The sequence below is a fragment of the Vigna unguiculata genome, chromosome 3 (genome assembly GCF_004118075.2).
Source record: "Vigna unguiculata cultivar IT97K-499-35 chromosome 3, ASM411807v1, whole genome shotgun sequence".
Classification (NCBI taxonomy): domain Eukaryota; kingdom Viridiplantae; phylum Streptophyta; class Magnoliopsida; order Fabales; family Fabaceae; genus Vigna; species Vigna unguiculata.
The window spans coordinates 46,534,940-46,607,028 of NC_040281.1; the positions used below are offsets into that span (position 1 = coordinate 46,534,940).

The window sequence follows — 72,089 nt, forward strand, 5'->3', positions numbered from 1 at the left end:
TGAACAGGAAGTTAAAATTTACACAAGTTTGAGTAGGTTAATAACCGAGCGAACGCGATCGAGCTAACGGACGATCGGGTTCGATCGGTTATATCAAAATTACAAGTAAAAATAAAAAATAAAAAGCCTATGCAGGAGGATCATTGACTTCGTCCAGCCGGTCAAAGACCCTCTCCACCTTCCCATCTACAACTCCCATATGGACGTCGAACCGGTCGGGAGAGCAGTTGTAATGGAAGACTGCCAGGTCGACGGCCCTCTGGAAGCCCAATTCATATTGAGCGAATACTTGTTCATCGGCCACTTCCAGCTCGGCCTCCAAATCCTTGGCCTTCTTCTGCCAATCTGACGCTGAACCAGAGGCGGCCATATGCTCCAGAGTTAGATCGTCGAAACGACGTTGGAGCTTGCGCAGTTCTTCAGCGGCTTCACCTGCTTTGGCTTGCTCTGCCTTGGCTCGATCGTCTGCAGCCTTCAACAGCCCGGCACACTTGGCGTGCTCAATTTTGATGCCGTTGAGCCGGTCGAACTGAGCTTTCAAGTCAGCAGCCGACGCCTTCACCTCTTTGAGCTCAGTCTTGGCCGCCGCGAGCTCTTTTTCCAAGTCCTCTATTCTGCTCCGCTCGGGGCGAGGAAACTTGGTGTACAGGGCGGCCAGTCTGAGGGTGAGCTCCCCTGCGGTCCGAAGGGCATCTTCTTCAGACACGTCCTTCAGTGCCTCAGTCATGCGAGGTCCCAACTGAAGGAAGACCTCTTCATCCAGGCGAGCGCCGCCGCCGAGGAAAGCGTCGGCCAAGGATCCAGATGTTTCCCTGTGCTTCTGCTTTTTGAACGGGGGAACGATCGGGGGGTCGTCTCTTTTGGACTTCTTTCCCTTGTCCCCGGCCGCGGCGGCGGCAGCACCAGACGAGGCCGCGAGACAGCGCCCGAAGTGCCGGCAGGAGCGGCGGTGGGAGGAACTTGACCGGTCGGAGAGGCAGCTAGAACGGTCGAAAGTGGCACCACCTCCTCTATGGTATCTCCCCCCCTTCGTCGAGCCTTAGCGCGAGCCACGAACTCGGCATTAGCAGCGGTCGTTCGAGACATTATATCTGCAAAACAACAAAGCAAATAAGTTAAACTGCGACCAAGATTGACGATCGGTAATATCAGAACAACTAACCATAAACCGCCCTCGATAAGTCCGGAGAGCGGAGGCATTGGATCAGCGGCCGCGGGGGGATCTTGTCGGGCAGGGTCTTGAGGACGGCCAGGTCAGCCCGCTCGGCCGGGGTCAAACGGCACGTTCAAACCAAGATCATGGAAGAGGCAAGCGTAGACGAAGAAGAAGTCTAGCTTCGCCTCTCTCTTCCCGTGGCACACTCTCTCGTTGCCGGCACATATCTTGACCCGAAGGTGCCCATCCTCTACCCCCTCGCTAAATATACTGGTCCGCTCGACCAGATCCCCCAGGTCGTTCCCCCAACGAAACCTCGTCGCGACCGTACGCGGCTCATAAGGGGCCCAATCGTACCCCGATATTTCCGGCAGATTGACTTCGTCCCCCTCGTCGCCAACGTCGATCCCGATGATGTCCCCACTTTCATCAGAAACAGCGACCTGCTCCGCCGCCTCCGCGATCGGTGGCTCGTCCTCAGAACTGCCACTTAGGAGTATTGGTGAACCCGTGCCGCTCGACACTCCCCCGAGCGAAGTTCCCGATTCAGACGACTCAAACAAGGCGGAAATCGACCCGGCGTCCCCAGACCACCCGACCGCTCCACCCGACAGACCATCTGAATCCGATGCGCTTGAAGACATTTTTTACCTGCAGAGAGAGAAAAACGATCGGAAGCTCGGCTAGAAAGAGAAAGGAAAGCGTGAAAATAACGACAACCACACAAACCTATTTATAGGGGGGACCATGTGACACGTGGCAGCTCCAGGACCCTACGATCACATTCGGATCAACGGTCCCAGCTTCGCGACGCTTCAGATCATAACTGTCAGGCACGATCCACGAGGCAACGTAACCGTTGGGAAACACCATCGGTCAGTCGGCACCACGGTCTGGGTAAAACCTCTTCGCTTCATTCCCATCGCTCGAGGCTGGGGGGGCTTGTGTACAGTATGTCCAGTCGGTCAGGCGGTCTTTACTAACCCTCAGGGGACCATCGGTCTCACGGGTAAACGAACAACCACGTGGCATCATTAAAGGACCATCGGTCGAACGAATAACAGATAAAATAGCAGACCATCGGTCAAACGGTTGAATATATAAGTCACGACTTAACCATACTCATACCCATCGGTCGAACGAATAACAGATAAAATAGCAGACCATCGGTCAAACGGTTGAATATATAAGTCACGACTTAACCATACTCATACCCATCGGTCCGTCGGTAAAGCATCAGCGATGGACTTCTGACGTTAAGGGTCCATCGGTTCATCGGTAAATCAACAGCGATGGCCCTTCAACCTTGAGGATCCATCGGTCCATCGGTAAAATAACAGCGACGGATTTTATAAGATCACCTGGCGGTCGATCGGTAAAACACATCGTTAGCTTGTTAACAACACAATGTCACCAACCCAGCCAAGCGACCATCGGTCGCACGATTATATAGCTTAAGCCAAGGATTATCGGCTAAACGAGTCAATAATCTTCATTAAGGGGTCATTGGGCCGTGATTAAGAAACCCTAATTACAAGCCCATGTTGAAAGCTATAAATAGGGCCCAAAGGTAGGTTGGTGAGGATCTTAATTGCGCATTTATTACTACTGATATTCTGACACACCGATCGGCCCCTCCTGACTTAAGCATCAGAGTATTTTAGACAGGTACCCCGATCGTCATCCCAACCGATCGAGCTAAGGAGTGGATTTCGTTGAAGTCATTGGAGAGGAGGAAGATAACGCGAAGTGAAGGAGTTCATTTAGCAGGCTCTCGGTCCCTACACCCGAAACATATATATATATCTATATATACATACATATATATATATATATATATATACATATATATATATATATATATATATATATATATATAATACACAAAGAATATAAAATAACAATAAAACATATAAGTAACTTTCTTTTATCCAAGCTTACTAAATAAAATAATATTTTCTTTTACTTCATTTTTATATTTTTTAAATTATAAAATAATGATAAAACAAAATAAGAATCAAAGCAAGAACTTTAAATAATTAACTATATATAGATTAAAATGTTATAAAAAAATAAATTATAAATTAATATAAGGACCCGTACAAAACTGAAGATAAATGAAACGAAATAAATAAATAAGACCAATACGTAATTGAAGATAAATTACTAAAATAAAAAAATAGAGCTAGTGTATAACTAAAGATAAAATAAATAATCAGGATCGATGCATAACGGGATATAAATAAAATAAAATAAATAAATAAAATCAGTACGTAAATAGAGATAAATTAAAAAAAATAATTAAGTCGAACCAGTGTATAACCAAAAATAAAATAAAATAAAATAAATAAAACGATGCATGACTAAAAAAAACATGTACGAAAGCATACAACATACATACAAGCATACAACCAATTCTATTAGGGTCATTCACCTCTTTATGGAGGCACATGAGGTATCAACTAGTACTCAAACACTCGTTCAAGATACACTACTTTCATAATGACACAACATGTACATTGTTTCATTGTTATACCCACAACATCTACTGTTATGCATCCCTCTACAGAGAAAGAAAATAACTTAAACACCGATAAGATTGAACATACTTACGAAAACTAAGATTTGATCGGTATAAGTTTATTTATACTTTACCAATTCTTCAAGACTTTATGTTCACATAGAAACTATGATTAAAAACCCTTATTTACCGAAAAAGAATGTTGAAACAAACTTCAAAAAAATATGAACATTAAAATAAATTAAGAAATTATAATTTCTATTTATACACTATTCCATTTCAACTTCTAAATCTAATAATTAGTGGATAACTAAGAAGATATGAAAATTTAATCTTTTAAAATTGTCATAGTTTACTAATTTGGTGTTTAAAATTAACATTATAATAAATCAATCCTTGAAATCATACATTTTGAATTGAGTTAGTCCTAAAATTTTAATAAACTCTCAATTAAATGAAATTATGGAATGGTATACAAAATTATAGTAATAATATAAAAAAATATATTTTCACTCAATTATAAATTGTCTCATAGAAATATAAAAAATATATTTTTATAATGACAAATAAAAATAAATGGCATACTATTCTCGCAAAAGGGGAATCCGAGGTGCACACTGGTCGTAACTCGACCTGTTTGCCAGATGTTATACAAATGAATGCTTTCGTTTCTCTTTAGACCTCCTGCCTTTTCGGTCATATAACCTTCCTCTTGGTGGAGAGCAGCTTCTTAGCTTTATAGAGGTCTCCAGCTCATGTTTCAGTCTTCCTAGGATTGCGGGAGATAGTTGACGTGTGCGGGGGTTACCCCAACCTTTGTCGGATGTGGTTATGTGACTGTTTTGTCGTTATCTTGAAGAGAGAGGGCAATTTAAGTGAATTGGGCCTTCCGAATAGGTTGGGTTTAGTGCATCAGAGTGCATAGGTCGACTCCAAGTTGAACACAGTATGTCCTTGTAATGAGGTTGGCTCCAGTCCAAACACAATACGTTCGCACACCTTGGTTGGCTTGAGGTCGGTCCAATAGTCCATACGCATAGGTCGTTTTGAGGTCGACCCAATAGTCCATACACATAGGTCTTCTTGAGGTCGACTCAATAGTCCATACACATAGGTTGTCTTGAGGTTGGCCCAGTACGCACATACACATAGGTCGTTCTGAGGTCGGCCCAATACGCACATACACATAAGTTATTTTGAGATCGACCCAATACACACATACACATAGGTCGTATAGAGTTGGGTCGCCAGAGTGTACATATTATTTTAATAAAAATAAATGGCATACATATTATTTTAATATTATTATGAATATAAATATAATAAAATAAATTATACAAGTGTTATAATATTCATAATTATGAGAGAGATAAATATGTATTTTAACATTATGATTATATCAATGTCATAGGAAAATATTAGAAGACACCATATAATTAAGTCATTAAAGTTTTTCTTAGGAAAATTATTCATTTTCTTAGTACAAAAAGTACTATTTTACAAACTGAAGTAGTGGTTTACGGCCGGCCTAAGTAATTATGAGTAAGAAATAATTATAAAACCACTATATGCTTGTACAGTGGACCACAGATACGTGATTGGGGTTAAAAAGTCTTGCAAAAAAAATTGCATAATTAATAACAAATAATCTACCAACATTATTAGCAATTAATATTAAATGATTCGTCTAACTCCATTCACACCCTTCATATCAACATCTTTCCATTTCTTGCACAATATCTCCTTCGCTTTTCTTCACCAATGTTTCCCCCATTCTTTTTACCATTGTCGCACTAATTCCCTCCTATATTTTTAACAAGTGCAAATGTCCCAAACGTAAACCAAATTTTCAAAATGTATTTAATGCATTCTAAAATTGATTTTATGAGACATCTAACAACTCCTCAAGAATATCTGTGGGAACATAGTCCCAAGAGGGTGTGAAGAGAAGAAAAAAAGGGTTAAAAAAAAAAACTTGCCCTCAAACCTGAGTTATAATAAGTATGTGTCATAATATGTTTGATGTTGTTTTGGCGAGAATAGTTTTGGCCTTCTGCATTCACTTTTATCGTCAAATGCCATTATAGACCAAGTATTATTAGAAAAAAATACAATTACTTAGATGAAGAGACTAACTGAAAAAAGGTGTTCAAGGAAGTTATTATGTATAATTATTAAGCATTGGTAGAAAGACAGTGAAGTTTGACAGAATTAAAAGGCCTGGTTTGAATAGCATTAATGATCCGTAGGTTTATGGTGTGAAAATAGAAAGTTGATAATGAATGAACGATGAGGAGAGGCTGTACAGTGGAAGAAAAATGAGCCAATATTTAGGTTTGGCTTGCAACATTTCTCCCATGCCAGGGAGCAAACAGACCAACTCCAACCAAGCAGAAGGCCCCAGCCATCATCAAACCTAACTTTTAAGACCTTTTTTTTCGTTTGGAAAAGTTAAATATTATAATATTATAAAATAAAATGAGTAGCCAATCAAGACACACCCCTCTTCGAGTGAGTGATGAACCTTAGATCAACCCCAGTTAATGGAGATTGGGGTCCCAACCACGTGCTTCCCATCAGACCATTCCAACCGTCCAAACGCATTCACTCTGTCCTGTGTGGAACCAGAGGACGAAAACGTTACAATGAACGATTTTTTCTCATTCTCCTTCAAACTCAGCACTTCCGGCTCAACTGAGATTTTCACTGAGGCCGCGTCTGACGTCACCGAAGCCTTGTACGTTCCCGCGGGCCCCACGTTAGTGACGGTTCGACTGTGCTTCACCACTCCGGACCCACTCCCTGATTCAAACAACACCGCAAACGACGGGTAGTTCAGGTCGTTCACACTGTACTGCTTGCCAGCTTCGCACTCGAATTTTCTCTTCGCCAGGGTGTTGATTTCGGAGGCAGAGTAGTTTAACGCGCACAGAAAACCAAGATAATCATCCACTGTTAGATCGTAGACCAGCCCTGGATTGAGGGCAGCCACCGGGTCCACGTGTCCCGCTCCGTGATCGAACGGCGTCGAGGGTTTTCCCGTTGCACTGTCTTGCAACTTCGCACCGGTTTTGTAAACGGTGTAAGCCGTTGTCATGAGAGCCGATCGAACCGCGGCTGGGCTCCACTCTGGGTGAACCGATTTTATCAAAGCGGCTAAACCGCTCACGTGAGGACAAGACATTGAGGTCCCCGAGATGATGTTGAAATCCACTCGCCTGTTATCAACGGGCAACCCTGTGGGACCCACGGCTTTTGACCACCCCGCCAGGATGTTGACACCTGGCGCGATCAGATCTGGTTTCAGGATCTGTGGCGTGATCGAGTTGGGACCTCTTGAGCTAAACGCTGCAACCACAGGTGATGGCTGAATCCCCACCTTTGTTCCTTCGAACAAAATACTGACCGTCGGTTTAGCCTCGGAAAACAAATACTTCTTGATGGCATCGCCGGCTTTCTCCCCCACAGCCGATGCCGGCAGCAGATGAGCATCAGCCACCAGCTCCTCGCCGTTGGCGGCGGTGTTGCTCAACACCATGCCCAAAGCCCCGGCGGATTTCACCACTGAACCTTTCTGTACCCTAGCAGTTAATCCACGGTCGCATAACACAATCTTTCCGGCTACTTTCTCCGGCGACAAGGTTCCCGTCACGCATAAGTTCCCGTTCGTAGCGTTGCTGGCATTCCCTGCGTAAACAAATGGTAACGGTGAATCGGGTAAAGCGTTACCTCGGTATAGCGACACGCCGGAGAAGTTAAGTCCATTCCCTAGAGCAACATAAGCAGGGAAGTCACGATCCAGAGTACCGGCACCCACGGTCGTAATCCATGGTGCCACGTTTGAGAGACTGTAAGGACTAGGACCCGCGTTCCCAGCGGAGCAAGAAACTAAAATCCCTTTCTCCATCGCGGAAAAAGCTCCAATAGCGACACTGTCTCTGAAATAATCGGCCATTCCACCACCAAGCGACAACGACAGCACATTAGCGTTGTCTTGTATCGCGCTCTCAATTGCCGCAAGAATATCGGAACTGAAACACCCTCCTTTCCAGCAAACCTTGTAAACAGCGACTCTCGCGCGTGTCGCCATCCCACGCGCCGTCCCGGCTGCGTAACCGAAGAGACTCGCACCGGAAACCACCGACCCCGCGGCCGTGCTGGCGGTGTGGGTGCCGTGACCGTCATCGTCGCGCGGAGATCTAGACTCCTCAGTCTCGTTAATGGGACCCAACATGGCCTCACAACCCTTGGCAAAGAACCTGGCTCCGATCAACTTTCTGTTGCAGTTGGAAGCGCTGAAGTTCGTTCCCACTTCACACTCTCCTTTCCAGCTACTAGGAACAGGTCCAAGCCCCGTGTCGTCGAAGCTCTTGCTCTCGGGCCAAACGCCAGTGTCCAAGACTCCGATGATGACGTCACTCGCGGAGCTCGACTCGGGGAACATGTCCGCGCTCTTGTCGAGACCCAGGAACTGCGGCGTCCTCGTCGTGTGAAGTTCATACCTCATCTCCGGCAACACCGCCAGAATCCCACTTTGGCTTTCCAGCAAACGCGCTTCCTCCGCAGTTAATCTAGTCGCGTATCCGTGGATGGCGTTGTCGTAGGTGTAAATCATTTCCGCCGAGTCGGACACGGATTTGAGCGACGACTCATACCACAGCGTATGATGTTCAAAGCTTTGGGGCATTTCCGATTTTGCCACGTGTACAATGTAGGTTCCCCTCTCCGGTTGTGCCGCCTGAGCCGCATCGTAGCGACCGAGAAACAGAAGAACCGAAAGAAGCAGAGGCAACGTTGTGCGAATCGACGAAGCCATGGGAGAGAGTGAGGGAAGTGAAAATAGATGTGGTAGCTTTAAGGAGTGGTGGCTTTAATGCAAACTTTATGGGAGTGTGCCAGTTTAGCAATGTTGTGAAAAAAAATAAGGATGCGGTGGGTGGTTGTCTGCTTCTCAAAATAATTGCGAACGTTGAGAGAAAAAAAGGAGGAGATAGAAATACGAGTTATCTCAATTAGTCCATTTAAGACGTTCGATTTTAGTTCACATGTGCGTTTATGACCGTTCCCTTAGTTGTTATTATTATTAATATTTTCTCTTATTTTATTTCTCTTGCTTTTTCTACCTTTACCTGTTTTGGCAGATTAAAGCATCATTATGCTTTGGCTTTTTAACAGGACCCTTCACACTGTCTGCCACACCACCACGTTCTCCAAACGTTACTTCACTCACCAATCCTTTACCTACTAACGCTTCAAATGCGTCCTTTTACCTATATTTTTATAATACCATTTCAATTTGCGCTATGCCTACATGCATACCATGCTAGACGCTAGGCGGTGAAGATAAGGTGAAGCTCTTGATATTGTAAATTACGAGTGTTTCGATTCACGGGTATTCATTTGTATTGTAGTGTAATCTTACACAAACTCCACTTCAACTTTATTAAATCAACAGATATTTTAGTTAGGTACGATTTGGACCCTAGCGTCTTTGTCTATACCAGCCAACCAAGTTTTCCTTTTCCTCCTATCTTAAGAAAGTGGTTCACGGATTACCAAAACCAAGAAATTTCACTCACGGGCTTTCTTCTGTGCTGGGAATTTACATGAATTGACAACAAACACAGCACGACTTGTTTCCGAAACAACTAACGTTGTCCCTTTTTTCTGAATAAATATCTTTAGTTTTCAATAAATGTTACGAGATCTTTGCCATTTGTTTCTACTCCGATAACTTCGGTGACGTGAATGGTCTTGCTCTTGGACTAATTTGACTTCAGTAATATGATTCTCTTCAATTTTCTTGTTCCTTACAGATCAAATCAAAATCCTATTTAACGACAACGAGTCTTGGTATATCTCTAATTTAGTTTAATATGGAAAGAGAAAATGTAATCATTAATAAATATATATATTGAAATGATAAATATGATATTGAAGCATGGCCTACTCATTATATGTGGATTAAAAAGTATATTTTTCTGCGAGTGAGTTGGCGGCAGATAAGATCACATGCAAAACCAATAAAATAATAAAATTCTTAAAGCTAAAAAAAAATATCAAAATATTAGAATAAGCTCTTATTAGTTATTATTATTTCTGCTACCCACCTAATAATAATTTCATTATTTAATTTAATTTCTTTCGTTGCTTCATTTATTGCTTCATCCAACATGTTAAATGTGTATTTTACCGCGATGTTTGGGAGAGAAGAGAAGGATAGAAGGGGGATTAAAAATAATGATTTTGTTTGTTTAATTAAAGCGAAAAGGATAAATATTAATTTAAAAAACCGTAATATTCCTTTTACTATTTTATATTTATCTGTTTATCAAATTAATTAAATTGTACCCCTTTTTCTGCTTTCATTACTATTTTAAATAATTAAATATTTTATTTTATTTCTTATCCATTTTTTCAATTTTATTTTTTGTCATACTTTAACGTGATAGACGCTGATAATCATAACCTAACATTTTAATGGTCTTCAAAGACATATTACCTTCTTCATTGAATGGAGTTTTGAAGTACATTCTCAATCAATTCAACTTTACATATTTTTCTATCAAAATATTTATAATCAACGGTTTAAACATAGTTTTCAATTAGAATGTGTATACAGTTATTTTAAAGTACAAAATAAAGTCAATTAGATATACTTAATTTTATTCGTATGAAAATCAGTGAACATATAACGTTAGAATTATACTTTCTTTTTGTCTTACTTGTTGCAATATTTTTATTCTGTATATAAGTTAACATTATTTTAGCATAACGTGGTGATAAGAAGCTATCAACATTGATTAGCACATTTCAATAAAGTTTTTGACATTCTAACTCAATTTTCTCTACTTGCATGCTAAAACTAATATTGTAAATACAAGAAAAAAAATGTTTAATATTAAAGATACTTAAAGCACCGTAAGTTGAGTATAATGGACAATTATGTTAACTAAAAGATTATGAATTTATTTTATAACTCTCATTCAATAAAATATCATCATACACATAATACAACGATATTATTCAATAAATAAATAAATAAATATATATATATATATATATATATATATATATATATCACATTTTGTTGAATTGATAATAAACTATTTTGTTTTTTTTCTTTATGAGAAATAAAGAATATAGTAATTGGAACACTTGGGTGTGTCAACTCTTTTACAAAATTATCTGAAAAAAAAATGTTCAAACATTAAGATTAACACAAAGAGGTTTGGGATAGAAATGTAAATAACAGATAAAGCACATTCTTATGGTAATCAACTAAAAATGTTAAACCTTATGGATTTTGCTTCCTATTTTGTTGAATTGGTATATCATTTGGATTTTTTTTGCTTTCATGCATGTTACACTTCATATTTGCAGATTGAAACCTACAAGGTGTCTCACTTTAGTCAAATTGACTGTGAGAATCCACCGTTGTAACAAAGTAGAAACATTTCAGACTAAATAGTCTTAGAGGAAGGTTAGTGCATGTATTTACAAAAGAAAACCTATGCATATAAATTCCTAGGAAACTGGGAGCTTAAGGATCTTTGGTATGGTTATGATCTTGTAATCAAACAACAAAGTGTTAAAAAAATTCTTCATGAGCATCAAATCATATTAGATGTAAGTGTTCAATTTAACATAGTAAATGCATAAAAAATAAAAAATATCTTCATATATTTTAAATTGTTCAAATCTATTCTGAAGTGTAATAATTTTTTTATCTACAATATACAAAAAGTAATCAATTCTAGACAATTCTTGAAGAGATTTTACAATTTCATTCTGAATGTTTTCATTAAATTGTTTATTTTTTGCGTCTAATACATTTTTCACAAAACTTAGATTCTTCTTAACTCGATAGTAAGTCTTTTTTTTCCTAAACTTGAATTATCTTTTTACAGAAAACCTAACTTTGAATTATGCTCCAATTAATTTATTATCTACCAAAAGACTGACCCTTAATATAACTAATAGTTTTGTAGAAAAATTTTAGTTCTTCATCAAAATATTATGCAAAAAAAAAAAAATCTCTTGAAACTACTAAATCAAAAAACAAAACTGGGCAAAAAAATGCATTACTAATTAATTAATAGGAAAAATATTAATAATAAAAAAAATTGAGATCTTCTTTTGCTGGAGGCCTAAAACGAGTGATTTTACTTGTTTTACCCTTAAATCGGTCGTGACTGATTTAAGCTGATACACAAAGACAGATTTGGAAGAGTGGAGGAGAGAGTGATCTTCTCTAGTGAGAAGATTTGAGTGAAAAGTCAAGTTACTCTAATTACAATTACCATTTTATTCTTATACTTTTTCAATTTTCCACTTTTACTTGAACCGAGAAGATTTGAGTAAAAGTCACTCCAAGTTACCAATTTATTCATATACTTTTTATTTTGTCACTTTTACACTTATTTTATTCTTTTACTGATTTTTATTTTATTTATATATTCTGACCATTTAATTTGTAATAATTTTAAACTAACACATATCAATTTAAAATAACTTTATAATATCAAATTATTACTTAAATATTTTTAGACTAATTTTCAAAATTGTATTCTATCTTAATTTCTAAAATTCATATTCGAGTTTAAATAATAAGTGACATTTCATTATAATATAATTTACATCATTTACGATTTAATTTAAAATACTTTTATAAACTTGTAACCTTCTTTTTTTTTATCAAAAAAATTATATTTTTTAATTTATGACATATCAATTTAAAATAACTTTATAATATCAAATTATTACTTAAATCTTTCTAGACTAATTTCCAAAATTGTATTCTATCTTAATTTCTAAAATTCATATTCGAGTTTAAATAATAACTGACATTTTATTATAATATAATTTATATTATTTACAATTTAATTTAAAATACTTTTGTATAGGTTTAAATATCTTTTTGGTCCTCATTTTCGTAGTGTTTGTTGCAGATGGTTCTCATTTTGACAGGATGTTTAAAATAATCCTCATTTTTACCAAATGTTTAAAATGATCCTCATTTTCATAATTCGTGTTTTATTTGGTCCTTTTCTGTGACGCCGTTTAAATCATTAACGGAGCATTGTACAAGTGGCACGGTTTGTATTAGGGTGTGTTACGTGTCACATGTACAATGCTCCGTTAATGATTTAAATGGCGTCACAGTAAAGGACCAAATAAAACACGAATTGTGAAAATGAGGACCATTTTAAACATTCGGTAAAAATGATGACCATTTTAAATATTCTGTCAAAATGAAGACCATCCGCAATAAACACTACGAAAATGAGAACCAAAAAGATATTTAAGTCTTTTATAAACTAGTAACCTTATTTTTTTTATCAATTAAACTATAGTTTTTAATTTATCACATCATTATATCATTCATTAATTTTCCTAAACTTTCATCTTATTTTATTTCAATTTTTATCATCATTCCATTAATTTAAATAACTCAATATTTACTTTTTTTTGTTTTCTTTAAATTCATTCACCAAACAAACATCGGCTAAAAGCAATCAATAGAGTGACTTAAACATGCTCTTATTACGTACACTTAAATCACTTTTTACTGTCTCCAGTGGCACCGTTAGAGTAGAATGATGCATGCAACATTTTTCAAAACATACACAAAATAGTTTTTATAAAGCATGAATTCGCGGGAAAAACTGCCAAGACTGCTCCTTTTGTGCGCAGACAGAGACACTGAAACGTCTCTTGCTGCTACTCAGTGGGTGGTGCGTCATGTTCACTGCTTCATGACGCGTTTTCTTAATATACCTTCTTTCGCTGTTACACGCTAACAACAACTTACAAATACTTGTTACATCACGCTACTTCATGTCTGATTATGATAGCATTGTCCTCCTTCACCACTGATTTTCCCTTTCACCATGTTTTCTCATTTTCTTTTCCTGGAAATAGCACTGATGACACAACACTGCCCAAAAATGAAAAATTCTAATACGTCCTCTTCCTAATATGGATCACATGGACAAAGAGCATCACCATCGTGAGTTTTATAGTGTGATAGATATTTCTTCACTTCAATAATAATTAAGACTCATAACCTTAGTTTTTTTAAATGATATATAAACGGTGCAGATTTTCGTCTTAATTAGTTATAACATATTACATTGATGATCCATGTGACTTGATTGCGAGATTTTTCAGAAATTTCCGTAATTACGAGCTACTTAATTGTTGTGTTATTTTTCTCCAACTGATTGCGACTTGAATTTTTTTTTTAGAAAAAGAGTCCTACGTATATAGCATCACACCTTCACTAATGAGATTAGCATAATGCAGCCGTAACTTGAAAAGAATATTAATAAATGATTAGTATATTAATAAGCATGACCACATCGGCACATATTGAAACAACATGAATACAATAGAGTTGCTCCTATAGCCCACCGGAAAGGTTGTGTTTTTGAAACAAAAGCTTAAATGCTTTATTTTAAAGCTTGTTATCCTTGGAGATGGTTGGAATGATGAGTTGTAAAATAGAGTAATACTATTATACTACGCATATCTGATATAAAGGACTTACTTATTATCAATATTTTATTAAAAAAAACTCTATTAGAGCAAAAAAATACGATATAATGCTAATATCCGAATCTTGTATAAGATAATAAGTTTTAAAAATAAAAATTATTTAATTATAACAATTAAATTATTTTTTTAAGATAAAAATGATAAAAAGGTGAATTTTTTATTAAAACAAAAATTTTAAAAATATGAAAAATAATGGAGCAAAAGTGAGACTCATATAGGTTGTGTTCTTATGTGATGATTTGAAGGAGAGAGAAATGATTGATTTTGATCGATTAAAAAGTGATGTTTATGTTATTCTTTTTTATTGATTTGCGTGTGATAGTGGAGTGAATTTGAGAGTAATTTTTGTGAAAGTTTGTGAAAGATTTGAGTGATATAACTAAAAAAATTAGGCTTAAATATCTTTTCGGTCTTCATTTTCGTAGTGTTTGTTGCGGATGGTCCTCATTTTGATAGAATGTTTAAAATGGTCCTCATTTTTACCGAATGTTTAAAATGGTCCTCATTTTTCGCAATTCATGTTTTATTTGGTCCTTTTCTGTAACGCCGTTTAAATCATTAACGGAGCATTGTACAGGTGGCACGGTTTGTATTAGGTTGTGTTACGTGTAATGTACATATGGCTAATTAACGTCAATTTTTTAATTTAGGGGAAATTTTGCAATTAGGAAAATTTTTTCATCTTCGTCTTTCTTGAGCTCGAGGAAGCAGCTAATACTTGTCATTTCATTATTGGATTGCAGTTATAGCTAATATTTTGCATGAGGCATCTGTATGCAAATTTTAGAAAAAGATTCTCTGGCAAAAAATTAAAGATACTCATGTGGAAGGCTGCTAATAGCACATACCCAGTAGTTTGGGAAAGAGTGATGTTAACAATTAAAGAGTTCAATATTGATGCTTACAGATACCTTATTGTATACCTCTGCAATCCAATGATGAAATGACAAGTATTAGCTGCTTCCTCTGCAAATCCGAGCTCAAGAAAGACGAAGATGAAAAAAATTGCTCTAATTGCAAAATTTCCCCTAAATTGAGAAATTAACGTTAATTAGTCATATGTACAGTACACGTAACACACCCTAATACAAACTGTGTCACCTGTACAATGTTCCGTTAATGATTTAAACGACGTTACAGAAAAGGACCAAATAAAACATGAATTGCGAAAATGAGGATCATTTTAAACATTCTCTAAAAAATGAGGACCATTTTAAACATTATGTCAAAATGAGAACCATCCGCAACAAACACTACGAAAATGAGGACCAAAAAGGTATTTAAACCAAAGTCTAATAAAATGATATTTAGATAAGTTGTAATTAATTTTTTATATATTATTATCATAAATAAAAATATTTATTAATTGAAAAAAAAATTCAAATATATTTGATTTAGAAAATGTAATATTTTAATTAAAAAAAAACATTCCCAACCGTAAGTAGAATTTGGAATTGAATCCAATAAAAAGAGAATAGGTTCCACCAATCCACTTGTGAAATAATAAAATTTGTTCCACCAACCTAGAACCAAATTCCACACTGGTCAAAGCTCAACCATGGATTTGTTCCTTGACCACCATGAACGGGATATGAAGACTTTGATTTGAATGAGGGTAGTTTGATCATTGCAACGTTTTCACCTCCAAATCTCATCATTGATGCAAAGATTAGAAAAGTCATGCATGTCGCAAATTCGTTTCGTCTCCCCCTCTCAAATCATTGAAAACGAACGAGAAAAATAATCGCGAATCAGCGCTTCATGTTCGTCGTGAATAGGAAATCCACCGTAAAGAACACGTCCTTAGAGTAAGATATATCTCACTAGAAAATTTTATATAAGTGGTATTCTTAGAATAGTTTTAATTACATCATATTTTAAAGATTTAGATTTTATACATATTTAATTCAGAATTTAAATAAAAACTCTAACTTTGTTCATAATAATTATATCACATTTGTAATTTTTACTTTTATTTCAATTTGGGTTAAATATGATTTTTGTCTTTTAATTTTTAATGAAAATTAGAATTAGTCTATTTTTAAAAACTTTGAACCAATTTAGTCTCTCAATTATGTAAATATATGAATTTAGTCATTTTAATTAAATTTTATTAAATTTATTTAACGTTTTAAAGGTATTTCTCAAGCTAAAATTAAAGCGAACATGTGTCAAACAATGTATACAAACTAAAATATTATAATAAAATATGTCTGAAACGTCAAATAAACTTAATAAAATTTGCTTAAAAAGACTAAATTCATGGTTTACAGAATTTAAAAAACTAAACTAATTTAGTTTTTTAAAAAAAACTAATTTCAATTTTCACTAAAAATTCAAGAATTAAAAAATATATTTAACCCCGTTTAATATAAAAACTCTTATTGTTTGGGAAAACAATTCTCCTATAAATATTCCTCCAATTATGGAATTTTAAATCATCTCTAATAAAATTATTTATAAAAATGATTTAAAAATAAGATTACTATTTTACGGTAAGTTTCCATACATATTATTTTACACTAAAAATGTTGACGATTGTTTTCAATGTATAAATAATTATTCTTAAATTAAATATTCTTTTATAAAAGTTATAATAATACTTTTATTTATAGGTAATTATTATAAGCTGGAGATGTTAATCTTAGACTTTATTTAAATTGGGAGAAAAAAAGTGCAACAGTGAAAAAGGAAAGAAGAAAAAAAAAAGAAAACTGAAATTATTTAGACCGAGTGATATAAATAAAAGTAAAATAAGAAATAAATATTAATAATATTTTTATTCTAATACGTGATGATTTATCTTATTATAATACATGAATATTGATAAAAATTAACAGCATAATTAATTCACTAGATCAATAATTTAATCAACATATTTTTATAATGTTTAAAAATAGAATTGCTTTATCTGCTTCCAATCTTTCCTCATTTTGGAACACCAAGTGGTGTGGAAAATACTACTACTCTGAAAGCGCACTAAATTTAACAATTAGTACATGTTTGGATTCTTACATAATTGTCGGTTGTGACCACGTACAATATAAAAGAAAGTCCAATATAATCCAAACGCGAATTTAATGAACCTAAAAATTGCGTGTGAGAATCACTTTCTCATTCTCATATAAAAATATAGTAACCCACCCATTCTGTCTTGCGCCCAGACTCAGCACCCAAATCCTCTGTAAGAAAAGTTAGGGTTTGTGTTTTGAGTCTCTCGTCTTGGTCATGGGAGGAGGCAATGGCCAAAAGTCTAGAATGGCTCGCGAGAAGAACCTCGAGAAGCAGAAGGCTGCAGCCAAGGGTAATCTTTCTCCTTTTACTTTTCGAATTTCGTACGTTTTAGGAGTAAATTAGAATTGTTTTACAAAAATTATTTCTCTTGAAAATAATTGGGGCTATATGTGTTCGATCTGATGTAGTTGTTGATTTTAATGATCCTTTGCAGGAAGCCAGTTGGATTCAAACAAGAAAGCCATGAACATTCAGGTAAAAATTTATTCCTCTGTTTTGTTCTTTGTCTGACATTACAACCCCTCAAAGATTGTAAAATTAGATGGCTATGTAATAGGATGGCTTGTAATTGGAAGGTAGAATTCCTTCCCTTCATGAGAGCAACTTTCCAACAGAGTCATTTTGTGATATTTCATCCCAATATTTAATTAATTATTTAGCTATTGATATTTTTGGAAATTCACCAAAGACGTTCTGTTTCGTCACATAGACGGTAAAACTTTTCAATAAGAAGTTAAGATGTATTTGACCGTCTTTGGATAACTTTATTCATAAGTATTAATAAGATAGGAAAATAAATCAGACAAAAATGAAATAAGTTTCTTTTTTGAACTAAAATTAGCTTTAGATTTGTTAATTTTTTTTTTCCTGAAAACTCATGCATAAGCTAAAATTTAGTTTATTTTGCAATTTTATTTCAATTTTCATTGTTTGCTTCTTCTCCAAGTTATTTTGGACAAGTATATCCACATAAGATTTTACTTTTTTTTAGGTAAGTTAAAACAAAGATGGTGATATTTTAATAGATTGATTATTTGGTTTTGGTTCTGCTATAAGGGTGAGCTCTTTCTTTCTTATTGCATTTTGTAGTGACTATAATGTTGTAATTGGTGATTGCAGTGTAAGGTTTGCATGCAAACATTTATGTGCACCACATCAGAAGTGAAGTGCAAGGAGCATGCTGAAGCCAAACACCCCAAATCTGATCTCTATGCTTGTTTTCCTCATCTTAAAAAGTGAGGGAATGCATGTTCAGCCATAATATCAGTTTGTTCTGTTCTACATATCCACATAGATCTTCAACTTCTTTTATATTGAATATGTCTGTGTGTTTTGTGTCTTGGGGACAGTTAGAAACGAGAGGGGATGATTAGTAAGTTTTTCCATTGTTTAAGTGTGAAAAACTGTGTTAATTTTCACCTTCTATTTGTGGATTTGTAACTGGTGAATGATTGCTAGTGTCCATATTAAGCCTATTATAAAATTATTACAAAAGCATAGATTACATGAAGTGTTTGACACCATCTCTTTCATAGCTTCTTTGCTTGCACAAGGCTGCATGGTCTCTGCCTTTCACAATTATTGAGACAGAAAAATTTAACACAGAATTAAGATAGACTCTTAATTATTCTAATATCACATTAAGATAATCAAATTTAAATTTAACTTAATTTCACAAAGCTTTGTGAAGGTAAAGTTTATCCTTACATATTAGAAATTGTTCATATCCCTAATTAATAAACATTACAGATCTCCCAACCATTTCCAACAAACTTTTCTCTTAGAGATTCTAAAAATTGGATTTCGTGTTTCGATAATGAAATTTAACTTTTCAAGTGTCAAATTTCAATTGTGACGATGTTGAAAAAGAAAAGGGAGAGTCAAAGATGGCTTTGGTCAACAAGCATTCATGGTATTAGTTGAGAGAATAAGACATGGTGAAATTAATGTAAGGAGGTTGATTGGTGTGAAAATAGAAGAAAAATAATTTATAATCTTCTTATATATAATATTATTTTCATATTTTTTGCCCATCTCTTTAACTCTATTTTTATATATTTTTCTCTAATTTATTTAATAAAAATTGGTAAGTTTTATTTTATTTTACACTTAATTTTCTTTCATCCGTCTTTTTCATTCAATTTGTTTTTTATGTACAAACATATTATTAATCTCATTATTTTCTTCCACATTAATCATAACCTATCTCCTACCCGCAGGACAGTAACACATTATGATACTTCCTACAGTTTAAAATATTGTGGTTTAAAGTTCTTTTTAGATAGATTACTAACAATAAATGTCATTTATTAAAATAATTTTACTTAATTAAAATTTCTGAATAGATATATCTCTTCTCTTATAAATTTAACGTTGATAATATAATTCATCTTGAAGTTAAAAAAATGAAAATATTAACACTACTAAAAATTAAGAACCATCGAATTTAAACTTTTTGGAAAAAATATGAAAAATGTAGTGATAATAAGTTAGAAGAAAATAAGTTCCAGGAGAGAAAATTGTAGAAAAATTGTTAGTACAAAAATAAGAATATATATATATATATATATATATATATATATATATATATATATATATATATATATATATATATAGAGAGAGAGAGAGAGAGAGAGAGAGAGAGAGAGAGAGAGAGAGAGAGAGAGAGAGAGAGAGAGAGAGAGAGAGAGAGAGAGAGAGAGAGAGAGAGAGAGAGAGAGAGAGAGAGAGAGAGAGAGAGAGAGAGAGAGAGAGAGAGAGAGAGAGAGAGAGAGAGAGAGAGAGAGAGAGAGAGAGAGAGAGAGAGAGAGAGAGAGAGAGAGAGAGAGAGAGAGAGAGAATTTAAAATATTCTTAAAAAATAAAATTTCTGAGTAAATAATAGGTACTAAAATATTTCTTTATATTCAGTCCAATTTTAATTTTAATACAAGGATGTTTTAGTTGTTTTTTTATATTTAGTTAACTTTTTTTTAATCATATCAATCAAATTACATTTACAACTTTTTATTCATTTTTTTGTTACTTTCTTTCAATTCAAACAATTTTATTTTCCATTCTCATTTTTATCTTCTTTTTCTTCGGTTTCCATCCTAACCCAAAGAAAAAAAAAGAATAAATTATACTTCTATTATTCAATATAGGTTTGGAAGCTATGCCTTATCAGGTATTAGTGAACAGGTGTTTAGGTGTACTTGACCCTTAAAATAGACTACAGAAAAATTTAGAGAAAAATAAATTGGAGTTTTTTTTGTACCACTAACACTAATTGCCAACTCATTTTAGGAATATTTTAGTCATTAAAAAAATTATTTTTTGTGTTCATAAATAAGAAAGAGTAAAGAGCAAAATAATAAGGGTAAAATATGTGTAAAATATGTATAAAAATTTGTTTAGTGTCAAAATAATACTACCCACATAAATATTAAACAAGCAGCTGATGGAAAACGCAACAGTAATTCAAAAATTGAAACTAAAAAAACCTTGTTTGGTTTTCTAAAGTCTAATTATAATCTTATGATGTAATCTTCAATCAGTACATGCAATTAAACTGTGTTTTCTTGAAAATTGATGTGCAGTGGGAAAACTCCCAATATATATATTTAAACTATAGCTTACTTCGCATGTAGAAAAGTTTATAATAAAAATTATATCAAAGAAAAATAGCGATTTTTCCTATCTAACATTAATAAAAAATAAACACCGGCTTAAAGCTCTTCCGAGTTTATAACCATAACTCTTTTATGATAAAATTTAATTTTTCAAAAGATTATTCCCCTTGAACCAGATAAGATATTGTTACATTCCACAACAAATCTAACAAACTATATTTAACAGAAGGCAATCATGCCCATGTTGTTGGGTATTATAAAACAATCCCACATATATAACTCAGGTTTATCACAAATGATGAAGTTACTGTGTCCTCATTCTGCTGCTTTCAGCTGCCCTTACTTGAGAGAAATATGGATGTGCCTACGGGAATACATCAAGGAAAAAAAATGTTAAATCAAAAGACCATAATATAGTGAAAATTGAGCAACTCTCAACAAGAACATAACAATGTTACGATAAATTAATGACTTCTTCATACCATTGCTTCTCTTGCTGTAAGCCTGTCCTGGTGATCGTATCGAAGGAGCTTATCAAGAAAATCAATTGCCTGCATATCCGATATTTTGAATCAATTAAAGACCCTTTATGAATAGTTAATTACAGTATAAACGAATTGGTAAGTCCAAATGCCATAATGGAACACGGGTTAAATTACCTCAGGAGACACGAGATGTTGATTATCAGCATTAATAAATTTAGACCAAGGTTTGCGACTGTGCCTGCAATTCAATAGCGTAACACAAAAATGAGTAAAAATAATAATATTGCGTATAATCAGGAAGAGAGAAAGTCAAAGAAAAGCAGTAAACTTCTAAGAAGAGAACTCGGATTCTACCGCAGTGGCATGAACTAGTGACAGAACGATGTGAATAAAGTATATTTAACTGGTATGAAATAAGCAGAGAATGAAATTAGAATATGATACCTTCCAACTAGTGCATCAAGTTGAGGATCAAGCTCCAGATGATACTTATTCAGATATGCATTTAGTTCATCAGTACCAAGCACCTGCGGATCACATAAAAAAGAAAAGAAAATGAAAACCTACAAACCTGGAAAGAAAAGTATCTCCCTAAATGATCAATAGGAAGGGAAAAGTGGTCTAGAATTATATCTTTTAGCATGTTAAACAACAAATAATTCAGTCATACTTAAGATCCCCCGTAAAATGATAAGATATTTCTGTAAGAAGCTTAAACAGATTAACTGGCAGAGTGTCAACATATTGATTTTGCAATTTTATACATTATTAAACCACCGTAAATGTTACCTTAGCTATTTTTACAAGTTGGTCATGGTTGTCGTGTCCATAAAAGAAAGGCTCCTTGCGAAATATCTACACCAATTAAAATGATTATAACCCACATTACACGCTCTTACACTTGTAGATTCAGAATTAGACTTCATATTAAATAATAGCAAGGGTCTGGCACATATAACCAGTAAGTTGTAGACTATAGTTAGATTATTCTAACCATTCCAGCAAACATGCAGCCAAGACTCCACATGTCTAATGAGTAGTCATAATCTTGCAAATCAACTAGAAGTTCAGGGCCCTTAAAGTATCTGCAAAATAAAAGCATAGCACATGACATTTTTTTTGGTGGTCATTTATAAACTTTTCCAAAACTTAGTCCCATATAGCACTATCATACAAGTCTCACAAAATTTAAACAATATCTTTCCCTGGTCAATTCCATATCCAACTAACAAATATAGGCAAATTAGAAACAAATTAAAAGGGGAAATCCAAAAGTGAATTAATGCTGGCGCCTAGAAGGAAGCTGAGAATGTGTACATGACTATAAACCAAGTGTAAGATTACGGAGCTGAATATGTTTACTAACAATGAGTTGACAGAAATTTACATAACCAGACAAAATGAACTAGGGTATGTTTCGGCTGGATATAACAAAAGTTCTTTGAACCCTAGTTCTTCCAACCCCATTCCTTCATGGGTATCCCTTATATGCCTAACAGCCCTCACACACGGCAACAAATGACTGGTTCTGTTTTTAATACCTTCAGCTATACCTTTAAATTATTGCTTAATAGGAACTATGGATTAAATAACGAAATGGGTTTATTTAACAAGTCTTAAAATGAAAAGTACAGTAACTTTGGTGCGTGCACATTAGCCTGCTACATCAAGCCCCATCATCAAGGTTAAATTGCTTCAGAGTCAACAAAAATATGCCTGAACTAGTCACCTGTGTCTTTAGATAACAATTGCACATTGATCCTTGACAGTACTCATTGATTTATGCATGTTCATGAAGAGCTTAGTGTACTATAAGCTTCTGAAAAAAATAGTCTAGTAATTGTTCAAAATTGTCTCTTCAAAAATTAAACAAAAAACGTAGCTGAAAACGAGAGCTTAAATAAGCTCATGAGATATTTGTACACTTGTAAACTCGAATTGTAAATAAGGGTTTACTTCATATAGGATACTATTGAAATACCGATAAATAACATGACGATTTATCATTTTAATTATATAATAATGCAAAATATTAAACCTTAATAATAAAGCAACACCAAGTAAAACATAAGCTCATTTATAAGTTCTTAATAAGATAAAATTAAAATATCTAAGAAGAGAGAAATATCTTCAAATAAGATTGAGTTTCAAATTGTGCGCAGCAGAGAGAATAAGAATGATTGTGCAGCTTCAACACATTCAGAATCCACAACACTGCAGGGAGAAAATGTTGTTGCCGCTTGCTTCAGCCTCAACACAGAGAATGGCTAGTGATGGACATTACAGAGAACAGCATTGCAAGAGCAAAGAAGTCAAGCTTCACAAGTACAGAGAAGGATGTCATGATTGTATAGCAAACAGAGAAGGGAGGTGAGAGCAGACCAACCATAATGATGAGAGCAGCAGCTGTCCCCAATTTCCACTAGCAGCAACAAAGAAATGGGATTGCCAAGAACCCCATTCTTCCTTTTTCTCTTACTTTTGCAAGCAAAATGACATTAAGTGGCCTCATTTTCAATTAAACAAATAATAAAAAAAAGCTGAACTCGCCAACTGGGATGCGACCTCAGGACAAGTTCACCGGAGTTTACATTGAGCCCACTCAAACACTTAAATACAATTCTACAAGTCAACTCGAACAAGAGGCATGAGCTTGTACGTTTTTGGGAGTTAAAACTTGAGTTTGATAACCAAGAAAAAACACAATTGGTTGACAAAAACTTTAGGAATAGACCAGTTTGAGGTGGTTGCATGGTTTTAAACAGTGGTTTTTGAATACAACTATTAAAACAATCAGTGTTCAGCTAGAGAGGAGCTCAATTATTTTTTCACTCAATTTTGAAACACTTTGAACTCAATTTTTAAAATCAAAAAGTTTTTTGACTTTTGGTTTTCAATCATGAAATCCACTTATTCAATCATAAAATATATTGATCAAGTCTCCACATCTTCTGAATGATGTTAGCGGATATATACCTACTTGGGAAGCAATAATTCTAATAATCAATTTGTATTAAAAATTCATACTCAAATGAGCTCACTACACCTTACTGTTTTTTGATTTATGATATATACTAATATACTTAGGCTCATCCATTGCATAAATCTTTTATTATTATACTTCAGAAATAGATTTGTGACCATAGTCAATTGGCCAGAACATTACCTTGAAGCCACACGAACATTGTATTCCTTTCCAGGGTGATAAAATTCAGCAAGACCCCAATCTATCAGGCGGAGTTTCCGTAATTCATGATCTATCATAACATTATGAGGTTTCACATCTCTATGCATTATGCCTTGGGAATGGCAGTAATCTAAGGCCTGCAATTCACAAATAAAGCTTTCATTCAACAAGAAAAAGGTCCTTCACGTGTATTTCTGCAAATGTAAAGTAATAATATTTTACATGATGCGTACACATAATCAGATGCAAAATTTATTTAAACCTTGTTTAAAACAAAGATACTGCAATTACTTTTAATGAAAAATATATAAAGGAAAGGACACAGAACATTAGTCCAGGTATAGCACGAGAGATTGAAAAATTATATTACCTTGAGAAGCTCGTATATATAATAGCGTATGTCATAATCAGTCAAGGTTGGATACAAAACTTTAAAATCTGTACTGTTGACATACTCAAATATTAAGCTAGGAGTTTTAGAGTGTTGATCTCTGACAATATCAAGAAGCTTAACAATATTTGGTCCCCCACAAAGGTTCTGAAGTATTTTTATCTCTCTTTTAATCTGCATAAAGAAGTTAAATATGTCAAGAGGTAACATAAAAATCTCATAAGAACTGAATGTTTCATCGCATAAACACCATATAATAAAAAAACTATTTCAAAAAATTGAAGATATATACTAAATCCAAAAATGTGAAGAGCACTTTGATGTTCTACTCAAAAAATTGGAACTGAAGTTGTATTTCTTCATGCCCCAAATGATTCACATTACAAGTTGGACTTAAGGTTTGGCTACCAACTCCACTAACAATTTAAAAAATAAGAATTGCAGAACCAGGTTGCTGAGGTGAAGCAGAACAGCTCTATGTCCTGTTCTTGGTGTGCAATCCCACATCTCAACCCCTCCTTTCCTGCATTTTGTTTCAAAAAGAGGATGCCCTACAGATGCCTAAAGTCCTTGTTTAATCTAATCATGGATATGCATACTAGGGATATACAAAAAAATCTATCCCTCATTGCATGCTGATGCAATTTTGCAGATGATATAATGTTAGCTAAGAAACCAAGGGAAGCAGTTAACTCTCAACTCAAACTTTGGAGACAACTTCGAAAGCAAAGGGCCAACACTAGAGCAGAATTAAGACAAAGTATATGCGCGGTAATTTTAGCAAGAGACAATAATGTGTCTCAGAAGAAACTGAGAAAAGATGTCATACCGCATATTTCTAAATTAAAAGTCTAGAACAAAAAATAAAAAATGAATGGAAAACAGATGAGGATGTTACACAATTTGGGGGCTATTTATGTTTGAAAAGTGCCAACCAAATTCATAGGTCAGTTTTATCCTAGTGCCATACACTCAACAATATTTTATTGTAGTGACGGTCCTTAAAGGGACTGCAAGAAAAAAATATTGGAATAGTATAAACAAGTAAAGATGGATGTGTGGTCATACAAGAAAGAAAAAAAAATGATTGTATATGATGAGAGATGCATCGATAAAAGTGGTCTGGACATGTTTAAAGAAGACCGAGGGAGAACAGGAGGAATAATACATGGTTTTGGTTTCTATGAAGAGGAGAGGGAAGCCACTATGGATTGGAGGAAGTAGTGAACAAGGATTTCATTGTAAATAACTATTAAGAAATGGGTTTAAACTTAACTCATCCTTAAAAAGCCAACTAGTAAGATGAGGATTGTCCCTACTTAGATACCATAAATTGATCTAATCTCTAATCGATTTAGAATCTTCAACACTCCCTCTCATGTTGAAACATATGGGACTACATATTCAGAGGTGGTTCAATAGGGGCCCATATCGAGTGGTGAGATAGACCCAATAAACCTCACTAGAAGAGGCTTTGATATCATATTAAGAAGTGAGTTTAAGTATAACTCATTCTCACAAAAACCTCCAGTATTTAATCGAACAAAAAAGTGTAGCGTGATCCATGCAAACAACCTTGTGTAAATTAATAATCCTTGAAGCCCACCAATATTTAGGGGGACACGGAGTTACACAATTTTTCAGCTAAGGTGAACTAGTTCGAACTTTGAAGCTACTCTTCTCTATTCAAAGCATAACTTCCAAAGGTCAAATACTATGTCTTTTGTTTTATGTTTATTTTTTTGGAAATAATTATTGCACAACTATGTTAAGGAGATTGTGCAGAGTTGTCCAGTGTTATCCAACAGCTCACAAGAAAATAGTGAAAGAGTATGTGTGAAACTTGTGCGTAAATTTTAGGAGAACACTTCCCATGAAGCACCCCTGCTTGACCTTTTACTCGTAGTCTCCAGGTCCCAAAGTTCGAAAACAGCATCAATGCAAAAACAAAATCTCACCTTTTTTTTCTTAACAGGCTTAAGAATCTTAATTATACAGCGGTCGTTGCTATTAACATTTATGCCTTCAAAAACTTCACTGTACTTCCCCCTTCCCACTTTTCGGACAACCTCATAATCATCCTGATCGCTGAAAATAGCACACAGAAAATTCATAAATAAGATAATTGGAATGGGAAACGTAAAGCCTCATAAATATTAGACCTAATGCATATCCTCCCGACGAACCTTGCTCACAGAATCAACAAAAGCTTTAAGTATTTCATTTTAGACTACATATAACAGCTACATCAACCAATTTCAAATGACAAGGTGATTCGTCATGGTCAATCGGCTTCTCCGAGTTCATACCACACACCAAACGTAAGAGGGCAAAGAGATCCAATAATATATAATCATAACACAAACGACAGCATTCAGCATCCCCATTGGAAATCAAAACATGAAAAGAATGTGACATAAAATTGTTAAAGGTTTAGGTATATGAAACGGAGGACAAGTAACCAAAACTAGAAAAACGGCACCTAAGGCTCATAACCTACAAGGAAAAATATCCATTAATTGAGAATTGTGGCTAATCAAGGAGCAACAGAAAGCTTGGAAAACAAATTAGATAAGGAATCAACAAAAGGATGAGAAATATAATAGAGATGGGAATAATACCCCCATTGAACGGTGAGAGACTCGTAATCCCAGTACTCTTTGGGGCGAAGAACGTTGACATCGGTGTAGACACGCGCCTTCGACATGGGTTGGGGGTTGGAACCCGAGATCTGGGTTCTGTGGAGCTGATGAAGGATTGTGGTGGTCTTAGTTTCAATGAGGTGGGTGGGGATGCGCAGGTTAGGGGGTTGCGCAACCGGCGCACGCAAGGCGACAAGGGTGCATACTAGCAAGAAGCGGAGAAGTAGTGCCGGTGGTTCGTGCGCATATTTAATGCGTGTGTAGGGATAATAACACATACTTTTTACATTCTCTGATATATTTTTTTATATGTAAAAGTGTCAAACCAATAGTACCTACCCCTCCGCTTTTGCGGTAACTTTTTTTGGAATTGTTTGAGGTTTGAGGATCATTTCCCTTACTCAATAAAGCTGCTATACTAGGGTCTCCCTCCTGCCATTTTAGGTCCTCAAAATAAATTTATTTCAATTACCAATGTGGTCTGTGATGCTTGACCATGCACAAAAAATAGCCACCAATGGTACTGTATATCATCAAAATGAAAGCACAAATATGGTTTGGAAATAACTTAATAAGTCTTCTCCCCAAACTCTTCTAGTATTTCTTCAGAACACTGAGAATTCAATGTGCAACATTACTTAAATTTTTTACAACCATATCATGTCTGAAATTTCGTTCGATCAGTTTTGAATGAAAACATATGCAGCACAACCATCGGAACATGTTTCAAATGTATATGTGGACTTTAATAAAGAGAACCATTAGTAATTTTGACAAATTTTAATATATAAAATGTGCACCGAGAATAGTGTTGCTAATATTCATTTTATTCTAAACAAGTTTTGTCTTTAACTTTTAAATTGTTAACTAAAATTGAAAGTTTCCAAAATGGTCCAAGTTATGTAAATTGATGGGAAAGACTTGCTGCACCATATCATTTTTCTCCTGCACCCTAACACTTCCGGAATTAATTTTTCAGAATACAAAAATAGTTCCGGAAATTTCTTTTTCCAGATAGCAATCAATGGAACAAATTTTCCGGTAATTGTTTTGATGGTGTGGATGAATAAATTTGTACGGATGCAGGACGCAACACCCTAACTCGATTTATACATTTTTGTATGAAGTAGATTAAAAAAACAGCGATAAAATTATTTAGAACACCAAAAAAGTTTATAGTAGCCTTACACGTTCGTCTTTTCAAATGAGCGCATGGTAGCAGGTGTGTGCAATACCAATTGAAAAATGCCAAACTCTCAAAAGTAATTTTGATGTAACAAGTTGTTGCCCCATTATGAATATAACCTCCAAACTGTCCATTCGTTTAGAATAGAATAGACAGACTTCTAACTTTCAAATCAAAGCATTGCAATGGACCTGCTGCTGCACCTTTAAAATAATACCAGACTTTAATCACCATGTATTTATAAATGTTTTAAATATATCTACAATAAAAAAACTTCCATCTTAAAATTGATGTAGGAATTAAGATTGCCACGGATGTTATAAAAGACATTCAAGAAAATTATTGAACTAGTAATTACCACTTGGTATGAATATACAAAATAAACATTGTTAGTAACTTGGTATACATCTTTCCTGCAGCCAATTTAAGATTTTAAGCCTTCCTCAAAACTTGACTAAGAAAATAAACAAGAGATGAAAAGTCTAGATAATTTTGGACTCGATAAACATTTGCCACTCAATGAATGAAATTCACTATGTTCCAGCCTGGCTGCAGCAGGTTCTTCCACGCACCACGGCATTCTTTCGGTGCATGCTGGGGTTGCCACAATACGAATATTATATTGCAAAAGTGACAAGAATCAGAAAATTTGGAAAGCACTAGTCAGCTTATGCATATCCTGTAGTAAATGGATTCATACATGCATAAGTCAACAGAAGGTGCACCAGAATTTACCATTGGAAAAAAAACGACCTTTTCATTCGACCAACCAAAGCAACCTGCAGAGTTTTGTCCAAACAAATTTTGAAAATGGCCACTGTTTCTCAAACCATGAGAGGAAATTGTGGCATGACGATCACAATGCGAAGAGTATAAAGACTATGACAGAATTATTCTGTATCTACATCTTTTATAAGGTTTTTTTAGGAGGTAGGGGAGATTTATAGTGATTAGTTAGATTCAACTTTTGCCACATAATTTTGTTACAATGGACAAGTATGAGGTAATATTCATCCTAAAATCACCTGCTTGTCCAACAAAACCTTTGTCTATGGTGATCGGAGAACAGATAGCCAGACACATCCACATAACGCATCCGCATCTCCATGCAAGTTTAAGAATTTAGTGCTCATATTCTCCAAAATTAATAGAATACAATGAATGTATATATACAAAGGGCAACTTCAAAAGAACTTGCAAATCAATTAAAGCAAGGGACCAAATGATCATGTGTAATGCTTCTATCCTTCTCACTATTGTACTGTATCTTCATATTTACATTGGCTCAGGCTGGATTTGCTCGAAGTCAAAAACTTCAAACATCAGACGCCTAACATCAGGTTTACCATAAACAGTGTATGAAAGCCCGTGAAGGGCCTGTTGAACAGCCGTATTGACTGGGTATTTCAGTCTATAGCTGCGCTGATATGCGTCTTGAACCTCTTCGGAATATACAATAAAGTGGTGCAGATTTTTGTACCTCAAATATCTTCCACAAAACTTGTTCATAAGAAACCTCCGGTGCTTATTTTGTAACCAGAGCCCTGGAGCATCTAAATGCTTCATCAACAATCTTTCAGCCATTACCAGATCCTGTAAAGATTCCCAAAAGGACAAATTATACGGTATGCAGCGCAAAGACACGAGAAAAATTTAGTGTATGATACGAAGAGTTTCATTTCGATCAAATATTAATACCGTGAACAGAAAGATTAGTACCTGAATCTTTTGGCCAAGGTATTCTAATCTCTCGTAGCAAAATCGAGGATGATCAAATTTGTACTTTGATGGGTGCAAGAAACATAGCTGTGATTCAACAAGAAATTCAACAGCATTAACGGGGAATTGGGGAACCTTCAAGCTGATCTAGGAAGATTCTAGGGAGATTTAAGAAAGTTGTAAAATCCATTGAATATTTCTTAACTAAACTTAAAGTTAAATCATGCTCAATATTGAGACGGTTTTAATATGGTCTTCATTTTAATGAGGTGAACTCTGCATAGACGAATCAAACACAGTGGACAAATTAAAAAATAAATAAAACAGATAACGAACGATGGAAATGATTCACGCAGCAATAATTTATTATCAATTAATTATGATGTACCAATACTTCAGTACTGGTCATTCTTTTTCTATTTACTTCTGAATTACCACAGAATCACTGGCAAGTACCACAACAGGTTAAATAAGAGTCCCACCACTCCAGCCAACTTTAATTGTCATTAAACAACTTCATGGCCTTTGTAATATGAATATTGAACCCAAGGATGGGACAACGGAAGCATGCATGGTTATTTATTTATTCAGAGGTGCATGAAAAGATATCCCCAACCCTCACAAGTCAAGTCAAAGTGTATGTAGTAGTCAGATCTGGATAAATTAAAATCAGAATGAGAGGCAATAATAGAGATACCTGCAAACCAAGATCAAGCTCTATGTTCCTGGCTTTAGTAATTTCTGGACTTCTATCTGTCAATTTTAGTGGATATCCAAGGACTCGCATAATCTGAGGTTTGCAATCATAATCCCATACATTTCCTCTAAACCGATGCATGCCCGGAGGAACACAAGCTCTGAAGAGCCGTGGATGTGCAAACAAGGCATCTGCAGGAGGCTGAATGCAGAGCAGTAAACATCATTGCTGTTCTCCAAATAATAACATAGTGCCAAATTACATTGAACATCAGGGTTTTGCATTCACAACTGACAAAAGAGCAGAGAAACACTTTTGAATTTATTATGAAGCAAGATTAGGTTTGGCAAACATAGTTCACAATATTTAGTTGTTCATGTGATAGCTCTTTTGAAATAAATAATACTGTGCCAGAATATTGTAGAACATGCCTTGTACGCAACCATATCTTGCCAGCTTATATTGCCTTCAAACTCGGCAGATACGTGATCTATATCTTCAAGTTGCCTACGCAATTTGGGCTGGCATTCCTCAGCATCTGGATCCATTCCAAAGACTTCAAAGAGAACACGATATACTTCTGGCATACCAAAACAGAGATAGATTGCCCCAAACAAAGCCCAAAATACAGACCTGCCATGATAGTAACAAATAACAAAAACCATACATTTCATTGATTAAGGTCGTTCTACAGTTAATGGATTAAAACAACAAAAGAATATCATCATGAGTTGCTAATGAGCAAATTTGTCTCCTCTTCATAGATTTCCCTTTAACAGTATGGAACTCATTTAATTATTACAATTTATGAATGAACAGCTTGGTCTCCAGAGGAAGCTAGCCTCAAAAGCACAGGTCATTTTTCTCACAAACCCGGCCCGTATTATGGAGGATTAGGCACATAGAGAAACACAATGCTGACCTAGAGAGCAGGCCCAACATACAAACATATATGTCCAAATTTTGCAGGCAGGTTTTCAGTTATAAGAGAAAAAATAACACCAACGAAATATTCAAATCCAAACCCCTTATTGTTTTGAAGAATAAGGTTTCATTACTCATTTGATCTATACTAAAAATTTTCCCCTATAGCCCCTATAGTCGAAATATTATCTTTAAGTCCTTACACATACCAGGTTTAGACCCTTTTAGTCTCTGCACGTATCACTTTAATGCCTACGACAAGGATTAAAAGAGATTAAAAATGATATATATTATAAAAGGATTAAAAGAAAATTTTTTAAGCATAAGGAACAATGGGAAAGTTTTTGTAACTAAAATAGCCAAATAATAACTTTATATCATGAGAGGGAAAGGTGGGGCATTACTAAAAATTCAGCGTTAATCTAATTAAGCAATCCAGTTTAGTCAGTCAGGTGACTCCAACCAAACATATCGATGTCCATGTGCCAACAGAACAGCTCCACATCGTCAAGGTTTTTCGGCCGTACAAAACCCTAACTCACAACCACGGCTGGTGCATCAGCCGCATTTATCCACAGTTCCCCCACAATATACAAAAATTGTACGAAAACCACGACTGCATTCTAAAACCTTCCTTAACAGTAACACATGACAATCTCCCCTGTAATGAAGCCGTGCTTACATTTTCTAAAAAATATATTCCTTGAAAACGTGCATATGGACGACCATCAATCGCATCCTTAAACTGTCACTCTCCTAAACAGTTCCTAAAATTGGATTATATAAATAATCACTCAAGTATTAGAAATTATGGTATGTAGTCCCCAAGTAATGAAAATTTCTTCAAATTAGTCCTTAAAACATTAGTGAAATATATCAACATAAGAACCAAACGGGTGGATATTCAATACTTTAAGAACTATCTATATAATTCATCACTTTATTTATTTAGAAGAGACAGTGATATACTTGAGAAATCAAATTGATGTTCACTCTAATGTAAGAACATGAAGCAACTTCAAATAAAAGCTAGAAAAACGACAGTAAACAAAAACAGCTAGCATCATCACAATCATCAGAAAAAGGACGCACGTTGATTGTACAGAAGAGTAACAAACAACACACAAAAGAGGTTCTTACTTTACAGTTGCCTCCCTTTCCTTCCGGACCAGCTTATCCATATCATCATACGGGAACAACAAATTGTGCAAGCTCGAAGCTTTAATCCACTTGGGCATGTTCCTCTTCCCGATCAGGCCAAAAACACGCTCCCTCATGGAGGCAGGCGATTCCCTCGGATACCTCTGCAAGAAAAACTCGGCGAAGGCCAGCTCCAGCACGTACTGCCCCAGAAAGAAGAGTCTAGAGTGGCCGTACCGCACGTGCCGCACCTTGTTCCTCTGACTCGACTCGTGCTGAAAAGCCAGGTACAAAAGCGTGTCAAGCTCTCTGGCGGGGTTGTTATCGTCGCCGAGCGTGTGGGAGGGCTCCAGCGGGTACCCTAGCGCCTGCTTCACTTCTAGCAGGTGCTGCTCCATCCACGCCCTGTCCCCGTAGTTGAGCTGAGTGAAGGGTAGGCACGAGCTCAACAAGGGGAAGGATTTAAGGGAGAGTTGGGGGCTGTTCAGCAACCTGTTGGCCAATCTTTTGTTGTCTAGTGGGCGCGTGAGGATGAGATTCCGCGGGGGCGTGCGTGGGGTTCGGCGGTAGGGTCGCTTGCGCTCCGCGAGCTCTTGGAGGAGGCGCTGGGGACTATTCTTGGGAAGCTCCTCCTGCGGCGGGTCTATGGCCACCGCCGAAATCCGGAACGGAAGAAGTTGCGGGGGTGGGGTTTTGGGGAAGATTTGGATTTGAAGTGCAATGGGAGTGAGTGAGGAGGAGAAGGAGAAGGTGCGGGAGAGCGTGAAGGGAGAAGAAAGCTCCATTGGTGTGGTGAAATGCGATTCAGTGGTGGCCGAGGGTGAGGTGTAAACATTAGAGTAAAGGTGTGGGTTCCGATAACATTGATCGTTAGATTGATTAGAGGGTTTTGGGTTCGTGTTGATGCAGGGTTTTGGATTCCACGATGCAACTGATGGTTGGATTGGAGACAACGTGTCACTGTATAAGTTTATCTTTTAAGCCCATCTTAGTTATTACATTTTTTTCACTATAATCTCAATTAAAAATATTTGCTTTCCTATATATAAAGGAAGGAGTAAAATAAGAATTTTTTTCGTTCTTATTTCCTGTCTTTATTTTCAAAAAATATTTTTTTATTTTTAATCTGTTAACATTTGGAATCCGTTTTTCCTTTTATTTTTATTTTTTTAATTAGCGGTGGTTATAAATGAAAATTTGAAATTATTGATGAAAATTGTAATTTGTTCATCGGAGAACTCAATTATCAAAGTCAAAAGTAAAATAATTTTTTTTTTCAATTAAGCAAATGTATTTTCAACTTCGCTATTTTTTAATATTCAAATACCAAAAACACTCATATTAAAAAAGGAAAGGATCAGGATAAATAATACAACATAATAATACAAATAAATATATAGTAAATAATAAATATTTTATATTTTATATATAAAGAGATATATTATTTTATAATTATTATTCTTATTTTATCTTTTATAACATGTATTTACTGATTTTTTTTAAAATTAATAGTTAGTTAAAATTGTCTTAACAACTTTTTTTTTCTCCACTCATTCCACGAATTTATTATTATATTTGTAGTGTTTTATTTTACTAGAATAGGATACAAATATTAGTTCTTTTGTATCTTATTTATTGAATAAATATATATAAATAATCTATTTAAATATATTTATAAGGAAATTAAGATTTTTCAAAATTAATTAATAAAAATAACTTATTTAAAATTGATATGTTAATATTTTAATATTTTTTTAATTAAAATATAACTGGTACATTATCTAACTGTACGGATAATATGTGAATATAAAAAATACTCATATCTGTTATTTGTAAATATTCATTTACATTATTTATTTTATATGTATTACGAATTCTCTTCGTGAATATCCATAACTACGTATGTTTTTAACATCTCTAATTTTACCCCTCATAATTCGGATACTTCCTCCTATCCCATAAATCTTGTTTTTTGTAAATATTTGTACTACTTTTAGTATCTTCTTTTTCTTTTCGATACAAATATGATGAGTCTTAGGTTTTTGCAAGAATATCATTCTACTCATTATTTACTTTGAGAATGTGGTGCAGTGGTGCAAAGTGTTGATGTTGTTCTTTATGTGATCAGGTTTATCATAACAAAATACTCACAAGAGAACATTATGCCACAATTGGAAAATTAGGATCGTGTTTAGGTTTTTCCTTTTCTGCTTTTCGCTTTTGGGTACGGTGGTTTCAACCTTCTGAGTTGCGATTGTTCTCCATGGTAAATATCACTAATATGAATATATTTAAAAATACAAATTAAAAAATATTAAATTTCAAAAGAAATTATGCGTACCACATGTCTCATACTCTTAAAACAAAAATGCAGTTTCACTCTGCCCATTTTCAATGCAAAGCAAAATGTTCTCTCACAACTATGTGTGATTATGAAAGTATGTAAAATTGATTCAGGTATTCAGAGGAGGTGGATCTTATAAAAAAAAATGTGGAAGTAAAATAATATATTTAAAATTTATCTATTTAATTATTGTTATTAATTTAATACAAATAAATACATAAATTAGTATAATTATTATTGTAACAGAAATTATATTTATTTAATGGATAATTTATCGTTTTTTCGTATTCTTAAACTCATTAATAATTGAATTATAATTAAATTTTTTAATTTTTTTTAATGTAAATAACTATATTATTTATAAAATATTAATTATTTTCATTTTTTTAATGTGTATAGTTTGATTCAAAAGTCTTACAAGCTTTCATTTTATTGTTTGTTATGTGTTGAGCAACCAAATTGTTTTCATATTCACCGATAATTTTTCTTTTATCATCTTTAAAAACTGAATTTGTTATTTTGTTTTTTATCAATATACCTACTTAAAAAAGTTTAAGACTAAAAATAATTTAATAAAAAATTGAGAGACATAATTACTAAGAAAAAACCATAATAATCAAGTCACAATTAAAAATCGGTTATAGAAAAATCACATGATACATTACTTTTTATTCAATATTCATGAAAAATTAATATACAAAAGCGTCATGAGATAAAATTAGAATTAAATATTCTATATTCATAAAAAGCGAATATATAAAAAGGCCATGAGATAAAACTAATATTAAATATTAAAAAAATTTAACTATTAAATGAGACAAATTACCTTTTTTAAGAATAGAAAAGAATATATGAAAAATTGTAGCAGAAATAATGAGTTTGTATTTAATTTTTTTGTCTCCTTCTTCAGCAAAAAAAAGGAAATATAAAGGTGAGAATGTGAAAAGTGAGTACAACATATGAGAACTCAAAAAACAATAATGACATAAAAAATAAAAAATATTTTAATAATTTTTTTTCTTTATTATATTTAATTTCATGTGTTATTATTTATTAACATTAAACTTTATAAAAAAATAAAAGAATACTTAATTTAATTTTCATTAATTTTCAATAAAGATACAATTTAAAAATAATTTTATTTAAATTGTACTTTAAGACTATTTTTTATTTAAGTTTATGTTTATAATATTTGTGTTAAAATAATTTTATTTAAAATGAAAAATAAATTATAAAAATACTTACAAATATCTAAAAAATTCACAAGTAATTTCATGGATATCCAACAAATAATGAAGCAAAATATTTTAGAGAACATATTATATATAGGTAGTACCCGTTTTCAATGACTTATTGTTATTCTCAACAAGGTGATGTAAAATATATGGTAACTATTATTTTGACCAACAATGTAAATTAAATTTTAATTGTTCTTTTTGTTATGAACTTATTCTAGGAGCTTCCCAAGTAAATAAATATTGATTTTTTCTTAAAAAAAAACAATATTATCTATATTTTGGTCTAGTACTTGGCTCGTTGGACGATTCACTTAGTCGTTGAACGAGTGCCTCCTTAGGGATTACTTTCTAAAGAGTAACTAAACTCGCTGAATTGAGTATGTTAATTGTTGTACATGATGTGTTTTTTGAAATATGAACAATCTTGTGAGGAATTATTATATAGTATGGAATGATTATGATTTTAAGAGAATGAAAGCAAGCTAAAATGATGAAATGGTTTGTATATATACAGTGTGTATATTGTATGAATACAATGTTCCTAAAAAATGTTATATTATTTAATTATGCATTGAATATGGTTTGTATCAGATTCAATGCATAAATGTTCTAGAATAAAGTCTATAGTAAGTATGTTGGGAGTCTATAAATTGTATTGATTTTTGAATGAGAATGTATGAATATTGTGAGTATTATTGAATTTTTATATGTTTCAATTTATAGATTTTAGTTGCTTAAAAGTACCATTAACTTACCCTTTTATATTTGGTTATGTGTTATGTTTCTTTTTTACTATGATCGCCATTATATGAGTGAGCAGATGAGGATGTAAGAGGCAGTGATGTTAGACCCTAAGCGAGTGGTTTGAAGTGGGAAGCCAATACTAGTAGACACTTGTGTATAATCTACATATTATGTGTAGTATAAGTCCTTTACCTTGTCGTAATACGTCAAAAGACTATGATTACCCTTCACACACACACACACACACACACACACACACACACACACATATATATATATATATATATATATATATATATATATATATATATATATATTATAGAAAAGATTCAAGTTTATCTTTGATGAAATGTCTATCAATCTCCACATGCTTTGTTCTATCATGTTGCACCGGATTGTGAGCAATTGCTATAGCCGACATATTATCACAATACAAACTCATAGTTTCATTTTGTTTAAAGCCCAAATCTGATAGCACATTTTTAATCCACAAAAGTTCACATACACCTAATGTCATGCCTCTGAATTTTGCTTCAGCACTAGATCTTGCTACTACAGGCTGCTTTTTACTCCTCCAAGTTACAAGATTCCCTCCTACAAAAGTAAAGTATCCAGAGGTAGATCTTCTATCATCTTTTGAACCTGCCCAATTTGCATCAGTATACCCTTCTACTTCTAAGTTTCCATGATTTGAGAACAAAATTCCTTTTCCAGGAGTGGACTTTAAATATCTCAAAATCCTCTAAACAACATCCATATGAAGCTTTCGTGGGCCATGCATAAATTGGCTAACAACATTCACTACATAGGTAATATCTGAACGTGTATGAGACAAATAAATTAATTTTCCTACCAGCCTTTGGTATCTCCCTTTGTCTATGTTTGCTGAATTTGAGCATTGAAAGAGTTTATATTTCTGTTCAATTGGTGTATCAATTGGTTTACTCCCAAGCAATTCAGTTTCTGATAGTAAATCAATAGTATATTTTCTTTGACATAGAAAAATACCATGTTTTGATCTAGCTACTTCAATACCCAAAAAATATTTAAGGTTTCCAAATTGTTTCATCTCAAATTCAGATGCAAGGTATTGTTGTAAACTAGAAATCTCATATTGGTCATTTCATGTAACAATCATGTCATCTACATATATAATCAAAGTTGTAATTCTTCCTTTACCTCTCTTCAAAAAATAAGGTGTGATCAGAGTTACTAGCTCTATAGCCAAAAGCCTTCATAGACTTGGTAAACCTTCCAAACCATGCTCTTGGGGATTGTTTTAATCCATATAGAGCCTTCTTTAATTTGCAAACCTTCATTCCAATTGAATTTGTCATACCTGGTGGAGAATCCATATAAATTTCTTCTGAAATTTCTCCATGTAGGAAATCATTTTTCACATCAAATTGTAGAAGAGGCCAATATTGGTTTGCTGCTAGTGACAGAAGTATTCTCACAGTATTGAGCTTGGCTACTGGTGCAAACGTTTCTTGGTAATCTACACCATAAGATTGAGTGTAACCTTTAGCCACAAGTCGTGCTTTATACTTCTCAATAGTTCCATCAACTTTATGCTTAATTGTAAATACCCATTTGCAGCCCACAGTCTTCTTCCCTCTTGGTAAGGACACAAGATCCCAAGTGTCTTATTTTTTTCTAAAGCTGCCATCTCATCAACCATTGCTTTGGTCCATCTAGGATCTGTCAAAGCTTCCTGTATACTACTAGGAATAGAAATTGAAGATAATTGAGATACAAATGATGCATATGACTGAGATAACCTGTGAGATGACACATATTTATTAATGGGATATTTAACTTTGGCTTGGAGGTCTGGTTCATATTTACCTGGAGGTTGACCACGGTTAGAACGGGGTGGAAGATTATACTGGAAAGTAGTAGACTCAATGTTTGGTGTGTTGGTGGTCTCATGCAGACAAGGATCAATTTCATGATCGATTTCGTCTAAATTAGTATTATAAGGGTAGGATCAAGAGAAACAATTTCATGATTAGTTTCAACTACATTAGTATTATCAGAGATAGGATCAGAAGGTACCTCTGAAGAGTCAAGCCGAACCTGTGGAGAAGATTGAGCCAATTGGTTAGGATCAGAAGACACTGTATTATCCAAAGGAGAAGTTTTCATATTTAGGATTGGCTCACTTCCTGCATAATGATCCTCACACGATAATTTATCTTTATAGTATAATTTTATATCTGGGATATCAAACATACTAACATCATGATTATGCACTTCACTTTCATTGCCGCCCTGAAGTGTAGAATCAACATAAAAAAAATTATGCTCATTAAATGTCACATCCATAGAGATATAAAATTTCTTTGATGGTGGATGGTAAGCATAATAGCCTTTTTGAGTTGATCCATACCCAACAAAAACACATTTTAAAGCTCATTCTTCAAGTTTTGTACGTTAATGTGGGTGTAAGTGAACATATATAACACATCCAAAAATATGAGGAGGTAAAGAGACTATGGAAGGAAGGATACAATGATCAGACAACACATCAAAAGGCCTTTGAAAGTTAAGCACACTAGAAGGTGTTCGATTAATCAAATAAATTGCAGATCTTATAGCCTCACCCCATAAATGAGATGGGACATTACCATCTATCAAAAGTGATCTTGTCACCTCTAATATATGTCTATTTTTTCTCTCAGCCACCCCATTTTTTGGTGGTGAATAAGGACATGTAGTTTGATATAAGATGTCTTTGGAGTTCATGAACTCGATTAATTCAGTCTTAAAAATGGACATCCCCTTCATTGTCTGATCGAATGACCTTAATGTGTGTATTAAATTGAGTAACTATCATATGATGAAAGGAACGAAACAAATTACACACATCACTTTTATGTTTAAGCAAATACACCCAAGTTACCCGAGTACAATCATTAACAAAACTGATAAACTATTTTTTTCCATTATGTGTAGATTGTGGGGCAGGACCCCAAACATCTGTGTGGATTAGCGAAAAAGGAAAATCTTTTTTTTATTGCTTAAAGGAAACACAACACGGTGACTTTTTGCCATAACACAAGTTTCACAAATAAAATCAGAAATATTGCATTTATGAAATAGTGATGGAAATAATTTTTTAGATAACCAAAAGAGGGATTCCCAATCTTCTATGCCATAACCAAATTTCCTTTTTGTTTTTTTATCGTGTATGTGTTCATTTGCAAGACAAGCCAACATTCCTTTATGGGTTTGTTGTGAATCAGGATAATACAATCCTTCTCTCTCTACCACTGCCAATCTTCTATCTTCCCCTTGGAATGGATGTTCTGGAAAAAACAATGGGTTGGATAAAATAAGGCAACACAAGAATGTGATCTGGTTAACTTGCTGACAGAGAGAAAATTACAATTCAATGTTGGAACAAATAAAACATCAGAGATTGATAAGGAGGGAGAGAGGGATATAGTACCTACACCTTCAATAGGAGACGAGATCCCATTAGCATTAACAATAGTAGTTTTAGAACAATTAGGAGAAAAATTAATAAATTTATGTGGATCACAAGTCATATGATCGGTAGCACCTGAATCAATTATCCAATCACCACCCCTAGTAACAACAGAAAGATTAAGAGCAGAGTTAGATATACCTGACTTGGTCACAAATCCGGCAACAGTAGAACTATGACTCTTGGGAATAGCATCTTGCATATGGGTAGCAGCGGAATTCCCAAAATCAAGTTTCTCCGATTGATTTTTATCGCCGCCACTTCCTATACTGTAGAGGATGTCGGTGTTTGGCTCTAATACCATATAGAAAAGATTTAAAGAATAATTATTATGTATTATTTCAAAGAATAGGATACCATATATATATATATATATAACACATCTATTATGTGTGTTCACCTTTTTAATATAATAAAATTATTATTATTATAATTATAAAAGTCTATATAAATAATCTTTAAAATTCTATTATACATAATAATTTTAATTTAAAAATGGTTAAATTTAAAAAAGTGGTCAAATAAATAATATCTATTCAAAAAATGGTCACTTAAAAAATAAAATTGGCAAAATAATTATTTAATTTAAAAAATACTTATTTAAAGGGTAACAATAAAAAATAAATAAATGTGTAGACCAAAGTGCAAAATGGTCACATAAGGAGTTTTAACTTGATGACATTTAATCTCATGATGAGTGGATTATGGAAAATGTTGAACGAGATGAGAGAATGAGAATATAGATTTAAATGATGCTCCCATATTAAATACAGATGATGAATATATGGTTAAAGGTCAAACCCTTACGGTGATGGTGAAAAAGATCATGCTCTTGTTATTCCTACTTCTAAAGGAGTAAAATGTTCTTATTAATGTGCTTCATAAATGAGATAAAGTTAATTAAAATCTTTTTAGGTTTTTGTTTTAATTTGAATTACGTATATCGAATAAATTAAGTTTAATGAAGTGTTAAGAAAGTGATAAATTTTGTAAACTTAAGTTTGTTAAGTATTGACAAGGAGATTAATTTTATTTTCATGGATGTAGGTATGGTGATATATATTATGTTTGTATAAGAGTAAAATCTATGATCCACGATCCCACAATTTATAATTATATGAACCCTTTAAAATTATAATCTCGATTTATGATTTTAAGCATAATATCAATTTTAACTTTCTGCCTCTTCCTCAAACTAATTCTCTACAAAATTCAACCAAATGGTAATTACATCTATCTTAAAAGAACACGTTTAAATCCTAAATCTTTTTATGAGAAGAACACAAAATCCATGACATAAAGAAAAAAAAAGGGGTTCAAAGCATGAGAAATTAATAATTATCACACTTGTTGTAACAATCCTAATTTCTTAATTATTCTACTAGTAATTATAATTAAAATTATAAATCATTAATAACATCAATAATTATAGGTAAACTGAGTTACAATTTAGTCCTTAACTCAGTAACTAAGTATTTCAAAATATAGTTAACAGAGCTCATAAGTATTGCAAAATAGGAACTAAGAGCTTAATACACTCTCTAAAAACAAAAACTAACACATATTTTCTAACTCATTCCTATACTACTTCTTCGGTGGATAACTTTAGTTTCATTACTACTATCCCCATCTGCTCCTAAATCTACTCCTGTATATACATAATATATCCCGTATATACATCATATACGATCATCACAAGAATAGGAGAAACAAAAGATACAAAATGCAAGGATGAGCTAAATATCACAAAAATAATCTATAATGGGAAGATATCATAATTTTTACCAACATATTATATTAAAGTCAATTAATTAAAGTCCGATAATCATGGTACTCAAGATTCTTGCTTTTGGAAGACTAGTATATTGAATGGACCATGAGACTTTGCACCTATCATACTGACCCTCTTCTCCTCCCCCTATAACAACAATCACTCAAGTGGTACATCATATATCTCATGACAGGGTTAACTTCACTACCACCTTAAGTATGATCTTCTTTCATATCATACCGTTCGTCAGTTCTGTGAAGCCTCCTTCAACTCTCAACACCTAGTTATCGTCTCTATGTGAATTTGATACTAGTAGAGTTAGGATAGTCCCACATCATAAATTCCTTTCAATACACTTGACCTCATCCTCAATTAGCATCTCTCCTTGGAGATAGCTAATGTGACAATCATAGCACACTAAACTTTCACAAGAATTTTTTTTTGTACAAATCTAAAATTTGTAATTTTGTACGAAATTTATTTCTATCATTGTTTTTAAGAAATAGCACAAAGAAATACACTTCACTAGTTATGTTCCCAAACAATCATCAATCCAACATGTTTCAAATCATTATTTTAACTAAAATAATTCCCTAAACCACTCAGATACTCAGAAATCCACAATTTCACATAATTAAAAGTCTCACATCACAAGGTATTTAAACCCAACATAACTCACTGATAAAGATATTATATATCTTCTGCTATTATTTATATTGATAGATATATCATATATTTGATTCTCTTTTATTATTATCAAATATTCTATTTTATTAGGTTTTACTTTTCTCTTTATATGATGGGACATTGTACTCTATATATTGCACAAGGTTTTAATAAATAAGTAAGCAAGCTCTCATTGAGTTGTTTTCATCAAATACCTCTTGTTAATATTTTTCTTTCTTATGGCTTATACATATCTAATATTCACCCTCTCAATATCTTACTAACACGTCCACAACACAATTTCAATTCAATATAAATGTTCAGTTATACCAATCAAACCAAATTAAACTAACCAATAGTTCAAATAACAAGATATTTAAGTTAACATGCAACTACAAATTCATACCCGGATATTTAAATTCAACAATATGTCTTTAAAATCTAAAAGTAATTTAGTCTCCCTTACCTTATAGAATACACTTTATCACTGTTTTTTCCTACATGACTCCACCACTTAAGATTGATATAGCTACACAACAAAAAGCTCGATCAATGATCAAGGCACACTTTTAGAATCATAGAGAGACAAAGTCTTAGGAAACAGAGAAATTACATGTAATCCAGGAAAACTACATGTATGAGAAAACATATTAGTTCTACAAAGATGACAAAAACTTGAACTTACCTTAAGATAAAATTAAATTATATAGTAGAACCCTTCAGACTAAGCACTTTTATAACATTGAGTCTTCAAGAAACAAGGAAGAAAGTCATTTGTTTAGGGAGAATGAAGAAGGATATGGAAGAATGAGTTTCTCAGAGTTGAAAGTGTAAAGGGGTTTTCAAAAACTGTTTCTAAATTAAGCCTATTAAAGCATTAACCTTTTAAAATAAGGTTAAAATACTTTTTTGGTCCCAATTTTCGTCAAGTTTTTTTAAATAAGTCCTCATTTTGGTTTTGTGTTCAAATAGGTCCCAATTTTCGTCAATTTTGTTCAATTGAGTCCTTTTTTGCTAATACCGTTTAAATCATTAACGACCATGAATAGTGACTGCCACGTGTCACTTCGTGGTGTTTTTGAATTTTTTTTATTTTAATTTTTTTAGTTTTTTTTAAAATTTTTTTAAAAAATTTTTAATATTTTTTTAGATGTACACGTGTCAACCCAGAAGCGTGCCACGTGTCACTTCGTGGTTTTTTTGAATTTTTTATTTTATTTTTTTTGAATTTTTTTGAATTTCTTTAAATGTTCACGTGTCAACCCAGTAGTGTGTCACGTGTCAAAGTCAATATTCTATATTCAATTTGGTCCCTATATTTGTTATTTTTGTTCAATTAGGTCCCAATTTTTCTTAACATTAACCAATTTGGTCCCTATCGAAGATGTCACCAAATTTAATTTTTATATCAAAGTTATAATGATGTGAATTTTAATATATTATATAAAAATATTTAATAAAAAATGTGAATTTTAATATAAAAATTAAATTTGGTCACATCTTCGATAGGGACCAAATTGGTTAATGTTAACAAAAATTGGGACCTAATTGAACAAAAATAACAAATATAGGAACCAAATTGAATTTAGAACATTGACTTTGACATGTGGCACACTATTGGGTTGACACGTGGACATTTAAAAAAAAATTTAAAAAAAATTCAAAAAAACCACGAAGTGACACGTGGCACACTCCTGGGTTGACATGTGTACATTTAAAAAAAATAAAAAAAATAAAAAAATAAAAAAATAAAAAATTCAAAAACACCACGAAGTGACACGTGGCAGTCACTGTTCATGGTCGTTAATGATTTAAATGGTGTTAGCAAAAAAGGACTCAATTAAAAAAATTGACGAAAATTGGGACATATTTAAACACAACCAAAATTAGGACTTATTTGAAAAAACTTGACGAAAATTAGGACCAAAAAGGTATTTTAACCTTAAAATAAAGAAAAATATATTATTTTTTTTATTTTTTTTTCAGGTTCTCACACTTATCAACTAAGTCGTATAGGGTTGAAGGTCGAGTCGAGTCATCTCGAGACAAAGGTCGAGCTAGGTCGTCTTGAGTCAGAGGTCGAGCCGAGTTGTCTCAAGCAGGAGTCGTGCCGAGTCTTCCTGGGTTGGAATTGAGTTGAGTTGAGTTGTTTGAGCTTAAGGTTGAGTCTAGTCATCTTGGAGTCGAGTTAGCCTTGAACGGAGCTCGAGTCAAGTTGATATTGATCAAAGATCGAGCCGGGTCAGCTTGGGCCAAAAGTCCAAACAAGTATGCTCAAGTCTAAGGTCAAGATGAGCTAGCCCAAGGCTAGAGTTCAGTTGAGTCGGCGGATTCGACACGATCCTAGGTTGAGCAAAGTCGAGGCTAGCCCAAGCGGAGTTGAGTTGACCAAAGCCTAAGTGGAGGCGAGTTAGCACAGGCCTAGGTTGACTCAAGTCAACTTTGATTGATGTTGAGGTGAGGCGACGTTAACCCAATCAAGTTGAGTGAACCAAATCAAGTTGAGCTAAGTCAATCTAGGTTCAGGTCAAACCGAGTCAGCCTGACCTATGTCTAACAAACTTAATAGCCAAATATATTAAATCAATCTCATTAAATTTTATCTAATTGACAAAGTGAAATCAATCTAGATTTAATTCAATTTAAATTAGATTAAAAAAATCCAAAATTAATTGATCTATTTAAAATAGGTATGGATTATAGACCAAAATATATATATATATATATAGATTCTAGAAAAATGCAATCCATGATTATCCTTAATTCTTCCTCTTCCAATATTATTATTCATTTTAAATTATTAAAACATTCATAATGAATTATCGTGAATTAATTATATTTAATTTACTCTCATGTAACATTTTTTTCCTACACTTTACAATTATTTTTATATGACTTTTACAAAATTCACAAAGTTCAAAATACTTAGAGTACTCTATAATGCCAATTACTATCATGAGATACAAAAGAACTCTCCTTATTCTACTCATCTAGGAAGTCCATTAAACAACAATGATCGGAATTAGAGAGAATGTCAACATGAATTTAGGATTAATTGGAAAATAAAACGATAATTACTTTACAACTCAATCTTGAACCTATTGTGACCTCTCTTAGATGTCATTTCCTATTGTGTTACTTCTGACGTTCAGTTGAAGAGGACGAAGAAAAAGAAAAAAAATACCCCACTCGATTGTTTTGGCCTCTTGGCTTTCTTGCCCACTATGATTTTCTTTTCAACAAATCCATCACCTTTCCAAGATAATATGTGGGAATAGTATTTTTGTATTTGATGTTAGGAAGCCAAGTGTGAGTCTAAGTCCCACATTGACCAGAAATGAGAAAGTAGAGCATTATATAAGAATAAAGACCCATACCCATTGTCTTAAGATTTTGGGTTGAGAATAATGTCAATGCCTTGTGGTTAAACTTAGGTCTCATTGATGTTGTATCTCCTTAATCAAACCCCCTCTTTATAAATCTAACATTTGGATATCTAACATTTGGATATGTTGAGAAGTGTATAATTGACGTGTAAATTGAAGTTTACACTCATTTATATAGAACTTTATATTTAGTTGATGTTAGATTTCCAACGAGATATTTTGAATTTATTTTTAAATAGATAATATTAAGTACAGTTGAATATGCAAATAACATAAATAAATATCGAACATAACATCAAAGGTTAACTTAATAACATACTGGATAATATTCAATTCATGAATAATCTTTGAACCTGCTAAGCCATTGCTTCTATTTGTTTATTTACTAGGTAGTAAGAAAAGAGTTCCTTGCAGAAAAGTAGAGGCAACCAACTGAAAATAGTTTGGCACGGATATTTGTGCAGTGATTTGATTTGATGATAGTTTAATAGTATATATATATATATATATATATATATATATATATATATATATATATATATATATATATATATATATATGCTTATTGATTTGTCTGATAGCAGAGTAGATAACTGAGACTAGAAATTAATTTGGATCTGAGAGAGAAGCAAACCCGACAAGCATGGGTAGCAACTTTAGGAGAGGCACTCAGGTTTTTAAGCTTTTCATTTTGGTTTGTTGCTTAGTGGTTAACGAAGTATGAGAGGAAGTGGAATGATCGCAATGGAAATAATAGAAGTTGTAGGGCATGGTTTAATTTGTATGATTTATGTGAAATTTGGCAATAATCCAAGGAAAAGGTCCATAGAAAACTCATTCGGTTCTGACATGGATTTTTATGAACGATCTTTCTGTCCCGTGATGAGTCTGCATTCTAAAAGGGACCGTTATTGACCTATTCTGCATGATGAGGGAGCAAGATCATGAATATGCCTTTGATGGCTACGTGTGCTCGCTGTTCATTATATCAGGATTTTTCAGATACCACCACCATATCTTATCACTGCCTCTGCAACAACACTATAACAACACTCACAATGCTTCGATATTTTTCTACTATATATCTAAATGGAATTATTAATGCATTTGGACTAATACTGAATTTGATTTTTGTAAGTAAGTCATATCTTTGAGTTTTCTAAATAAATAAAAATTAATTAAGAGAAGAAATTGTACTGAAATGGACCAATTTTAATAAATATTAGTTAGTTAGTTATTGATAAAGTTAATAAATATTTCATACTAATAGTAAAATTATATATACATTTTTCTAAAATGAGTTGAGGTAATTAACTTGATATGTTTTGGAACATTTGAACAAACAAATATAGCCATATCTATTTATGAAAATTATCGAATGGGCTGATATACGCTAAAAGGAATTTATAAAATTACAAAGAACATATTATAAAAAAGGATAATGATACAATGCCCCGTTTTTTTGACCCCCAAAGTTACCCGCCTACGTGGCAGTTAATATTTTAATATTTTTTAAGCAGACGGGAAATGGAGACAGCGGTTTGGGAAAGTTAGTGTGAAGTGCACGCGCTTTGATTGGACAAACTTTTTAAAAAAACACATTGGGCATTCTATTTTCCCTTGTTTCTTCCCCTCAACTTTCTTCTTCCCGTCAACTTTCTTCTTCTCCTCAACTTTCTTCTTCGAGCAGAGACGCAGAAAGGCATTTCAATCGCAAGGCTTTGTCTTCCCAAAAAAGCTATTGTTCCATAAAGGTTGGTGTTGTGGGTCACAGTGGAAGCGGATAGCGGAGGTGTGGAGAGTGGTTTGGGTTGTTGGAGGCGGCGGCTTCCGCGAAAAGTGGTGGGTACCGTTCGATTCATTGGTTGGGCGCTCTCTTGTTGGCGTATTTGTTGGTTGATTAAGGTCATTGACAGAACGAAGATTTCTCCGATAGGTTATCGTGGAAAACCCCTTTTCGAAGATTTAATGTGGTTTTTTTTTACTTAGCATGTTGTGCCATTTTGCCATTAGAATTGATAACTGCAGTGAAACCCCAAAATGTGCGTATAGGGTTCTTTTGGTTTATCTACTCGTCCATTGTTAATATTGATGGTTTTGTCAGGGTTGGGATGATCCATATGTCCCTTGCACACATGAAGGTGTTCTGAAGTGGAAATACCCTATAATGCACTGTGTTCATTTCGTCTGTGAGGTTGTCCAAGTATTTGTTCCGAAGTTCAAAATTTAAATTAGTTGATTTGGTGTTATATTCTTTTGTAATATGACAATTTGTTGATGATGCCTTTGTTGGATTGTTGATTCCCGTCATATGAAGTAATTAGCCATATGAAGTAATTTCTCCAATTGGACATGTGAAGTTTATTTTTGATTCCCGTCATAACAGGTTGTTGTATTTGTGAAGTAATTTATGATTCCTTGATTTGTGAAGTGTATTTTTTGTTGAATTTGTTTTGTTGTGATTCCTTATTGTATTATTATTAAATTTTTATAGGTTGTTGATAAATCATGGCTGGAAAGAGTAGGAAAGATAAAGTTTTAGAACAGGAACGAGTAAGTGTTTTGGGTATGTTATTAAATTGTGAATCGGACAAGAAGCCATCTTTTGAAGTGCAGTGTGTGGACACTCCAATTCAACCTAATGGGTAACTTCTAACATTTTGTGTGTTCAATGAGTGTAATTTAGCACTGCTTAATGATGTCTGAATATTGTGTTGTATTTCATTTCGCAGTCATGACTGTGGGGTCCTAGTATTGAAATTCATAGAGATGTGGGATGGTGTTAGTCAATTTAATGACAAAGCCCTGCCTGACTACACTATTGTAAGTTGACCGTTATAATATGTTTTATTATTTATTGTTTTTCTTTGAAGATTACAGTTGGTAACATTGTGTTGATGTTGTTTTTAGGAGGAGCTGCAATTAATTAGGCAGAAATTCGTTTGTGATTGGATTTTAAATGAAGATAATGTCCTTCGCGATGAAGTTATTCAGCACTACGATCTGCTGTTGAAGAAATAGCTACTGTGAATGTAGAAATTATAATTCCATCACAAGATTTTTGAGACAATTTTACATAGGGATAGTTAGATTGAGGTAGACAAAGTCAATTATGTTGCCACAATTGTATATATTGTTTAATCATTTGTTGGAGTTAATATGTAGTTTGTACATTGACAGATACATTCATGATGACATGGTAATATAAACATCAATATACTTTAATTTGGGAAGGCAATTGTGCTATTTTCGATTGTATTAGTCAACTTCCAGTACAGCCTGTACAAAAACACAAATTACGTAATGATAGACTAGAAAAACAGTTGCAGTAGTTCGTGTACAAAAACTACAACGTAAAAAGACACTTATGGAGTCAGAAAAGGACACTTAAATCTCCTACCAGAAAACTTTATTTTTAATTCAATCTTCAATTTGAAATACTTAAAGAAGTTTTATGGTGATGGTTGATGGTGATGGAGATATTTATATGGCCTTTGGATTGTGTCCAAAACACAAATTATGTAATGATAGACTAGAAAAACAGTTGCAGTACTTCCTGTACAGAAACTACAACGTAAAAAGGCACTTATGGAGTCAGAAAAGGACACTTAAATCTCCAACCAGAAAACTTTATTTTTAATTCAATGTTAAATTTCAAATACTTAAAGAAGTTTTATGGTGATGGTTGATGGTGATGGAGATATTTGTATGGCCTTTGGATTGTGTCCAAAACACAAATTATGTAATGATAGACTAGAAAAACAGTTGCAGTACTTCCTGTACAAAAACTACAACGTAAAAAGACACTTATGGAATCAAGAAAGGACACTTAAATCTCCAACCAGTAAACTTTATTTTTAATTCAATGTTAAATTTCAAATACTTAAAGAAGTTTTATGGTGATGGTTGATGGTGATGGAGATATTTATATGGCCTTTGGATTGTGTCCAAAACACAAATTATGTAATGATAGACTAGAAAAACAGTTGCAGTACTTCCTGTACAGAAACTACAACGTAAAAAGGCACTTATGGAGTCAGAAAAGGACACTTAAATCTCCAACCAGAAAACTTTATTTTTAATTCAATGTTAAATTTCAAATACTTAAAGAAGTTTTATGGTGATGGTTGATGGTGATGGAGATATTTGTATGGCCTTTGGATTGTGTCCAAAACACAAATTATGTAATGATAGACTAGAAAAACAGTTGCAGTACTTCCTGTACAAAAACTACAACGTAAAAAGACACTTATGGAATCAAGAAAGGACACTTAAATCTCCAACCAGTAAACTTTATTTTTAATTCAATGTTAAATTTCAAATACTTAAAGAAGTTTTATGATGATGGTTGATGGTGATGGAGATATTTATATGGCCTTTGGATTGTGTCCAAAACACAAATTATGTAATGATAGACTAGAAAAACAGTTGCAATACTTCCTGTACAGAAACTACAACGTAAAAAGGCACTTATGAAGTCAGAAAAGGACACTTAAATCTCCAACCAGAAAACTTTATTTTTAATTCAATCTTCAATTTGAAATACTTAAAGAAGTTTTATGGTGATGGTTGATGGTGATGGAGATATTTATATGGCCTTTGGATTGTGTCCAAAACACAAATTATGTAATGATAGACTAGAAAAACAGTTGCAGTACTTCCTGTACAGAAACTACAACGTAAAAAGGCACTTATGGAGTCAGGAAAGGACACTTAAATCTCTAACAAGAAAACTTTATTTTTAATTCAATGTTAAATTTCAAATACTTAAAGAAGTTTTATGGTGATGGTTGATGGTGATGGAGATATTTGTATGGCCTTTGGATTGTGTCCAAAACACAAATTATGTAATGATAGACTAGAAAAACAGTTGCAGTACTTGCTGTACAGAAACTACAACGTAAAAAGGCACTTATGGAGTCAGAAAAGGACACTTAAATCTCCAACCAGAAAACTTTATTTTTAATTCAATGTTAAATTTCAAATACTTAAAGAAGTTTTATGGTGATGGTTGATGGTGATGGAGATATTTATATGGCCTTTGGATTGTGTCCAAAACACAAATTATGTAATGATAGACTAGAAAAACAGTTGCAGTACTTCCTGTACAGAAACTACAACGTAAAAAGGCACTTATGGAGTCAGAAAAGGACACTTAAATCTCCAACCAGAAAACTTTATTTTTAATTCAATGTTAAATTTCAAATACTTAAAGAAGTTTTATGGTGATGGTTGATGGTGATGGAGATATTTGTATGGCCTTTGGATTGTGTCCAAAACACAAATTATGTAATGATAGACTAGAAAAACAGTTGCAGTACTTCCTGTACAAAAACTACAACGTAAAAAGACACTTATGGAATCAAGAAAGGACACTTAAATCTCCAACCAGTAAACTTTATTTTTAATTCAATGTTAAATTTCAAATACTTAAAGAAGTTTTATGATGATGGTTGATGGTGATGGAGATATTTATATGGCCTTTGGATTGTGTCCAAAACACAAATTATGTAATGATAGACTAGAAAAACAGTTGCAATACTTCCTGTACAGAAACTACAACGTAAAAAGGCACTTATGAAGTCAGAAAAGGACACTTAAATCTCCAACCAGAAAACTTTATTTTTAATTCAATGTTAAATTTCAAATACTTAAAGAAGTTTTATGGTGATGGTTGATGGTGATGGAGATATTTATATGGCCTTTGGATTGTGTCCAAAACAGAAATTATGTAATGATAGACTAGAAAAATAGTTGCAGTACTTCCTGTACAAAAACTACAACGTAAAAAGGCACTTATGGAGTCAAGAAAGGACACCTAAATCTCCAACCAGAAAACTTTATTTTTAATTCAATGTTAAATTTAAAATACTTATTGAAGTTGTTTGTTGATGATTGATGGTGATGGAATTATTTTGACAGCCTTTGGATTATGTCCAAACCATATTTCACGATATTATACAGTTTTAAACCAGTTGCAGTGCTGGGTGTACAAAAACGGAAACGTAGAAAGGCATTTATGGAATCAGACAAGGACACTTAAATCTCCAACCAGAAAACTTTATTTTTAATTCAATGTTCAATTTGAAATACTTAATGAAGTTTTATGATGATTGATGGTGATGGAAATACTTGTATGGCCTTTGGATTGTGTACAAATTTATCATTATGTAATGATAGACTAGAAAAACAGTTGCAATACTTCCTGTATAAAAATTACAACGTAAAAAGGCACTTATGGAGTCACAAGAGGACACTTAAATCTCGAACCAGAAAACTTTATTTTTAATTCAATCTTCAATTTCAAATACTTATTGAAGTTTTTTGCTGATGATTGATGGTGATGGAATTATTTGGACGGCCTTTGGATTATGTCCAAACCATATTTCACGTAATTATACAGTTTAAATGCAGTTGCAGTACTGTGTGTACAAAACGTAAAACGTAAAAAGGCACTTATGGACTAACAAAAGGACACTTGATTATCGAACTCAAAAAGTTGGTTTTTAAAAAAATGTTGATGAACAACAAACATATTGAATCCAATATAGGCAAATCCTGCACGAATTACACAATTCTGTTTTTGTTGCTCATTGCAAAAAACATCAAATGTCATTCACAAACAACAACCACAAAGCTGAGAATGTGTTTGTCAATGTCATCGGAGTTGAATGTGGAGTGTCATATCCACCAAAAAATGTGATATTCATTAAACTTACAACCTGCAAAAAAATAGATTTTGTTAAGTTGAGGAAAATTTGGGGAACAACTCATCAAAATGCCATTTCAATCATCGAACAAGAAAATACGATAATGGGGTTTCATTTCCGGAAAAACATCACAAAAATAGTGGTCTCATTTGGGGAAGAACATCATAAAAATAGGGGTTTGTAATCAGATAGTAAAACATACCAGAGCACCCTTTGATTTGCAGAACAAGAACACTTCAAAGTAGGGCTTCCAATTCGACGCACGAAGCTATGGCAACAATCCGCACTCTCGCCGCACTCTCGCCGCATTCAAGCCGCACTCTCGCCGCACTCAAGCCGCACTCTCGCCTTTAGTTTAAACCGCAAGTGAAAGTTCTGTTTTTCTAACTTTTCCTTTTTCCTCTCTTGCGCGTGTATCACAACCTCACAATTCACTGCAACTTCTCTCACGCGTTTCTGGTCTCATTTCCTTAAAAATTATTAAAATATTAAGTGCCACGTAGGCGGGTAACTTTGGGAGTCAAAAAAAGGGGACATTCTATCATTATCCTATAAAAAAATATCATTATCTCTTTTACCTATCTCTACTCTAGTGCACGTAATTTAACTGCTTGTGTCCAGTATGAATAACGACTAACACTGTCATCTCAAACAGTACATCTCATTCTATTGATTAATTCCTGACATAAACCACTATCTTACTAGATTTTTGTGTTTTGGTAATATATTTTGAAGATAACAGAGAAGTATTAAATTAAGAATTTTTATATTATTCATGTATTTTATATGGAGTAAAGATATAATAGAATATTAAATATTAGTTATATTTTAATTGTAACTTTTGAAATCTAAAAAAAAAAATATTTTTTTATCTTTATTTAAACAATATTAAAAATAAAATAAGAAATTCAAAAATTAATTTAAATAAAAGATTAATAAAATATTCTCAATATCTCATTTTTCTTTTCAATATTTGTTTATTTGAATTTCAAACTAGGGTTTAATTCTCCTTATTTTAATGCTTGATTTTCCCCCATTTTGTTACTTATAATTCTTATCTATGGATCACATCTTTATTTAATTGACATTATTTTTTGTATTTCTTTTTTTGTCAATCTAATTTTTACTTGTTTATTGTAGATTAACAATACATATTCGATGGATATTAGTTCTTGGTCTACTTTCTCCTCTTAGAGCTGTCAAAACAGTCAAAACAGTCAAAACGGATAATCCGACCCGATCCGGCTTGACCCATCATGGGTTGATGAATGACTCACTTTTAAGCAAGTCAAAAAATTCGAACTCGGTCCGATCCATCACGGGTTGGTGGGTTAAACGGGTTGGCTCACGGATTCACTTAATTAAAAAAAATACAATTTTTTTATTTTTTTCAGTCAAAATTAAATTGTAATTCTAATTAAAATCTAAATAAACTTTAATACAATCCAAATACAAGCCAAAATAATAAAAAAATACAAATTATTTATGTGTTGGATAAAAAAATAATCTAACATGACCCAAATGTAAAGCCCAACTTAATAAAAAAAATAAAAAATACTTGTGGGACCCTTTTATCTGCGGGTTGGTGAGTCAACCCGACTTACCACGGGTTCAACCCGGGTGAGCCGGGTCAAAAATCAACCCGTATTGAAATTTGTAAAAGAATTTCAACCCAACTTGGCTCGAATCCATGGTGAGCCGAGTTGGCTCGCAGATTCCAACCCATTTTGACAACTCTATCCTGTATACATTCTCCTCTTATATACATCAAACATTTTCAAGAGACATGTATATTTTTTTAATCCTTCTTTTATATCTTCTTTGTAGATAAATCTCTTTGATCAAAATTTAAGAGCAATTTATTCTTCACTCTCGATTCTTATTTTAGAAAAAACGTTAAATTTGTTGAGTTCTTGAAAAGATTCTTGATCATGAGTAATGTGATTTGTATAACATATCTATAAGTGAACCTTTGTAGATTTATTCTACCTTTCTTGAAGACTAGTCTATTCGAAGAAGTAAACATTTATTCTACCTTTCTTGAAGGATTGAGCTATAATGAAGTTAGTTTGGTATGATAGGAAAGGGTTTTTGGGTTGGCACTTTCCATGTGGGGAAAGTGCTGACCCCGCTACACGCCAACCAAAATCCAACTATCTCATCCTTCACACTCTTACTCACTTAAAGCACACACCACACACCACACATCACAAACACAATCACAATCTCCACGCTAATATTTTCCCTCTCTTCTTACTCATTACTTCCAAAGTACCGCTCCTACTCCTCCCTGTACTCTCAAAAAGGTTCATTTTCTTGCATGCAACAAGACCCTACTTTCGGATTTCAAAAAAGTTTATTTTTTCTTTTCGTGGCCTTCAAGTTCTTCTTGTTCTGTTCGCCCTGAAGCTTCTCACTTGAGTAATATTTCAAAGGGATATATATATAATATAAAGTAAGTACTCTGCTCCCTCACCCTTTTTCCCACAAGTTATTATACACTATATATAATTTAAGAGCTTTTAACTGTCTTAATGTTTTTGCTACCTTTCTTTCTGCTTCATCGTCAGCCATGAGGTAAAGAAACTATAGCGACCAACAATTCTGCCTCTGACATTGGTCGATGGTGACAAGAGAAACCTACTACAGCTAGCTGTTGCTGATTTTTGTCTCTCAGAATTAGGAGCTTATTTCTAGCACCATGAAGAGAGCAAGTGCATGGTATGTTTCTCATCTTCTAAAACTCCTTCTTTGGTGGCTCTTGTAACAAAAGTTTCCTACTTCCTTTAAGTAACATACATTTGCTGATTGCTAGCCTTAACCTTTACTTAGATATAAAGAAAATTATTGGAAACTCCTGACTTGAGCTATTTGATTGCAGGGCTTTTTCTCATGAGATTCCAAGTGATGTCACCGTAAAAGTTGGCGAAGTATCGTTTTCCTTGCATAAGGTACTGAACCAATTCAAACACAACCCTATACAAAAGAGAGTATTTAAGTTTGAATTAATGAATTGTAACATAATTTGCAGTTTCCATTAGTTTCCAAGAGTGGCTACATAGAGAAACTGGTCTCAGCATCCAGTGGCGATGATGTTTCATTCATTGAACTCTTTGATGTCCCTGGTGGAGCAGAGGCATTTGAACTGGCAACAAAATTCTGCTACGGGATAAACTTCGAGATTAGTGTTGAAAACATTGCGGTGCTTCGATGCGTGGCAGAGTATCTTGAGATGACAGAGGATTATTCAGTTGGAAATTTGGTAGGAAGGGCTGATTCTTACTTGAATGAAGTGGCACTGAAGACTATTTCTGGGGCTGTGTCTATCTTACACGTGTCAGAAAGGCTCCTTCCAATTGCGGAAAAAGCAAAAGTGGTGAGTCGATGCATAGATGCTATTGCCTTCATAGCCTCAAAGGAAACTCAATTGTGTTCATCTATGAGAAGTGACATTAGCAGTGATGGCATGGCATCTCACCAGAGGCCAGTAGTTCAATGGTGGGCTGAAGATTTCACAGTTCTCAGAATTGACATTTTTCAAAGAGTGGTAATAGCAATGATGGCAAGAGGGTTTAAACAGTTTTCTCTTGGTCCCATCATTATGCTGTATGCACAGAAATCTCTACGAGGTTTGGTAAGATTATGACCCTTTACCCAAAAACATAGAAAACATACAAATAAACATGGTTTTATGTATTGATTTTGTGCCAAGAAAAGATTCTTTTTGTGACTACTTTTAAGAAATAATTGTTTCAAATAAAAATCAGTTTTCATTCAGTCACATATTATCACATATAACAGGTTTATTAAATTTTATAACAATCATTTTCGAAGTTATGTTTAAAATAATTTCTGATTAATTAATATTACTGACAGTACAGTGAGTTCAACATTCATGCCCTCTTAGTATACAAAGTTGTACAGTGTCAAACAATCAGGAATTAGTGTTGATGTGACTTTTATGGTAATTATTATAAGAACTCACTCAAGAATCATATATGAATCATGATGGTTAATGACTAGATGTTGCATAGCCTAAAACGATATACATAAAGCTAAAACGTAGTTTTATGATTAATTATAACAAATAACAGTGATTAATTATCACAAGTAATCAAAATGCACAACGATTGATGAAAATTTCTTGTTGGGGGAGCAGGAGATATTTGGAAAGGGTAGGAAGAAGATAGAAATTGAGGCCCAAGAGGAACACGAGAAGAGGGTTGTTTTAGAGACACTAGTGAGCCTTCTGCCAAGGGAGAAGAATGCAATGTCAGTGAGTTTTCTTTCTATGTTGCTTCGGGCAGCCATATATCTGGAGACTACGATTGCTTGCAGGCTTGATTTGGAAAAGAGGATGGCCCTGCAGCTAGGACAGGCTGTTTTAGATGATCTTCTCATTCCTTCTTATTCCTTCACTGGGGACACATTGTTTGATGTAGATACAGTGCAGCGAATCATGATGAATTACCTACAATCTGAAAATGAAAAACATTCAGCCTATAATGCAGATGATGAATATTTTTCTCCTCCCCAAAGTGATATTTATGGGATTGGAAAGCTAATGGAGAACTACCTCGCTGAAGTAGCCACCGACAGAAACTTAGCTGTTTCAAAATTCATCACTCTTGCTGAGCTAATTCCTCAACAATCAAGATCAACAGAGGATGGCATGTATAGGGCCATAGACATCTATCTTAAGGTACGCTTCTAAACCCATGTGGCTGTAACTTCTTTTGGGGTAACTTTTTTTCTGAAACTTGGTACTATATATTAAATTAGTCATCCCTGCTAATAGAAACTTCTTTATATAAATTGGTATAAATTGGACTCCTTAACTATACACACACAATAACTCATGGATGTGTTGAAATATTAATCATTAAGTGCGTGTTTGGTCGTGAGTCAGTAAAGTGAAACCTTGGGGATGTTTCGTTTTCCCACCATATCTCTTAGTAGCTTTAAGGTTATCATTTTTTCGTAATGATAAAAGCTCTACGGTAGCTTTTACGTCTCTCAGTTATTTGAGGTGAATTCTTACAAACTAACTTAGAAAATGTATTTCCAAACACATGTTTTATCCTTACTCATTTTAAGGAGTCAAATCCAACTTTTATGGTGTACTCAGATTACCTGTCTCTCTTTCGGGTCTTATTAAAGCTTTATTTGCATAATGATGTTATTTTAATTTGAGAGACATGATATGAGATCGAAATCTGAGACAGGTTACTTCATTTCCTTTTGATAGAACACGCACTTACGATCACATTTTGTACTTTTACTATTTTTCAAAGCCAACATCAGATTTCTCTTCTAGAAAGCACACACACTGAGGTTTAACACATTTGAGTTGGTAGATTTTGATGTCAACACATAACAATATTAAACTTACAAAAATAATCTAATGTTCCATCAATTTTATAAAAGCATCATAGATTGCTGGTGGTAAAGTAAAAATTTGCAAATCTCAGGCTCATCCAATTCTAGGCGACACTGAGAAAAAGAAAGTGTGCAGCGTGATGGATTGCCAGAAGTTATCACGAGATGCGTGTGCTCACGCAGCTCAAAACGACAGGCTTCCGGTTCAAACTGTGGTTCAAGTTCTCTACTATGAACAACAACGTCTTCGCGATTCCATGGATGGTAGTGTAGGTTGGGATTCTCCTAATAATTTTCGTGACAAGGCGAATCTATCCCCCAACGAGCTTAATCCAATGTCAAACGAGTTCTCCATCTTACGAAGAGAAAACGAAGATCTGAAACTAGAGATAGTGAAGTTGAGAATGAAACTAAAAGAGGTCGACAGATCTTCCCTTAGATCAGCATCAAGCAGTCCTGTAATATACGGTTCACCCTCCGCTGATAAGCCTCCTCTCCCTCGAAAATCGTTCATCAACTCAGTGTCTAAAAAACTTGGACGTCTTTCTCCTTTTTCACGTGGCGGTTCTGCCACCAACCCTCTCAAAAGTCGCGTAAAACCTGACAAAAATCGGCGACATTCTATATCCTAATGTGCAGGGTACAAGTTCTATCTTTGTTTTCAGAGGTTTATTGTATACAGGGCTAGTTTTACTAGTTTTACTTCACTGTTATAGTCGTGAAGATTAAATTTTCATGATCCTTACGTCCAAGAACTTTAATGTGTAATTTGTAAAGGGTGGTGAAAAGTAATACAGAGTTTCTTATTGATTGCTTGCATTGCAGGCCAGTGTCTACATGAATGCTCCATGATTCCAGAAGAATAATAAAATCAATAATTTATCATCTGGTATCATCGGAAAAATTAATTTTTGTTGAGGACTATGCATTATGTTGAATACCCAGAAAAAAAAAAAAAACTTTTTTTGTTTCATTCGCAAATGCCAAATGAAGTTGTAAATTTTGTTCTGTTCCATTTAAAAGTGCACAGCTTCTTGCTGAAGATTCAAATGTTAATAACTCTGTGTGTGGTCAACTAGAAAGGGAGGAATGGAAATTATCCGTGTTTTGGGGACAATTTCAACAAAGGGTTTATTGGTGTAAAGATGAGGAAAGTACAATTTTTAGAAAATTTCTGAAGGAGTTAATGGTATAAAGAAAAAACGAATATTAGGCGGGTCAACTTGGAACAGTAGAGCGACATAGACAGTACATCTTTCCAACGACCTTAAGATCCCTGGAAGAACACAGCATCTGATAACAGCAGTTAGTGGGGTCTGTCTGTCTTTGAATTATTGAGTCCTTGGGATAAAAACTTGGTAATATGGCTCAAGTGACAGCCTAGCAATGTCCGTGCTGATGTTTGAGCCTAATCATGTAAAGAAAGGAGATCATGGTTTGGATCCGATTCATGCACATTCTAAAGGCACCAAACATAGCTATAAGTTATACATATTTCGGGACAGACCTAACGTAAGTATGTTAATGGATGTTTAAATATTAGCTGGAGAATCTGATGTCCATCCCATGGCAGACAGGATTTAGATCTCCAACTTCTTGTTGGCTTCCAAGTTGTGTGCGGTTTGTGAAGGATAAGTGGAAAAATTTGCCTACTTAACGCGTTCAGGGTAGTAAACAACAACATTGTCAAATGAATCCTATTTGCTTTCTACTCTTACCCAAAACTTGAATTGTTTTTGTTCTGGACCCCTCTTATGAACCACGACCTTCCAGCGGTCCAAATACACTGAATTGGTATCTAAAAGTTTTTTCTCATTTTAGGGAAAATTGATATCTAAAAGTTCTTTGTTGAAAGATTGAATGTGGAGATGGGAATCTAATTAAAATGAAATATCTCAGCGTTTCTGAGAAAGTGATATTTAATTCATGTAGTTGTCCTGCGAAATGTATGAAAGGATGTTTGCATGGCTTTTAGTGGGAAGTGCAGGACCAGAGAAATTTGAGTGGCATGTGACTTGTGAATAGTAATGGGTTTGGGCATCAGGGAAAAAATTGATCTTACGATAGACACATCAAATCCCACCACACTCAATAATTCGGCTGAACATTCAAAACAAACATCATCCACAAAAGTTAGTCTTAATTCTTAAAACACAAACATAAAATATATCGCATTGACCATAGATTTTTTCTTTTCAAGTCATGTTCAGATTCAACACTTGAAAAAGCCAAGGTGAATGTTTTAATCTCTCTTGTCTTAATTGTTCTTCTACATCAAAACTGTTTCTAATTCCACTTTGGCACCCTGGGGTTGAACCGGGCATCTGGACAAGGCGAATTATGCTTCCACTTGATTCTTCTCTTGTGCTATGACTGCCATGACATCTTGTCTTGTTTATAATGCTTGATCCACTAGAAGAAGAAGACAAGCTGTGTCCTGAATCTGAAGTTAGTGGTGTCTCAACTTTCTTCCTACGGTTGTAACTTGAGGGGCCTAATGTTAGCTCAATCTCAGTCTCATCTATGACCTCAAGCACCCCATCTTCTGATTCTGCAATGTGCTCCTCTGCTGGCCGTTCAAGGTCAAATTTCATTTGAGGCTTTTCTTGTGCTCCTTTATGAGTTAAACTAATCGCATTCTTCAAGTACCACTCTTCTTCGCTTACTTCAACACCTCTTCTGGTTTCCATGTTTTGCATCAGTATCTTCTGAATTCGGTACAAACGATGTAGTTCATATACCTGTTAAAAACATTCTCAGGATTTTAAGACTCTAGTATTCATGATTGAACAAGATATCCTGAAGGAATAGAAAGAGAAGTACCTGCTCTTTGAAGGTTTCTTCGTGTTTTAACATGGCCATCCTCATGTACTCTTTGTCGCAGGACCTAACAAGCTTCTCCATCGGTAATCTACTTAGCTTCTGAGCAAATGAACTTTGAACCAGTGCTTCTTTGTAGGAAATTTGAACTCAGACTTGTATCTTCATGCCTTCATTAAGTTATATATCACTGATGAGTTTAAGTGATGTAGTTGATAGATGAAAAGCTTTTATATAGAAAACAAGATGGTTCATCAAAAAGCATGGTTACAATGGCCTTGAGACCTATAATACAAAATGATAGCATCAACTTCCTTTTAGTATAATTTGTCTGTTCCCTTGCTTGCTCTGCTTTCAAAACTTTGGACCACATTCGACTGAACCCCAGCAAATAAAAAAAATATCTCCCGACACCTTTATCAGTTGAATTTTCCTTCCATAATTACAACTTCTCATTCATACACACGCATGATGTCATTATTCATGTTATCCGTTCAATTATTGCAATATTTAAATCAACGACCAAGGAGACATTTTTCTCTTCTTTTCATATGCCCAGATTAAAAAGAATGCTTGAAGAAGCAATATCATTATAGTTAGGGCCATAAGGAAGCCCATTTACTTGTTTTTTTAACCCTTCAACTTTCCTTCCTCACTTTCTCTCTCATTCACGGAATTTGTACCATAATTTTGTTTGTCATAATTAGTTTTTCCCTTGTTAAACTATCTGCAGACATCCATCCCTATTACTCTGGAGATTTAAAGGTGTGAATGATTTAGGCTACGCTTTTGTTTGGGTAATCTTTCAGAGTGTACTATACTATACTTCTCCACATTGACCCGGCAAGACGCAAAGCATATTCCTCATCTCTCAATTTCTTCAGGATTCAACATTTGTTTGTTTTGTTCTCTACAATCTAATATCACAATCTGACATTAAAGTATCACACTAATGACATAATATAAGTTTTAAACACATTAATATATCATCAATTCTCAACAATAGAAAAACTTTGTAGCACCCTGTCATTAAAGTTACGCAAATCCAGTCCCACAGTCTAAAATACATAACAATAATAGAGAATGACAGAAAATCAGTTTGTAAATATGACCAAGAATTTGGTTTTGAGAGTCTTCCTAGAATCAAAGAGAAGTTGAGATAAGAAAAAACTGAATTTCCAAGGAAAAAGATTATAACTTCTAACCTGCTAGAGGGCACCGAAAAATTGTTGTGAAGAAGAAGACGAGAGAAGAAAAGGGGATCTCAGAAGGAAGGGAAGTTAAGCGACAAGACAAGGGTGTGGTAATTTGACGAAGACTCTGCTAATCTGCTCTGATATTCCCCATCAAGGTGGTCAGTACATACTGTTGGGGATTAAATAGAAGAATACAATGTAACAGAAGTGTTTTGGAATTTAAGATTCTCTCTTGAAGACACGGAAACCAAGGCGCTATTGCATGAGGGTAGAGGCATGCGAAAGAAATCCCAGTGGCTTGACCAATGTGATTGAAGTTTTGTGGAGGAGATGCCTGAGACAGGTCCAGCAATGCAGATATATTAAACAAAAGAGTAAAGAAAGGAGAAGAAAAAAAAAATAAAGAAATAGATGTATTATTATTAGCAGTAATATAAAAGTATATAATTGTTGAGGATCACAAGGCCTTGGTTTGCTCAAGACAAATCATGAACAGAGAACACAGCATAGCATAGCATAGCCTGGTGAGGTGAATCACATGCACCTAAAATTTCTACATCATAAAATAGTTGTCTGAAACTGCACATCAGAGTATTATGTATTATTGTATAATTGAAGCGTGCCTATGTGATTGTGGAGGAGGTTAAGGTGGCATCTTGTGTGCCGCCGACAGTTGGATCCTGACCGTACGATGAATGGGTATCTCTGGTAGTTGTGGAAGCTAGAAACTGCCGTGAGGATCTCAAATCCAACCATTGGTGTTGAGTTTTGGGTGATTAAAAAAAGAAAAGGGGACAAAAAATCATGGGTTTATCCCTTCCTTAATTCTTTTGTTGGGGGCGAGCAAACAGTGAATGATGAATGATGGATGTTTCGTACCTGTACTATGGGAAAATAGATGCAATAATATTTGATGGGTTTTTGGCAATGATTATAGACGTTAACTTGGCATGTGGGTGGTATGTTTTTGTTAATAATGTAATGTGAGTGAATGCATGGTTGTGGTGAGTTTATAGATTTTTATTTACAAATGGATGTGCATACGTTACGGGTATATATGTACGGTAATCCATGTAATAACGTTGATCGATGTGTACCGTGGTCGTTGTGAACATGACCACACAGATGGTTGTGTCTGTTTTGGCAATAATAATAATAATATTTGAAAAATGATTAAATAAAAGAGAGGGAGGGAAATAGACGTGGAGTGGAAGCACGCGTTGCCGGGGGTAGAAGGTGCATTGTTATGGGGTGGTGGGTCCTTTGAGTTTGCACAAAAAGCCTGACCTATATACGGGGCTTCGCTCATTCTTTCAATCACACCAACCAACCAATTCACAAAAAAATACTACTATATGTCACATGCCAAACCCTTTTAAACTATGCACCAAATCATTTTCAGCAACGATAAATAAACTACTACACGCTCTTAGATCCACTAAATTCTTATTATATAATCATTTTCCCTCACTAACAATCACAAATATAGTTACTGCTACTAATCACCATGTGGAAAAATAATAAAAAGATATTTTCTTCATTATTTTTTAAATTTAAGATTTTTTTTAAGAACATGTGGCACAATGGTAAAAAGGTATTTTGCTAAAAGATATTTTGTTAAGAATTTGTTTCCTATTACGTTTAGTACTTCTCCATTTTTCTTTTAATTTATGGAAACCTCTTTTATTGTTTGGATTTGGTTACAAAATTTACCTTTTATTTCATTAATATTCATATGACACCAATCATTTTGATGATTTTTTTAAAATATTTTCAATTTTTCGTTTCCTAATGAAAAGCAAGATTTAGCAATGATCTATTATTTCCGTTGTAATAACTTGTAAATATGAAAAGAGTTGTTATGTTAGTTTAAAATAAAATAAAAAAATTATTGCTGATATAAAGTACCTTTCCGAAAGTATTTGTTGTTGTACTCAACCATTTTTTTTCTCATATTTTTCATTATTAGTGCATTTTGAGTTTAGATAAATAATAGTAATAGCACCTAACAAAATTATAATTAAATGGTATGAAATAAACCTTTGAAAAATATAAGATGCTAAGACTTTTTCAAAAAAATTAAAGCACTTGACGAAAGCACATCACTATGCAAAGAATAAAAGAAAAATAAAACACAACACCAATCTCGTGTTTTTTTCTACCAATTTACTGTAGCAGTGTATGTAAATGGAGGTGAGTGTTGTGTACGGATGGCACCAGAGCGGATTAAGGACGAGTTTCACTATCTAATACTCATCTTCATCGAATAACGGGTATAATCTCATATTCATATCCGTACTCATTTTCTTACTAATTCAATATTAACTTTAATTAATTTTTATAAAATAATTAAAATTACGGTAAATGAAACATAATATTATCAAATATTCAATATTAACATGATGATTATTTCTTTGATATCAAATACTTTGAAATAAATTATGATTATTTACATTTTATATTAGAATACCAAATAAAATTTCATGAGAACCAAAACAGTTATTAAATTTGTAAATATTAATGAAACCTAGTTGATAAAATTTAAAAATATTTTTTAAAACATATAAAAGGAAAACAAATATTCAAATGAAAATATATTTTAAATGTATGTTTACTTCAATTTTTTAAATTATAATGAATCTCTTTTTTATACACTAATAAAAATTATAACACATCACTTTATCAAAATAATGCAAAGAACAAATAATAAACATAATAATAAAATTTTAACATAGATCCTGTATCTTTTGAACTCCAATATATGTTGGATGGTGATAAAAAAATATTCATAACAATTACATTAAATTTTTATATTGTAGTAAATAAAAATTGTTTACAATTATAGTGAAAAAATTACAGTATGATTGATAATGAGTTAGAAAATAAAAAATAATTAGATAAAATATATCAAAATATTATTCTACATAATTAAAATAAACAACAAATAAAAATATTAAAAAATTAACAAATGTGTGTCTTATAAATAATTTGAGAGACTATTGAAAGAAACCGCACAAAGGAAAACAAATGTATAATTAAGGGTATGATAAGATGAAAAATACCTAGAGATCTAAGAAAACTTTTCAAATATCAACATATATACTCAATGGTTGAGAAATAATAAAAATTGTTTTAGCAAAACAAAAAAGATATTCAAATGAAACAAAAATTAATAATAATAAGTAAAGATTTTTTTTATATTACCTAGTAAATGAAAGGTTTATGGTATTAAACATTTAATTTGAGAGTATTAAACATTCTCATGTGAAAGAAAAATATACAATAAATAAACAGATTAAAAAATAATAGAAATATTCAAATGTGAGACATAATTTTTTTTTAAGTAACATACATCATTTTAACACAATTACATAAAGGTTATGATAAAATGAAAAATATATTAGAGATGCGAATGAGTTTTATGACAAATTAAATAATTAAAAGAAATAAAAAATAGAAAGTGTATATATATATATATATATATATATATATATATATATATATATATATATATATATATATATATATATATATATATATATATATATATGTGTGTGTGTGTGTGTGTGTGGTTACTTAATTAATTGTGATAATGTTTTAATAATTTAAACAGGGACAGAGATATAACGTGGACGAGTATTATGGCGGGGATATGTACATCTCCATACCCATTCAATACGGGATTTCCCGTCAAAACGGGAACATGTTCGGACAATACCCACAGGGACGAGTTTATTTGTCATCTATAGTGTTGTGTTTGTTGGAAATTTTGTAAATATGTTATATGTGGGGTAATATGAAATATTCACATGATCAATTATTTCCATAGGATGATCCATTTGTCAATGAATTTTATAATTGTTGCATAAATTTTTGATATTGTAATATAATATATTGACAATAATTTATTATGGCAATTACTCTATCATGAGCAGAGAACTCTATAAATTCACTTCACACGTACTCGCTTTGGGTCATCAACTATACTATCTTCTATAGTAATATACCATAAAAAGTTTGGAGAGTGAGAGTTTGAAACGAAAAAACACATTAAAAGATTCTTGTGATAGTGGTAATGATGGAAGATTAGTCCTTATTTATTCTTTTCACATTAGGTTTACATTTGGTATCAGAGCACGTTAAATACTTTTGCCTTGTTTTTTGAATCTGTCGTGGTTATTCGATTGATGTCAAACCTGTTAGATTATGAACCAAACTAGATCAATTACAAAATAACAATAAACCCTACCTTAATTGAGTTGTTCCCAATACCCAAAGGATAGAATGCGGAAACGGACCTGGTAATTGGGAACAATATATGAGAGACTGATAAAATTAGTACCTAATCTTCCAACTATAGAGCACCTGAAGGTTTTCTCTTGATTTTCTCATCTGATGGGGGATAAGAGAAAGAAACAGGAACATGCCGACGCCGTCATGTCCACATAAGGGACCGTAATTTGGACCCTTCATCATATTAGAATATTGTTGGTATCTACACATTCAATATATCATGATATATATATATATATATATATATATATATATATATATATATATATATATATATATATATATATATATATATATATGGATTTAGAGTCATGGATTTAATTGCTAAGGTCATTGAAGTTATATTTCAGACAACTTTATTGCATCATTTATGGCTAAAAATAAATGGAAGTTAAATTAAGCACATACACATTAAATATCTAGCTATAAGAAAACATGTTAAGTGGTCCATTTAGCATGTTAGCACTGAGTCAATGATTGTTGATCTTGTGATTAAAGACATGTCATTAAAGAATTTTAAGGATCATTTAAATGGGACTTGGTTCCATGTTGTGATAATAATTATTTTTATTTTGATAAAACTCTTATTCAGCTTTTTCTCATCTTGTTGTGCACATTTGTTTTTAGAAATTTTTTTAGACCCAGACTAAACATATGGTTTATTCATTATAGTTAAGAGTCTATAACGAGAGACTTGATATATTGTTGATATATTGTGATACATAGAGATAACACTCACTATTGGAGGACCTTGCCACCGTGATCCTAGTATTTAGTTTCTTGTATTGATTGATAATGGAATAAATGGACCAAGGGGAAGAATGTTTGAAATTTCCCAAATATGTTATATGTGGGATAATATGAGATATTCACATGGTCAATTACTTTCATAGATGTGGTCCATTTATCAATCAATCTTATATTATTTACATAATTTTTGATACTGTAATCTCATATAATTGGCAACAATTTATTATGACAATTATTTTCTAATGAACAAAAAACTCTATAAATTTCACATCTCACATGTATCATATGTTTTGGTCATCAAATCTACTCTTTTTTATAATATGTTATATCATCAAAAGTTTACATTTGCCATTTTATCCTTATACTTTTCCAATTTTCCACTTCTACACTTTTTTTCAAGTTTTTCTTTTGCCTTTTTCGTTGCGGGCATTGTGTGATATATCTTAATTAATTAAATTATAATTTAGTTTTTTTTCATTATAAAAAAATAATACTTATTATAAAAAGGGCTAATTATTTAAATTATAATTAATTAGATTTTTGAATTAGGAAATGAAATAAAAATATTTTTTTATTATTTTTTACCTCATCATAGGAAAAATTGTAATTTAAACTTTTGTTGATAGGAAAAGTTATAGTTTAAATTTTTGATATGCTGGGTTATAGGAAAATTTTTAAATTTTGGTTATGCCATTAACCTAAATAATATTCATTACAAAAAATTCTAATTAATTAGATTGTAATTTTAATTTTTTTACGCCATTATAAAAAATATATATTTATTATGAAAAGTTTTAATCATTTAAATTGTAATTAGTTAGTGTTTTATTGAATTGTAGATTAGTTAATTTTTAATCGGTTAAAAATTACTTTTATGTTTATATTAAATTTGTTAATATCTTATTTGGTTTAAATTTTTTATTGCATACAGAAAATTTATATGAAAAATTATATTAACTATGTATTAATGAATAGAATTAAACAATTTTTGTTAAAATATTATAAATTTTTAGTTTATAAAATTTTTAGATAATTATAATAGAGGTAAATCTAATTAATATAAAATTTGAGAATTATATTGTTTCTAAAGTAAAGCAACATGTTCTAGTATTTTGAACTTCAAGCAATAATTTTATCATCAAATATTATATATTTATCGTAATATTTGGTTATTTGGCCATCATATAAATAAATGTTATCCATTTTTAAGATGAACAATTTCTTTTAAATTATTTTCATCCATGTATATTTTTAACAAAATTACTTCCATTTAAGTTATATTAATTTTAAACTATCACATCTTAATTTAAAATAATTTTATAATATCAAATTATTACTTAATTTTATTTAAACTAATTTTAAAAATTTTAGTTCACCTTAATTTTTAAAAATCATATTTTAATTTAAAATATTTTTATCAATATATTATTTTTCAGTTTAAATAACCACTGACATTTAATTATGATATAATTTACACTGTTTATAATTTAACTTAAATTACTTTTATGTCCATGGAATAAATTAATAATCTTATTTTTTTTATTAATTTTTTTTAATTTATCAAATTCATCACATCATTTACTAATTTTAATAAAGCTCCAGCCTCTTGATAACATTAACACACCAGCATCAAATCTCAGAATGCAAACTCGAGTTTTATTTAGGGTTAAAAATATTTGTTCATAATTACTTTTTAAGTAGGTATTTACTAAAACTTATAATAATGAAAAAGAAAAAGTGAAAAATTATTATTAAAATGAAGAATTGATTTGAATGTTTTATATTATAATTCAAAAAGTCTTTTAGATGTGTAGAAAACTTAAATTACCTTAAGAGAATATTTTCAATTTTAGCAAGAAAAATTGTACTAAAAATTTTATAATTTTTGTAAAAAATATTTATAGTTTTTATAAGAAATATTACTTATTAAATAATAATAGTTTCACTAAAATAGATTATCTTTCTGCTATGTGATTTGTAATAATAACTTGAAATAACATAATACATACATAATCCATTGTAAGAGTTTTGACTAAAAGTCTAGCCAAGAATTGTATCTCATAAAATACTTTGCATATTGAGTTATAATTCCCACTCCAAACAATAAAATGTGTTCCTTCAAACAAATTGCAATTTTTTTTCTTATTTTGTGGACCAGATCGTAGCTGAATGAAGACTTTGGGACAATAGAAACAACCATACGTTATCATTATAAAATTGTTTGTTTTAGACAACAATTCAAAACGGTACACTCATACTCTAATTAATATCCCAGGACTCAATGAAGGATTGGTGACTGGAATCAAACTTTCAAAAGGGTTAGTTTCACTCCATACTTTATAATTTAATTAGTTTTAAAATTAGATTGGATCATCATCGACTGTCCATAAAATAATAATAGTTTGTCATAGTTTCATCTTTGCTGATATAAGAATGCAACTGTCTCGATAAAAATATTGCTGTTGACTTGAAAGGGTCCCATATGGTATTTTCCTTATGCGGCAAAATACTAAAGTGTGAATTTATTTTATCAAAAATATCAAAATGGGAAGATATCCTTAAGAAAATATAAAAATAGACAAATAACGTGAGTTTTGTATTCATTGTGAAGAAACTGTGTCACTTTAATATGACTTTTAATTCTTCAAAGTGAAATTGTGTTTGCATGGTATTATATTTAAAAAATATAAAGTATATTATATTTATAATTTTTTTTTATTGAAGTAGTATTTGATTGACACATGTAACATCCCATTTAATAATCATAAACTATTAAACAAAATATAGCAAAGAGCATAGAATAATATATATATATATATATATATATATATATATATATATATTAATGTACAAAATCACATTACAGTTATCTTAAAAAGTAAGATGAACTGAATATAAAATTTATACAAAGATATCTAGAACAACTAGGAGGTTTCTCAAAAGAGATTACTAATACTATGACTCAAATGATCTGGATACAATGTCGAGTCCTGGTAAGTTGTGCACTTGTGGTGACATTCATTGCTCTGCAAAGCTGTAGATATTACCACACACAAGGTAAGTCTGTTAACACCTTTGGTCAAGGTAAAATTCCTAGGCCGGGACCTCCTGCTCCTTGTTGGCCTCTTGGCAAGCGTACCAAAAGTCAATTGTAGTATAATGATTTAAAGTAGGAGTGTCGAACCCACGAGGAACGGATTCAGTGAAAATTAATAATTATCTCAATCAGCATATATATGCAGAAATTTTAATTCGATGGATTATCAGCAGTTAAACTAAATTGCATAAATAAAATACAGTAAAACAGAAAATTAGTTAAAAGATCAATAAAAGATACTGGGATTGAATTTCATCTATCTCCCTTGTCTGTAATTTGGATGAATATAATATATAACATCTGAAAATACCAATATTGATGCACACTCAAAAAATCATTTATACCGATCCCTCGCGTATAAAATTCATAAGATTAGTTCCCTGAATATTGATTCTTCACATATTCAACAAACTATCCAGCATTACGGTCGAGTGTTAAAAGCAATTGATATATTGAGATCTATTCCTAGCATCACAGTATATCAAGTATCATTGTTCAAATCGGATTTTCAGAAATACTTTCCAGTCAGATCTAAAAATCAAAATCAAAACATCTATTGATCAGATAGAAGTAAGCATTAAGAGCAGAACAATAATACCAATACTGAGTAAAACAGAAATGCTATATATAAATATCACCAGATTACATCCAAGTTCGAGTAGATTACATTCAATCCCAAGGAAAGAGATTAGCCACTCATGGTAGCTATCAAAATCCTAAGAGCTAAAGAAAAAGAAGAAGAATTATAATCTGTGTGATGCTCCCAGTAACAGTTCTGCAGCACGGATGCGTTCTTCTCCAAAAATTCCAAGCTCCCTTCACTTTCTGATGCATTGAGAATATATACCCACGAAGTCTCGCTCAAGCTACCTAAGTCTCGCTTGAGCGAGACAACATTCTTCATCCCAAAGAAAGCCTCTCGCTTGGGCGAGATGTGCTGAAGCCAACATCTCGCTTAGGCGAGCAAGA

The 72,089-nt window shown here is 33.0% G+C and overlaps 6 protein-coding genes and 1 long non-coding RNA gene across 10 annotated transcripts; 2 read left to right on the plus strand and 5 right to left on the minus strand.

The window, feature by feature from the left end:
* Positions 1-5,878: 5,878 nt before the first annotated feature.
* LOC114176389 (subtilisin-like protease SBT1.7) lies at positions 5,879-8,701 on the minus strand. Its single transcript, XM_028061430.1, has one exon. The coding sequence runs from the start codon at positions 8,491-8,493 to the stop codon at positions 6,208-6,210; it is 2,286 nt and encodes a 761-aa protein (XP_027917231.1). The 5' UTR covers positions 8,494-8,701; the 3' UTR covers positions 5,879-6,207.
* Positions 8,702-17,305: 8,604 nt separating this feature from the next.
* LOC114175931 (uncharacterized protein At2g23090-like) lies at positions 17,306-18,762 on the plus strand. Its single transcript, XM_028060783.1, has 3 exons — positions 17,306-17,541; positions 17,686-17,726; positions 18,372-18,762. The coding sequence occupies exons 1-3, from the start codon at positions 17,466-17,468 to the stop codon at positions 18,489-18,491; spliced, it is 237 nt and encodes a 78-aa protein (XP_027916584.1). The 5' UTR covers positions 17,306-17,465; the 3' UTR covers positions 18,492-18,762.
* A 2,205-nt stretch (positions 18,763-20,967) lies between these two features.
* On the minus strand, positions 20,968-27,842 carry LOC114178046 (casein kinase II subunit alpha-2). The gene is made up of 10 exons (XM_028063726.1): positions 27,547-27,842; positions 26,884-27,013; positions 24,905-25,099; positions 24,514-24,671; positions 22,342-22,432; positions 22,137-22,202; positions 21,792-21,874; positions 21,522-21,585; positions 21,345-21,413; positions 20,968-21,226 (listed from the first exon to the last, which is right to left on the minus strand). The coding sequence occupies exons 1-10, from the start codon at positions 27,630-27,632 to the stop codon at positions 21,167-21,169; spliced, it is 1,002 nt and encodes a 333-aa protein (XP_027919527.1). The 5' UTR covers positions 27,633-27,842; the 3' UTR covers positions 20,968-21,166.
* Positions 23,120-24,507, minus strand: LOC114178047. Its single transcript, XR_003603258.1, has 2 exons — positions 23,734-24,507; positions 23,120-23,614 (listed from the first exon to the last, which is right to left on the minus strand). It is a non-coding gene; the product is annotated as an uncharacterized LOC114178047 (long non-coding RNA).
* A 2,014-nt stretch (positions 27,843-29,856) lies between the features above and the next one.
* Positions 29,857-34,144, minus strand: LOC114178045 (ribonuclease III domain-containing protein RNC1, chloroplastic-like). 4 transcript variants are annotated; one of them, XM_028063723.1, is made up of 6 exons: positions 33,234-33,339; positions 32,303-32,345; positions 31,601-31,802; positions 31,170-31,370; positions 30,473-30,559; positions 29,857-30,346 (listed from the first exon to the last, which is right to left on the minus strand). In XM_028063723.1, exons 3-6 carry the CDS (start codon positions 31,754-31,756, stop codon positions 30,029-30,031), a joined length of 762 nt encoding a protein of 253 aa, XP_027919524.1. In that variant the 5' UTR covers positions 31,757-31,802; positions 32,303-32,345; positions 33,234-33,339; the 3' UTR covers positions 29,857-30,028. The 4 variants fall into 4 exon arrangements, with proteins under 4 accessions (XP_027919524.1, XP_027919523.1, XP_027919526.1 ...); XM_028063722.1 differs by lacking the exon at positions 32,303-32,345 and having other exon boundaries at positions 33,234-34,144; XM_028063725.1 differs by lacking the exons at positions 32,303-32,345; positions 33,234-33,339 and having other exon boundaries at positions 31,170-31,360.
* Positions 34,145-55,775: 21,631 nt separating this feature from the next.
* Positions 55,776-59,800, plus strand: LOC114176470 (BTB/POZ domain-containing protein SR1IP1-like). The gene is made up of 6 exons (XM_028061518.1): positions 55,776-56,040; positions 56,156-56,306; positions 56,467-56,536; positions 56,617-57,219; positions 57,745-58,287; positions 59,057-59,800. Exons 2-6 carry the CDS (start codon positions 56,287-56,289, stop codon positions 59,594-59,596), a joined length of 1,776 nt encoding a protein of 591 aa, XP_027917319.1. The 5' UTR covers positions 55,776-56,040; positions 56,156-56,286; the 3' UTR covers positions 59,597-59,800.
* Positions 59,801-61,030: 1,230 nt separating this feature from the next.
* LOC114174894 lies at positions 61,031-63,554 on the minus strand. Its single transcript, XM_028059626.1, has 3 exons — positions 62,990-63,554; positions 61,788-61,954; positions 61,031-61,705 (listed from the first exon to the last, which is right to left on the minus strand). Exons 2-3 carry the CDS (start codon positions 61,866-61,868, stop codon positions 61,160-61,162), a joined length of 627 nt encoding a protein of 208 aa, XP_027915427.1. The 5' UTR covers positions 61,869-61,954; positions 62,990-63,554; the 3' UTR covers positions 61,031-61,159.
* Between the last annotated feature and the right edge of the window lie 8,535 nt (positions 63,555-72,089).

Coding starts and splice junctions, on each gene's coding strand:
- LOC114176389 (XM_028061430.1), bottom strand. CDS start 8,493: ATGGCTTCGTCGATTCGCACAACGTTGCCTCTGCTTCTTTCGGTTCTT.
- LOC114175931 (XM_028060783.1), top strand. CDS start 17,466: ATGGGAGGAGGCAATGGCCAAAAGTCTAGAATGGCTCGCGAGAAGAAC. Junction 17,542..17,685: donor GCAGAAGGCTGCAGCCAAGG/GTAATCTTTCTC, acceptor GATCCTTTGCAG/GAAGCCAGTTGGATTCAAAC. Junction 17,727..18,371: donor AGAAAGCCATGAACATTCAG/GTAAAAATTTAT, acceptor TGGTGATTGCAG/TGTAAGGTTTGCATGCAAAC.
- LOC114178046 (XM_028063726.1), bottom strand. CDS start 27,632: ATGTCGAAGGCGCGTGTCTACACCGATGTCAACGTTCTTCGCCCCAAA. Junction 22,203..22,341: donor GCTGCATGTTTGCTGGAATG/GTTAGAATAATC, acceptor TAATTGGTGTAG/ATATTTCGCAAGGAGCCTTT. Junction 21,227..21,344: donor TTACAGCAAGAGAAGCAATG/GTATGAAGAAGT, acceptor GTATTCCCGTAG/GCACATCCATATTTCTCTCA.
- LOC114178045 (XM_028063722.1), bottom strand. CDS start 34,018: ATGGAGCTTTCTTCTCCCTTCACGCTCTCCCGCACCTTCTCCTTCTCC. Junction 30,560..31,169: donor AGCTTGATCTTGGTTTGCAG/GTATCTCTATTA, acceptor GTTGAATCACAG/CTATGTTTCTTGCACCCATC. Junction 30,347..30,472: donor ACCTTGGCCAAAAGATTCAG/GTACTAATCTTT, acceptor GAATCTTTACAG/GATCTGGTAATGGCTGAAAG.
- LOC114176470 (XM_028061518.1), top strand. CDS start 56,287: ATGAAGAGAGCAAGTGCATG. Junction 56,307..56,466: donor ATGAAGAGAGCAAGTGCATG/GTATGTTTCTCA, acceptor ATTTGATTGCAG/GGCTTTTTCTCATGAGATTC. Junction 58,288..59,056: donor CCATAGACATCTATCTTAAG/GTACGCTTCTAA, acceptor TGCAAATCTCAG/GCTCATCCAATTCTAGGCGA.
- LOC114174894 (XM_028059626.1), bottom strand. CDS start 61,868: ATGGAGAAGCTTGTTAGGTCCTGCGACAAAGAGTACATGAGGATGGCC. Junction 61,706..61,787: donor AAGAAACCTTCAAAGAGCAG/GTACTTCTCTTT, acceptor TGTTTTTAACAG/GTATATGAACTACATCGTTT.